This window comes from Melanotaenia boesemani, chromosome 9 (assembly GCF_017639745.1).
Source record: "Melanotaenia boesemani isolate fMelBoe1 chromosome 9, fMelBoe1.pri, whole genome shotgun sequence".
Classification (NCBI taxonomy): domain Eukaryota; kingdom Metazoa; phylum Chordata; class Actinopteri; order Atheriniformes; family Melanotaeniidae; genus Melanotaenia; species Melanotaenia boesemani.
Window position 1 is genome coordinate 5,042,424 of NC_055690.1, and position 57,874 is coordinate 5,100,297.

Genomic DNA, 57,874 nt, shown 5'->3' on the forward strand with positions numbered 1-57,874 from the left:
GTAGATAAATATGTACATAAACATGTATATAAATATGTAACCAGTTTCCATGTGTTCATTGTAAAATCTGACAGCAGCAGGGAGGAAAGGCCTGCGGTTTAAATAATAATAATAAATCTTTATTTGTATAGCTCTTTTAAAAAACAAGGTTTACAAAGTGCTGAACAGCACACAGCAAAGTAAGGTAATGAAATCCACAATGAAAAGATACATGCACGAGTACATTTTGAAAATAAAGTAAATAAAAATGTCATAAAAAAAGCCTGTCGATAAAAGTATGTTTTAAGAAGTGACTTAAAAGATGAAACTGATGGTGCCAGCCTTATTTCATCAGGCAGGTCGTTCCAGAGTCGAGGGGCTCGGACGGAAAAAGCTCGGTCACCTCTGGTCTTGAGATTTGACCCTGGCACAGCTAAAAAGGACGTGCCTAAGGATCTAAGGCTGCGGGGAGGCTTGTAGGGGCTCTCTCATTTGCACAGCAAGGATGGATCAGTCTGTCATTGATGCTGCTCTCCAGGGCAGACAGATTGTCTTGCATGGGGTGGGCCAGCATGGAGGTCAGTTTTGACAGGACCCTTTTGTCACCTACCTCCTCCAGAGAACAGAGCTGGACTTCCTGAGGACTTGATCACAACCTTATTTATAACTGACTTTTATCTGAAGAACTCAGACCTAAAACTTACCACAAGCAACTATAAAGAAGACCCAAGACACTGTAACATGACAAGGACTCCACTACATGTCCTGTTCTACATTTTCCATTATTATATATTATAAAATACTTAATCAATATAATAATTCAAATAATCAATATTAAAAAATAATATTGATCACTGATAACAATGTGAAGTTTTTCAGCCTGGTTTTAAAGCATTTCACAGTCCCTGCTTCCGGCTCAGTGGTATTTGTAATTGGCCACGTCCCCCTGCAACCCTGACCCTGCTGAAGCAGATATGGAAAATGAAGATATTTATGAACAAATATCAGTACAGCCCACCAGGCATCGAAGGATGGGCCCGATGGAAGTCACGGACAAGGGAGCAACCCACAACGAACCGGGAGGGAACCCAAGAGCGCTCCTCCGGCCCGTAACCCTCCCAGTCGACGAGATACTGCAAGCCCCGACCCTGACGCCCAGAGCGAAGGAGGCGCCGCACAGTGTAAACCAGATCCCCTTCGAAGAACTGGGCGGGCGGCGGGTCAGACTCAGTCACAGGCTTGATCCGGGAGACATGAAAGGTGGGATGGATCCGGAGGGTCCTGGGCAGGTCCAGACGAACCGCCACCGGATTAATTATCCGGACAATGGGGAAAGGTCCAATGAAGCGAGGAGCCAACTTGCGATTCTCCACTCGCAGAGGAAGGTCCCGGGTGGACAGCCACACCCGTTGACCCACGGAGTACTCAGGTGCCGGGGTGCGCCTCCTGTTAGCCGCCCTGGAATAAATGGCAGAAGAGATTAGAAGAGCCCTGCGGGCCCGTCTCCAAACCTGCTGGCACCGGAGGGCACCCTGGCGTCCCTCTCCTGGATGCTAAAGACTGGGGATTAGTGACCAAACACCACATAGAACGGAGACAGCCCGGTCGACCCAGAGGGAAGAGTGTTGATGGCATACTCAACCCATGGGAGATTCTGTGACCAAGATGACGGATCCCGCTCGCACAACATCCGGAGCTTGGTCTCCACCTCCTGGTTGACTCGTTCGGACTGCCCGTCGGTCTGGGGATGAAAACCAGAGGACAGGTTGACCTGGATGCCCAGTAAGGTGCAGAACTCCTTCCAGAACTTAGACACATACTGGGGTCCTTGGTCTGAGACGATGCTGGTGGGAAGGCCATGAAGTCGGAACAGCTCTCTGGACAGGATGACACCAAGGTCTCTGGACGAGGGTAGCTTGGGGAGAGGAACCAGGTGAGTCATTTTAGAAAAGCGATCCACGATAGTGAGCAAAACAGTGTAAGTATTGGAAACAGGTAAACCAGTGATGAAGTCCATGGACACATGAAACCACGGGCGACGGGGAATGGGGAGGGGTCACAGCAAACCTGCAGGGGGTCAACGAGATGGTTTGGCCTGGCAGCAGAGTCGGCAAGACAACACGAAGTCCTTGGCGTCTTTGACCAGAGTTTCCCACCAGAAGCGACCCCGAACCACAGACAGGGTCTTGTGAAACCCCGGGTTGACAGTACAGACGAGAGCTATGGCAGAACGGCAATACCTCAGAAACCAGATGACCTGGGACAAAAAGTCGATCCTGGGGGCAGTTGTCCGGTACGGGATGAAGCTGATGGGATTCCATGACCTTGTTCTCCAAATCTAGTCTGGCGACCGCCAAACACACAGAAGAGGGCAGGATAAACTCCTCCTGATCATCCAGTTGTTCCCTCTCTACTGGGTCATGGAGCCCTGAGAGCGCGTCGTGCTTCACGTTCTTGCTGCCCGGTCTGTAAGACAATGTAAAATTGAAGCGGCTAAAAAAGAGAGCCCACCTGGCTTGCCTAGGATTTAGCCGCTTAGCTGTCTTCAGGTATTCCAGGATTTTATGATCAGTCCACACAATGAAAGGTACAGGCGCCCCCTCCAGCCCTCCAGCCAAGTACCCTCTTGATGAAGAATATCTTTTTCTTTTTTTTTTAACCATGTTGTGCTCCAAGGTTAACATTTATGGAGAGTATCATTATGTTGGTGAAAATTCTTGTTTATTCAGTGGTTTACTCAGAAAAGAAAAGTCATCTTTGGTCCTTGTAACAGGGTCACCATATGTTTGTTTGACTAAATCAAACATCCCACGCTGTTTAAAGGACACTGTTGCAAGACTTGCTTACTGTAAAAGTCCATTTATGCTCCCTTATGTACATAAATAGCAACGTCCAGTTCAAACATTGTCATACGTTGCCTTCGTCATACTTTCATGCATGTTTTTTGCCATGGCTGTTGAGTCAAAATCTATCTATCTATCTATCTATCTATCTATCTATCTATCTATCTATCTATCTATCTATCTATCTATCTATCTATCTATCTATCATTATTATTATTATTATTATTATTGATTATTATTATTAAAATGATGGTACCCTTAACTTAATATTTTGCTGCACAACCTTTTGACAAAATCACTGCAATGAAACGATTCCTGTAACTGTCAAAGAGACTTCTGTACCTCTTCGCAGGTATTTTGATCCACTCCTCATAGGATTTAGGTCTGGGCTCATAGAAGCCACTTTAGAATAGTCCAATGTTTTCCTCTTAGCCATTCTTGGGTGTTTTTAGCTGTGTTTTGGGTCATTGTCCTGTTGCAAGACCCTGTGACTGAGACCAAGCTTTCTGACACTGGCCAGCACATTTCTTTCTAGAATCCCTTGATAGTCTTGAGATTTTATTGTACCTGCACAGATTGAAGACACCCTATGCCAGATGCATATAGAGATAGCAATATACAAGGGCTTCTTGGTCAAGGACCTCCTCTCCAATTCTCACCTTTTTTTTGAATAGCTGTGGGACAACAAGACATGTTCATTTTAGCGATAGCCAAAGAAATCTAATGTAAAAAATGACATTTTATTTAATTTGAAAAACTAAACTAGAAGGCAAGGTGTATAACTTCCAGTTATCTGAATAGATATTGCAGATAAGAGGTCAGATGGTATGTAGAGATCAGGTATTCTTCAAGAATATGTGACTGATAGATACATTATTAATTTTACAAACAGTGAAGAACAAATTATAGGGTGTTCTATTTCACACTAACATGACCGTAAACACAAATACATACATGCATAAGAAGAAAAAAAAATAAAAAATAGGCAAAAAGGCATAACCTATATGTCAAAATGGTATATCCAATTTTAAATTTTCAAAGGCCTGATTACATGCTCTTGGTGAATTGAAATAAAAACTAGGGTAACATTTTGTTTTTTGAACATGCTTAATTCCATGATAGAACATGACATCAGACAGTCATTTTAATTATCCACTGGGGTGAAATATAAACTCCAACTATTTCAACATCACCATGTTAAACCCAACTTCACAATCATGCAAAATACATACTTCGAACTTGATGAAAGCTTTTAAAGAATTCAGTTGATTGCCATCGGAGAACTAGTGGAATAATATCTCCTAACCCTGCAGTATCAGCGAGCTGTACTGAGTGTGAGCAAGCGATCTGAACACATCACACCAGTTTTGAAGACTTTACACTGGTTTCCAGTCAGTCACAGAAAAGATTTTAAAACCCTTCTGATTGTTTACAAATCTCAGAATGGTTTAGGTCTAGAATACATCTGTGATATGTTCAGAGAATATATAAAAACCTAGCAGAGCTCTTAGATCCAAAGACTCTGGTCAACTACTCCAGACCAGAGTCCAGACTAAACATGGAGAAGCAGCATTTAGCTGTTATGCTGCAAACAAGTGGAACAAACTGCCAGTGGAGATTAAACTTTCCCCAAATGTAGACATTTTTACATCCAGATTAAAAACATTTCTTTTCTCATGCGCCTATGCACGAAATCTGTACGGTAACTTTTTAATTTATCTTGCTCTTAATCATTTTAATGTAATTTATTATTTTATTGTGATTATGTGTTGATGCCTTTTGCTATTTCTAAATATCTGTAATGCCTTTGTTTTATGTAAAGCACTTTGAATTATCCTGTACATGAAATGTGTTGTACAAATTAACTGCCTTGCCTTGTCTTTGTGAATGTTTAAACAAAAAGAGGGAACAAACACAGCTTCTTTTCCTGTAAAGACGAGTTACGCAAACATGATACACGTTATTATTCAGTTTGGACAAGTTGCCTGGAGCAGTGTATATTATTTTAATGGGAACTAAATCAATGGAACGTTATCCTGTGGAGTGTCATGTTTTATATGATTCAGTGTCTGTACTCTTATTACTCAGAAGGCTAAATTATCGTCCCAAAACATGGTTACATGCAAAAGCTTAATTTCATAAAACCAAGGACGTTAACACTATGTACCCTCTTGATGAAGAATATCTTTTTTTCTTCTCTTTTTTTTAACCATGTTGTGCTCCAAGGTTAATATTTATGGAGAGTATTATCATGTTGGTGAAAATTCTCAATCATTCAGTGGTTTACTCAGAAAAGAAAAGTCATCTTTGGACCTTGTAATGGGGTCACCATTTGTTTGTATGACTAAATCAAACATCCCACGCTGTTTAAAGGACACTGTTGCAAGACTTGCTTACTGTAAAAATCCATTTGTGCTCCCTTATGTACATAAATAGCAACTTCCATTTCAAACATTGTCATACATTGCCTTCGTCATACTTTCATGCATGTTTTTTGTTGCCATGGCTGTTGAGTCAACTCCTCCACAACAGGCAGTGCTAAGGTCAGAGTTGACTGCTGCGAGCCGGTGTCAGTTTCAGAGACCATTTAGCAGCAGAAATGCCTATAAAGTTGTTTTCAACCACCCAACAGCCCCTAAACATTCACATATAGTTTTTCTTCAAAAGCTTGTGCAATTTTTACAGTTTTTATCATTATTCTTTTTCTTTTTGTTTCCTTCTCGATTCTCTTCTTTTTCTCGGTTTGTTTCTTTCCCTAATTGCATGTCAGCTATTCTGCTCAGCACTGCCGCTGCGATTTCTGGTGGTATTGGTTCGTCTTCTGCATCAAATGATGGATAGGTAAACTTCCAGAAAATTGACCAAATTACTATAACCGATGCATAAGACGGACAAAACTGTCTGCATATCCGTCTTCTGCATTGAGCATAAATGGGTCTTATAATGCTGTTAGAAAAATAAGTTATTTCCAGTTCCAATGTGTTTACAATTGATATAATGTTACTTATAAAATTAAAAAAATTTAAAATAGTGCTGGGCAACAATTAAAATTTTTAATTGCGATTAATTGCATAAAATGTTGTGATTAATCACACTTAATCGCATTGTTACGAGCAAAAGGTCCTTTTCCTTTGAAAGAAGGCCTGCCATATGCCATATGAAGTGAATGCAGTAAATTTTGGTTTACAAACACTAAATCAGGAGAGTGCAGCCTGCCGCTCCAGAGCAACAAGTCTCTGGCCCTTCCACAATGGCCAGAATGCTAAAAATGCTAGTGAATTAACTAATGCTTTTAAATATAGATATAATTAACAAATGCAGGTTTTTTAGTAATTTTTCATAGAACAATTGCAGTGAATTTCAATGGCATATTGACAATAAAAGTGACAGTAACATTTCTTTTATTATCTATTTTTCTTGTCATTAGGTTTGAAAATATAGGCTTGTTTTTTCTTTTTTCTTTTTACATAATTTTCCACAAATATCTAAATACCAAAGAAGAAAATCTGTCTATCTTCTTTTTGCAAAGGTTTTATGTTTTTATACATTTCTGTGGAAAGAATCCTCCTTCCTGAAGACCTTGGGTGGACACACAACTCCAAGAGCTGGCATCAAAGCAACCTCACATAGTTATGTCTCCACCGGAATCAGTGTGACTAAGGACCAGATAAATGTCATCTTACCCTCGTAGTGAACTTTTAACAGAGCGTGTATAAGAAGAGAATAAACCTTAAAAGTGAATTAAAGCGTGATGAATAAAAATGTACAATGTAAAAGGTGTAACATAGTAACAATCAGTCACATAAAGAGATTTAGCAGCAGTTTTCTCTTTAAACACCAACAGTTAAAACACTTCTTAATATTTATAAAATCAAATATTTATGACAAAGTAGGATGAAATTTTGAGGATTTACAAAATGGTAAAAAGTCAGCAGGATGAATTTAAAGCTGTGAAGCTGCTTCCTTCTAAACACAGAAGGAACAATATGTGATGAATATCAGCATCAGGTAAACAGACAGAAAGCAGGATTAGAATCTCAGCTTCTAGATGGTAAGGAGAGAGAAATATTCACTGTTTGTACAATAACTTCAATCCATGCACCTTCAGTGCTTCATTATCCAGATTTCTGGCCTATAAATTATCTAACTTTGCATTCTTAGCTTGACTGTTTAGCCTTACATCTTGCACCTGCACCCTCCGCTACCGGGAGTAGGGGTTAACGTCTCGTTTCCAGGTGTGGCGTCAGGTCTGTAGATGTAACTGTAAACATGTGTGGTATCTACAGAAAGTCCAGAATCTCAGCTACCAGCTTAGCAAAACCATTTCTATCACAAAGAAACACAGTTAAGACAACAAACATTTAAAAGACCTGGTACACAAAGTAAAAAAAAAATATGTAAACACAAATGATGTCTCCTTGTTGTCATATATGTTTCAGATATACTGAGATTAGAGCAGCTTACGACAGTAACGTTTTACAGTGAGCTGACGTTTTGCAAACGTATAGAAAATTTCATGGTTGCTGCATGTCCAGTCTGTGGCTGTATAAGAAAAGAGCTGAAAAAAAGCTGTGCTAAACAGAAAAAAGCCGACCCTCGATCTTTCTACATGGTGTCAGAAGTGGGATAAGAGAATATGGCAAAATTCAGCCCCCAACGAACTTCGCATTCGATAAACCCACAGAGTGGCCCAATTGGAAGCAATGATTCCAGAGGTACAGAACCACCACGAAAAAGATGATGACAAGTGCAGGTGAGCTGCCTGATCTATGCAATGGCATTGAGGCGGAAAAGTCATTCACATTTGCTCGAGATGATGATTGCAACGACTTTGCCATCGTCGTGTAGAAGCTTGATAAGTACTTTTTCCTGTGGAGGAATATTATCCACAAACGGGCGTGTTTCCACCAGCGAATTTAGCGGACAGGAGAGAAAGCAGAAAGCTTTATCCAAGCTCTGTACGAACTTACAGAACATTGCGAGTTCGGCACAACTCAAGATGAAAATATTCATGACCGAATCGTAGTGGGAATAGTAGATAAAGAGCTCTCCCCCAAGCTACAGATGACGGCAGACCTAACAGTGGCGCAGATAGTACAGACCGTCAGACAGTCAGAGGAGGTGCAGCACAAGTGAATCTGCAAGGAGACAGTGCAGGATCTGATCAGGAAGTGCAGTTTAAACGAAAAAAACCCACACTGGAAGCCCTAACAGAAACAAGACAAGCCTATAGATAGAAAATGGGGAATAAAGAAAAAGAAATGCGGCAAATATGGAAAAGCACAACATGGCAGGAATGAAAAATGCCCTGCAGGAAAAGCCACATGCCACAGCTGTCATAAAATGGAACACTGGGCCAGAGTGTGCCACAGCAGCAGATCAGTGAATGAAGTGACAGAGACAGAGAAAACTGAGCAGAGTTCTTTCTTTCCTGGGCTCAGTGTGCAATGTAAATGAGAAAAGTAATCAGTGGACTGTACAGCTATTTGTAAATTCCAACCCAGTGGAATTCAAAATCGATACAGGAGCCGATGTATCTGTGATGTGTGAGGACACATTTTATAAACTTACTCCAGAGAGACCCCTAGAACCAGCTGACATCCCTCTCATAAGCCCCGGAGGCGAGTTTTCATCTCTGGGCCGTCTTAACGCGACAATCAGTCACAAAGGAAAGGATTACCCTTCCATCCATCCATTTTCTTCCGCTTATCCGGAGTCGGGTCTCGGGGGCAGCTGCCTAAGCAGGGAAACCCAGACCCCCTCTCCCCTGCCACATTCACCAGCTCATCCGGAGGGATCCCGAGGCGTTCCCAGGCCAGCCGAGAGATGTAGTCCGTCCAGCGTGTCCTGGGTCTGCCCTGGGGCCTCTTTCCGGGGTTACGTGCTTCTCACCCTATCTCTAAGGGAGAGCCCGGCCACCCTGCGGAGGAAACTCATTTCGGCCACCTGTATTCGCGATCTTGTTCTTTCGGTCATTACCCACAGCTCATGACCATAGGTGAGGGTAGGAACGTAGATTGACCGGTAAATTGAGAGCTTTGCCTTTCGGCTCAGCTACCTCTTCACCACGAGAGACCGATGCAGAGTCTGCATCACTGCGCACGCCGCACCGATCCGCCTGTCGATCTCCTGCTCCATCCTTCCCTCACTCGTGAACAAGACCCCAAGATATGTGAACTCCTCCACTTGGGGCAGGACTCTATCGCAGACCCGGAGAGAGCACTCCACCCTTTTCCGGCTGAGGACCATGGTCTCGGACTTGGAGGTGCTGATTCTCATCCCAGCCGCTTCACACTCGACTGCGAATCGCTCCAGTGAGAGCTGAAGATCACGGCCCGATGAAGCCAACAGAACCACGTCATCTGCAAAGAGCAGAGACCCAATCCTGAGGCCACCGAACCGGATCCCCTCTACACCTCAGCTGCGCCTAGAAATTCTGTCCATAAAAGTTATGAACAGAATCGGTGACAGAGGACAGCCTTGACGGAGACCAACCCGCACTGGAAACAATTCTGATTTACTGCTGGCAATGCGGACCAAGCTCTGATACCAGTCGTACAGTGACTGGATAGCTCGTACAAGCAAGTCCGGCACTCCATACTCCCGGAGTACCCCCACAGGAGTCCCTGGGGAACATGGTCGAATGCTTTCTCCAAATCCACAAAACACATGTAGATTGGTTGGGCAAACTCCCATGCCCCCTCAAAGACCCCAAAGAGGGTGTATAGCTGGTCCACTGTTCCACGACCGGGACGAAAACCACACTGCGCCTCCTCAATCCGAGGTTCGACTATCCGACGGACCCTCCTCTCCAGCACCCCTGAACAGACCTTACCGGGGAGGCTGAGGAGTGTGATCCCCCTGTAGTTGGAGCACACCCTCCGGTCCCCCTTTTTGAAGAGGGGCCCACGACCCCAGTCTGCCAGTCCAGGGGGACTGTCCCCGATGTCCACGCGATGCTGCAGAGGCATGTCAACCAAGACAGCCCTACAGCATCCAGAGCTTTAAGGAACTCTGGGCGGACCTCATCCACCCCCGGGCTTGCCACCAAGGAGCTTTTTAACCACCTTAGCGACCTCAGCCCCAGAGATAGGCGAGCCAGCACCAGCTACCCCAGACTCTGCTTCCTCATCGGAAGACGTGTTGGTGGGATTGAGGAGGTCTTCGAAGTATTCCCTCCACCGCCTCACAACGTCTCGAGTCAAGGTCAGCAGCCCCCCATCCCCAATGTACACAGTGTTGACGGAGCACTGCTTTCGCCTCCTGAGCCATAACCGCTCAACCTTGCGCACCAGCTCAGGCTCCTTCCCTGCCAGAGAGGTGACTTTCCACGTCCCTAGAACTAGTTTTTGCAGCTGAGGATCAGACCGCCAGGGTCCCTGCCTCTGGCAGCCGCCCAGCTCACAATGCACCCGACCCCTATGGCCCCTCCTGCAGGTGGTGAGCCCACGGGAGGAGAGGCCCATGTCTCCCTTTCGGGCTGAGCCCGACCGGGCCCCATGGGCAAAGGCCCGGCCACCAGGCGCTCTTCTCCGTGCCCCACCTCCAGGCCTGGATCCAGAGGGGGGCCCCGGTGACCCACGTCCGGCCAAGGGAAACCTTGGTCCTTGTTTTTTCATCATCATAAGGGTCATCTGAGCAGCACTTCGTCTGGTCCCTCCCCTAGACACCTGTTTGCCATGGGTGACCCTGCCAGGGGCATGCGCCCCCGACAACATAGCTGCTAGGATCGTCAGGACGCACAAACTCCTCCACCACGATAAGGTGGCGGCTCATGGAGGAGGAAAGGATTACCCATTTACAGCTTATGTGATTCGTGGACACAGAGTCAACAACTTACTCAGCTGAGCCCTATCAGTCGAGATGAACCTGGTGAGACGAGTGGATGAGGTCAAATCCAACACTAGCCACCTACAAACTTAGGGTGAGCATGGTACACTAAAAACTGAGCCAGTCAGAATTGAGCTAAAGGATGATGCTGTTCAATACGTTGTACACACTGCTCGCCGTGTGCCTTTCCCTATGCTCCAGAAAGTAAAGGAGGCAGTGACACAACCCACTGAATAATGTGCACCCATGGTTCCAGTCCTTAAAAAGAACACAGCAAAGGCCAGGATCTGTGTGGATCTCACAAAACTAAATAGGTCAGTTAAAAGGGAACACTACATCCCACCTACATCAGATGAGATAACTGCCAAGCTAAGTGAGTCAGTAAGCTTTGGAGGACATCAAAGAATGCTGACAAAGGCGCCAGTCCTCGCCTTTTGACATCACAAGACCCACAGCTGTGTCAGCTGATGCCAGCAGCTATGGATTAGGATCCGCACTGCTTCAGTTCCATGGACAAGAGTGGAAGCCCATAACCTATTGCTCCAGGTGTCTTTCAGAGGTGGAATCTTGCTACGCACAAATAGAGAAAGAGTGTCTAGTGGGTGTATGGGCATGTGAAAAATTTGACAAGTATTTATGTGGACTGGCTGAGGTTAAGCTGGAGACTGACCACAAACTGCTAGTGCTGCTCATTAACAATCAAAGCCTGGATAATGTCCCTTTGAGCTGCCAGCGTCTTCTGATGCGGCTAATGAGATGTAAGTCAGTGGCCGAATATGTGCCTGGAAAACTCTCCTCATTGCTGATACACTATCCAGGAGCAAGGTTAATATAGTTAACGAAAACTAATGAAGAAACGAAAACTAAAATGAAAAAAACATTCTCGTTAACTGAAATAAAAATAAAAACGAGAGTTTTTAAAAAAACGAAAACTAACTGAAACTGTATTGTGTGTTTACAAAAAGAACTAAAACGAACTAAAATGAAAGCAAAAGTGTCCTTCGTTTTCGTTTTTTGTAAATTTATTTCATACATAAGGCCTCGGGGTTGATATGAAATCTATTTACTTCGCTCTGCCTGATTTACGCCAGGTGTCTGCGTCGTACGGCTGTGACGTCACGTGTCAACAGCGTGTCCACACGCCGGCTAGCGTGAAGTTACGGAGAAAGTTAGGAGAAAGCAAGAAGAGACCTGTTTGGGATTTCTTTCTTTATGACCATGTCAAAGTAAAGTACCTTGTAGAAGAAGCAGGTGGTAAAATATGTGGAAGGAAAAACCACGAATCTGAAAATCCATTTGAAAAGCTGCACAAGAAGTAATACCTGGACCAGGTAGCCTTTCTGCCCCCCTCCACGGATTGATAAGCTTCAGCCAGGCTGAGCAGCATGGGGAGGGAACGTGAGTCACAGACACACTCAGTTACACATACACAGAGTCTCGTACACACACGCGTACGTTCGCGAGCAATCAGACCTACACACACAGTCACACACAAAATCTTGAAAAGATGAATTTGAGAGGCTTAAACTCGTTTTTGTTTACAATGTTGGGCAGCAGGTTATGTATGTTTAGTATAGAAGGAAAGGCAGTTTATTTGTATAGCACATTTCATGTACAGGACAATTACATAAAAAAAGCATTAAAGATATTAAGAAATAATAAAAGACAGCAACACATAGCAAGAATCACAATAAAATCATAAACTACAATAAAATGATTAAAAGCAAGATAAGTTAAAAAGTTAACATGCAGATTTCATGCATAGGCACATGAGAAAAGAAATGTTTTTAACCTGGATTTAAAAATGTCTACATTTGGTGAAAGTTTAATCTCCCCTGGCAGTTTGTTCCACTTGTTTGCAGCATAACAGCTAAATACTGCTTCTCCATGTTTAGTCTGGACTCTGGTCTGGACTCTGGTCTGGTCTCTGGTCTGGACTCTGGTCTGGACTCTGATCTGGTCTCTGGGCTGGTGTCTGGTCTCTGGTCTAGACTAGGGTCTGGACTCTGATTTGGTCTCTAGTCTGGACTCTGGTCTGGACTCTGGTCTGGACCCTGGTCTGGTCTCTGGTCTGGACTCTGGTCTGGACTCTGATCTGGTCTCTGGGCTGGTCTCTGGTCTGGTCTCTGGTCTGGACCCTGGTCTGGTCTCTGGTCTGGACTAGGGTCTGGACTCTGATTTGGTCTCTGGTCTGGACTCTGGTCTGGACCCTGGTCTGGACCCTGGTCTGGTCTCTGGTCTGGACTCTGGTCTGGACTAGTTGACCAGAGTCTTTGGTTCTAAGAGCTCTGCTAGGTTTATATTCTCTGAACATATCACAGATGTATTCTGGGCCTAAACCATTCTGGAATTTGTAAACAGTCAGAAGGGTTTAAAATCTATTCTGTGACTGACTGGAAACCAGTGTAGAGATTTTAAAACTGGTGTGATGTGTTCAGATCTCTTAGTCTTGGTTAAAACTCTAGCAGCAGTGTTTTGGATGAGCTTCAGATGTTTAATGCTCTTTTTAGGAAGTCCTGTTAAAAGACCAAAACAGCAATCCAGCCTACTGGAGGTGAATGCATGGATGAGTTTCTCCTGGTCTTTCTGGGAGACTAAACTTTTAATTCTGAAATTAAAAGAAAAGCACATCAGCATCCAGCTGTAAAAGTTGAGTATCTTAACCAGCTGCTGGCTCTGTGTTCTACCAGACACGTTCACTTTCAGTGTGTAAAATATTCACTGCTTTATCATGTCCAGTACAACATGTGAGGTCCTGTACTGTTAAACAGATGCAGTGATTTGTACTAAAACTGCTGCACCTTTAGTTCAATTCTTTATGTAATTAATTATGAGTAGTTTCATCTGAATGAATTAAACGTCTGGTCTAGAGTTTGTTGGGTTTTTCAGGTTGTTCATGATGAGTCAGATTGAGCTCCTTTAGACTCCTGGCTGCCAAGGTCTGTGAACTGTCTCTTGAATGGATTCATGTTATGTTGTTGTGTGTCTTTAGTATGTTGGTTGTGTTCTCAGAAACAGCACTGCACACATTTTTTACTTAAGGTTGTTATCTTATGGGCTGTTGTATTTGATTTGTCGTTGGATGTTCATGTTTCCTCCTGATACAATTTTTAAAAATTGTATCTTAAGTTTTTATTATACAGTGTTTATTCTGATTATTTTGAATTTAGCACTTGGCAAATACTCTAATTTAGAAAAAACAAACAAAAAACTAAAACTAACACTAAAACTAATAAAAACTAAACTAAAACTAAGCATTTTTAAAAAACGAAAACGAATAAAAATTAGAAAATTTGCTCTAAAAACTAATTAAAACAAACTGAATTTGAAAAGAAAAAGTCAAAACGAAATAAAAACTTAAACTAATAAAAAATCCAAAACTATTATAACCTTGTTCAGGAGTCCACAATCCTACATAACGGAAGAGACAGACACACAGCAAGGTGTAGAGCTATGTCGCTGCAGTGATACAGGGCATTCCTGCATCCCCAAGCAGAATGGAGAGCATCAAAATGGCCACCGCAACTGATGGTGAGCTTCAGACAGTGATCCAGCTCACAAGAAAGGGATGGCCTGACTATATAATGTTTCACTGAACGTCAGACCATACATGAAAGTGAAAAATGAACTAACTGAAGCTGATGGCTTGCTCATAAGAGAGAGCAGAGTTGTCATTCCACAGCCACTGAGAGCTGACATCCTGGAGAAAATACATTATGGTCATCAAGGACTGACCAAGTGCAGAGAAAGAGCAAAATCGTCAGTCTGGTGGCCGGGACTCTCAGCACAAATAAAGAACACGGTGGTGCCGTGCCACCCATGCCAAGAACAAAAGCGGACACAGCAAAAGGAACCGCTTATCTCCAAACCTCTGCCCGACCGCCCATGGAAAAGAGTAGCCCTTGACCTCTGCAAACCCAACAAAAACAATTACCTGGTCGTCTCTGATTACTACTCAAGGTTCCTTGAGGTGCTGCACTTGCCATCCACAACAAGCGCACAGGTCATTCAGAGACTCAAAGCAACCTTTGCAAGGTTTGGAATCCCGGATGAGGTAGTGAGTGATAATGGACCTCAATTTTCCAGCTCTGAATTCCATGAACTGGCAAGCCAATTAGATTTCAGACATATCACATCCAGTCCCCACCATCCTCAAGGAAACAGTCATGCAGAGAGAGCAGTGCAGACTACAAAGAGAAGCCTTCAACAAGAAGACCCATTAATAGCCCTCATGTGCTACAGATCCACCCTCTGTACCACTACAGGAGTCAGTCCAGCAAAACTGTTAACTGTTAAAATCAGGACAACCCTTCCTGTGCTGGAAAAGAATCTCTGACCCAAATGGCCTAACAGAAAGGCTGTCGAACAAAAGGATGCTGGAGAAAAGGCCAAACAAGCTTTTTACTACAATCGTCGCCATGGAGCCCGACATTTTCCACGTCTACGGCTTGGAGACAAAGTCCTCACTAAGCTAGATCAGGAAAAAACCTGGCTGACTTCAGCAGTCGTCTCCAAGGGGTGTTCTACTCCAAGATCTTACCTGATCAACACACCAACAGGGACAGTGCTGTGGAGGGACAGTGCTGTGGAGGAACAGACGACACCTCCAGCTGGATACCTCTTCACTACCCCACACAGACGCCAACGGACAGTGCCGGACCAAACCCTCTGCCCGAAACGGTTGTCACTGAAGAAACTATCTCTCCAGATTCAGGTGCAGTCACAGGTCGTGCACACACCCCCGCCTTACCACCAGGAGAACCAGAGCTGGACGGGTGTGCAAGCCTGTCAACAGACTAGACTTATAAATGGACGTCCTCTTGAATATGGTTTTGTCTGTTTATGCTGCCTTATAATGACAGTGTGACGCTAATATGCTATGTTTTGTTATATTTGAAAGTGATAAAGGAGTGCATTGTTTGTTAACACTTGATTAAGGAAAGTATACTTTTATTGTGTTTGGTTAACGGGTCCACTGGAAATATTTTTCTGGTCTGTACTCCTTCCCATTCTTTGGTTAATTGCATACTGTTTGGTTTTGTTTTGCATTATTGGTGTAAACTAAACAAAAGGGAGGGAGATGTCATATATGTTTCAGATATACTGAGATAATGTTAGTAGTTACAGCAGCTTACAACAGTAGCGTTTTACGGCAGTGAGCCGACGTTTTGCAGGTGTATAGAAAAGTTCATGGTTGCTGCATGTCCTGTCTGTGGCTGTATAAGAAAAGAGCTGAGAATAAAGCTGTGCTAAACAGAGAAAAGCCGACCTTTGATCATTCTACACCCGTGTCCACCTGACGCATGAACACGGACAAACGACTCCTCCACTGAAAGCTCAGATCCTAGATTCCACAGCTGGAAGTTTCATCTCGCTATAAAGAAGGCCCAATTTGTGCTTCACGTTTGTAAAACATTCATAAATCCACCATGATAAAACCACACTCAGCTAAAAAAAAACAACCACAACAAAAAAAAAACTGTTTCTCATTGTCCTTGGGGAGCAGTTTCTCATCCAAAAATCACTTTTTTCCCCAGTTTGCATGGGTTTTGACAGACAAAGAAAATATTGGTTTGTTTTCTTCTTTTTTTTTAAAGAAATTTTATTATTATTATTATTATTTGAAGTGCCAGACAGAAAACATTTCTTCATTTTAAAAAACCTGCTTTCTCCTGTTGTACCGCTGAAGCAGTACATGGAGGAAGAGACAAGGACTGCAAGCATCTGCAAGTGGCCAGTGAGCAAGAAATTCAAAAAAAAAAAAAAAAAAATTAGCGCACATTAAAAAAATTAACAGCATTAATCAATTAACGAGTTAACGTGATAACATGTTTATGTGCTAGCCCTAATATAAAATTAATGTATTCACTGTACATCACACCATCACACAAAGTGTGTTCATAAAAATATGAACACACTTTAAAACTGAGAATTCATGGATGCCTTCATGGCAATTTTCAGAGCATTATGCTTTATTAGAAGGTATAAAGTTTATGACACCTCAGGGTATCTGTTTGATGCTAAGCAGGGCTAAAATTTATGAATAACTTTGGTTTTGGATTGATTGTCAGGTTTAAACAAGACAAAACAAAACCAAAGCAAAGATTCAGGAGGTGTACCTATGATGAAACTGTCACTGTGGGCAGACCTAGAAGGTTTTATGCATCCATGAATATGAGCAGTTCCAGCTATGGATCTTATGAGATATTTTGTAAAGCTGCAGGAAGTTTTTACAAGTTAGCCACTGAATTGTACGATATAAAGCAGAAAAACCTAAAATGTACTTCCGATGTACTTTCTGTACTCTGTACAGTGAATTTATATTAGACTTCTGGTTAGCGTCATGTAAGTTGTTAGGAGGATGTTTAGCTTTGATAAACTGCAAATGCACAAGATGTGGATTTGTGGGTCTAAACCTATGTTAACCCAAAACTGCATGAAAATGTCAGTCCTGGAAAGACAAGGTTAGGATAAAGCTAAACCCATCATGAACCCATTAAGGCAATTGCCCTTGGAGCCATCATGGATACTGAGGACAAACTTCACTGGGCTTCAGTTGGGTATCCCAGCAGGACCCCAAATATAAGACCTGTAGCGGCCATCTGTGCCCGGTTTGGGGCCAATCCAGGGCTCATCAATAACCCATCTGGGCACACGCGTTAAGGGCCTCCATGGAAACTGAGGACATAATTATTAGACCTGTTGCTACCCATCGGGGCCCCACATATGCGTGTTGGCTGGGATCCACTTGTTTAACTGCTTGTTAACATCTAATCAGTCAATCACATGGCAGCAGCTCAACACTTGACTAAATGAGGTTCAAACTGAGCATCAAAATGATGAAGAAAGGGGATTTAAGTGACTGAATGTGGCATGCATGGTTGTTGGTCTGAGTAATTCAGAAACTGCTGATCTACTAGGAATTTCACACACAACCATCTCTAGGGTTTCCAGAAAATGGTTTGAAGAAGAGAAAATATCCAGTGAGCAGCAGTTGTCTGGACCAAAATATCTCATTGGTGTCAGAGGTCAGAGGAGAATGGGCAGACTAGTTGGAGATGATAGAAAGGGAACAGGAAGTCAAATAAGAACTGGTTCCAACCAAGGTCAGCAGAACAGCATCTCAACACATCCAACTTTAATGTTACAATTTACAATTTGATGTTATTCAGGAATTAACCATTTAAATCATGTTCTGAAAGTTTAACAGATAAAGCAGTTCAGGGTTCATCCTCACCTTCTCAGGGCTCTAATAACACCCCCGGTCCCCGCCTGGTCCCCGCCCCCTGGAAACAGAAACCCAGCTGCATCCTCATACTCATTTTACCTTTCTGAAGTGCTGAAGTGTCATACGGTGTAGTATGACTGGACTGTGACTGGGCGTGGATTTCTCTTATCAGCAGATATTTAACAGACGCTGACTTTGATTATCATCGTAGTCAGTCATGGGTCTCCTTGGAACACAGTCATGGACACTGTGTGTCTTTTTGTGTTGGATGTGTGTGAATCTAGCATAAGCTGAACCGTAAGTTAATCAAAGAAATTTGTCAAATTTAACATTTTTTTTATTGTTTATATGAATGAGGTTATGGATTACTTCATGTCAGTTACTCCTGAATGTGTGTGCCTGTCTGTGTGTAGACATTATATGGTGGCCATTCCTGCAGTTCTTGAAGCTGGAGCTGAGACCAGGTTCTGTGCGAGTCTCCTGCAGCCCAGCGAGACTCTGGTCATGACTGTCTCTTTGAAAAATCAAGAGAACAACACAATCCTGTTGGAAAAGACATCCAGTGAAGAGTTTCACGAGTGCATTCTGTTTCAGGTCAGATCCCAAGAGTGTCTCTGAAAAATTTGCTCACTTTTAAATCTCTTTTTTCTCTTTTTTAAATGTTTATTTAAAGAAAACGTTCACTGCATGAATTCATGATCTTGACAGTTAAAAAAAAAATTTCTGTCAAAGGTTCCTTTGGTGAAAACCGAAGAGGTGCGGACCCTCGAGGTCTTTGTAAGAGGGGACACATTTCACTCAAAAGAAGTCAGGAAAATCATGATCAAAGTTTACAAGCCAGGAATGTTTGTCCAAACAGATAAACCGATCTACATCCCTGGACAAACAGGTAACTATGAGCTGATTGTCTGTGGAGCTGATGGTGACTAAAACATTTCTAGAGGTTTTTCTATTTTACAAACAGTTAAAAATGGTTTGGGAGTATTTTCTGAGGACAAAAGGTTTTACTTATTAATTTCCATTTAATTCAACTGTAAATAAAATGTAAAGCCTTCATCTGATTTCTGTGAATATCTCAGTGCATTTCAGAGTTGTCACACTGGACTTCAAGTTTAGACCCGTTAGTCAGCTGGTGAGTATCCGTAAATCATTAGTTAACTTCTTTTAATCTGCAGTCAGAATATCAGCAATGTTTCAGCAAACTTTTGTTGTGCACACAAATAGTGTGGAAAGCAAAACATGGAGAAAACACTGGGTGAAAAAAATTGAAAAAAGGTTGTAGCCCTGATATCTGTTATCAGTTATCCAATAACTTGTGGCCACCAGAAAATTCAGCCACACTATTTACTGATGTTGCATTATGTCCATAATCAATCTGCTTCCACTAAAGGATCAATAGTACAGTCAGGACCTCTCTACTCTGTCTATTGAAAAGTTTTTTTTTCTTTTTTTTTATATTAACTTTTTTATTTCATAACATCTTGAAAATGAAAAAGAAGCAGTGAACTTCAGCCAAAGCAAAAACTACTTTTTTGCCATTTTTTCAAGCAAAGACAAAATGGCAAAGTAAAGCAATGCTCTCTGTAATAAATCTTTTTCTCCCTATTTCTCTTTCACAGTATGACGTCATCACACTTGAGGTAAGAATATAAACTAGTTTAAACACATTTCTGTCCATGTTTGCCTTCTGTGCACAATATTAGAGTTTTCTCTGAAATAACACAAACACTTCAAAATGTTTGATTTGTTGACTTGTTGATTTATTGACGAGCATATATGGATTAGAGTGCTGGCACGATGAATACACAATGCACACAATAGATTTTATCATACAGCGCTCCTTGTCTTAGATATAGGTGAAAGGTAACATTAGGGGAGTAAGATGTAGCTGGAGAGGATAAAAAAGGCATCTCCACACTGGGCCTAAGGGCCCATTATTGAGATACAAAAAACACTCCTCAGTACATACAGACATAACTCAGACAATCACAACATCAGAAACACGTGGCGGGGGGGGGGGGGGAGGGGGGGTCTCCCATCGCAGCAAGTGCAGACACAGCTGCATTCTCAGAGCGCGTCCAATGAACCCACTGCCCGGGAGTGGAAGGAGGTGGAAGGACAGCAAGGCAGTGAATAACGGGGAGGTGTATCTGTAGTGGTGTACTTGAGTGTGGTGCGTGTGTGTGCGTAGAAGAGAGCATATGAACTTTGCCCCAGTTCTCCCTCACAGTCTCTGCCACCTGATGATAGTGGGGCATCCTTGAGGGCTGATCCAGGTTGAAGTCCATCGCCCGTGAAGAGGGTGAGGGGAGGGTGGGGGACTGAGCGTCCATCAACAAAACATTCCAGGGAGCTTTCAGCCAGCCATCAAGGCCAGCACAGGGAGCCAAATTTGATAACAGCATTTGTTTTGGTTCAGGCCAGAGCTGTTTCGTCTGCCTTAAGTCTCTCAGTGGTCCCACTGGCGACTCCAATCATCCGAATTTTGGGTCAATTTCCATCCAGCCGAGCTGACAACTTCTCCAAGTTGGTGACCACCTCACGTACAAGCCCAGAAAGCGCAACCAGTTTGCCATCCAGAACTGGAATAGCCTCCAGTTTACGATTCAGCTCCTGTACCGCCACAGCCTGATTGTTCGTAGCTCGGCACACACCAGCACAGAAATCCGGCAGCTTGCCAGTGACTGCCGACAGTGTCCGAATTTTGCGATATGCCAGGAAACCGCCCGCTCCAAACAGCAGCCATGAAAAGAGTCAATTTTGCCAACTTAAAAAACCAAACAAATCTAAATATTTACAAACAAAAGAACTCAGTTATTAAAGAGAACAAAACAAACCAAAGACAAACTTTTCTGACCTCCTGTGACAGTCAGTTAGAGGATGAATAAAAAATCATCAGTAAAACAACGTACACCGCGACTTTGCACATCATGTGCACGTGCATATACGTTACCGCGGTCAAAATTATGGGTACTACAAAAAAAAAAAAAACCCTCTGCTGCTACTGTATGCAGCTTGTTTCATCAGAAACAGGGACAGAAAGTTTTTCTAACAACTACAAGAGAAAGTATGTAAAATGTTTTTTTGTATGGACGCTCACAGCACGCTACAAACAAACAACGCTGCTGTCCACGGCACTGAAGGAAACAGGACGGCTCACATTTGGAGGATTTAATTAATAAATAAAATAAATAAAACACAAATCTGACAAATTATTGCTATTCTTTTCAAGACACATCAGGAACAATTTTGAAAAATTAAATGTAACCTGAAAGTGAACTAGTCTTAGGGCTCCCCCTCAAAGTATCAACTGAATAATTAAGGGAGCTCCTGTTCCTTTTAGGGGAGCCAAGCTCCCCTTAGCTCCCCCATAATTCGAACCCTGGGTCCACCAAGTCCACCTCTCTAACAGACAAGCTTCTGTTCTCTTCTGACACAAACTGTTCTCAACTACATCTTCCTCCTGTTCAGAATTAGACTCTGATGAAGCAGCCAACAGGAGTAACTCTTTCTTCAGAGGCTCTAATGTCACTTTCAGAGTGACAACCCTCTGTTCCTGAGTAAGTTATGTGTTAAGGGTTTGATGTTTGAGTAAAACATCAAACGCTTGCCAGTCAAAATGTATCGCAGTCACTTAATTATACACACACAAAACAATCCCTTTACATGTTCATGCTGTTTACATACACAGACACTATTTCTCTCTCGCACACATGCAGCCAGGACAGCGAGAAATATAAGATGTGAATGAAATATACCTAGGACTCCAACCTCCACAATTTCTCCTTTTCAGCTGTTGTTGGCATGGTTAATATTGGTGTTGTGAGTGGTGTGAACATCCCTCAGTGGCTGTTCATTCCTGCAGATGCTTTTTTTTATCACATCGAGTGTCGAATGTCTTGTTTATAACGCCTTCTTTTGTCCATGTTCAGTTTGTTTTAATCCTAATTCTGCAGCATTTGCTGAACTATGTTTAAAGTGACCCACAAGTTTTCTGCATTTGGCCAGAACATTGTCAAACACACTGTTCTGCAGAGATACTGTGACAGAATGCTGGAAACTGTGTGCGACACAGGGAACGTGTTCAAAAGGTAGATGCACTGTCAGTGTACTGACGTTATCTAAAATGTTTGCTGCGGTGCAACATTAATAAAATGTTCCGCACACATTTCAGCAAAATTTCTCCCATCTGTTTTCATTGCTGTTAGAGCATGTGAATGCAGCACCCACTGTTTATTTATATAGTGCATTGTAACTCTGAGATAATTATGGTTACCCAGTGATGTCCAGTAGTCTCCAGTGAGAGCAGGTGCACATTGTAAAATCGGTCGCTTTGGTTGACCACTCCTTTTCAAACAGCTTGTGTAGTATGTTGTGGTGGTGCATCTGGAGGGAAGCTCATATGTGCCATCATTAGTTGGGATCTTGGGATCAGATAGTGAGCAACAGATTTTCACATTAATGGAGATGATTTAAAACAAAGAAAAAAAAAATGCAATAACACACATTAATAATGAGTTCATGTGCCCAGACCTAAGTAAAAAAATTTAAAACAGACAAACAAACAAACAAACAAAAAAAAAGAATGCAATTAAATTAACACTGACTAGAATTTTGGGCTCATTTATTGGCCACATTTATTCATTTAATCACCTCACTAAGTCACCTGTTTTTTTGTTGTTTTTTTTTTTGTTTTTGTTTTTCTTTTTTTTTGTTTGTTTGTTTTAATGGCCTGAATGGCTCCACTGGCCTTTCATGTTTTTTAATAGTAGCTTTGTAGGAAAGTTAAGTCTGAGAGCGCGGGGAATGACCTGCAGCAAAGGGCCCCAGGCCGGGACTCTGGGCTGGCTACACCAAGGAATTGTAGCCTCTATCTTTGAGCTAAATCTTTATTTTATAAACATTAGATGCATTTAACACAAGAATAACCAAGATGGTCATTTTGATGGTTGTAAAATTTGCATAGGACTATTCAGTAATTTTGTCAAGTAAAATCATAAAGGCTGACTGGTCCCTGACTTTACCCGAAACTATGGGAATACACAGTAAGTCTTGTGGTTTAGAATAAACAAAGTTAATATAATCATTTTTACTTATTTTGTCTACAGGTGGTCATTTTGACTACGCTGTTGTATTTTTAGATTCCTGTTATTCTGAATCAGATCAAGTAGAAGTATTCTGTAAAGGGTGTTATGCAGAGATTGATCGATGCTGGATTTTACATCATTGGAGCTTGGAGGAGGGCTGTTATTCTCCCAGTAGATCACAAACACGCTCAATAAAACCCAGTATAATTTATTAATGAGCATACTTAACCCTTATAGGTAATAGGCCAGTGCCAGTAGGTGCCGGTCGGTTATAAAAGTAATTTACACTAATGTTTTGTACTTATGCAGTTTTTTGTATTTTAGGTAACTTAGTTGTTATTATAAATGCTAACGTCTTTTATTAAAGATTAAAAGGCAGAAATATACCTTGAACTGTACTTGAATCTAATTTTATGATTTAGTTTTTTTCTTATATTTCATTGTATTTTTCTGGTGCCCCAGCTGCCAGAATATTACCATTACAGTGTAATACAGTCAAAATTTATGGGCTACAATTATTTGATTAATGAACTGAAGTCACTCAGCAGAACATACGGTAAAAAATGCTTTGGTTTCCTTAGCTGACTGGGATGTTGGTCCCACTAAAAAGTCAAAAAGTGTAAGCTTGGCCCAGTTTTGCACCACAAGTTGGAGAGTTTTCGAAACAACTCTGAAACTGGATTTTACTATCTCCCAGTTTGCGTTATTAATGCATCTATATCTGATTTGTCTCACTGGACAGGATCCTTACAAAAACAGAATTGGACAATGGCTGAATGAATCATCCAACAGTAAAATACTGCAGCTTTCTTATGATTTGAGCTCTGAAGCACGACAAGGAATTTACAGGATCATTGTGTCAGTGGGTGAAGATGAATTATATCATGACTTCAAGGTGGAAAAGTATGGTAAGTTAGAGCTGCTTTTTGAATGAATATCCAGTCCACTTGTTACCAGATATAAATGATAACTTGTTTGTTTTTTCACCAGTTTTACCCAAATTTGATGTAACATTAAATGTAAAAGAAAAATTAAGTATCAGGGAGGAAGAATTTGATGTGAAAGTATGTGCAAAGTAAGTAAAAACTCATTTTTTTCCACGCAATTTGAAATGGATTTTCTTTAAGTGAATGATTGATTGATTTTTTCTTTTTTCTTTTTTTTTTTTTTTATTCTCACATTTGATTAGGTACACATATGGACAACCTGTGCCAAGTACAGTTATAGTTAAGGTGTGCCGGCCTCCTGGTATCTTGAATAGCCCTCCAGAAATGGAAGTAGTCGAGTTAAGTGGCCTATGTGACACAAAGACAAATAAGGTAGAGTTGCCATGGTTATGGTCTCATCTTTCTACAAAAACTCACATTTGATAAACTAATATGTTCTTTCTGATTGTGAACATGCTACACTAACTACAACTTGTTTACTAACTACAATTTACAGTGTCGTGATCTTCTGTGAGACATAGAACCAGTTCACATAGTTGCATTTTGTGCTTTGTAACAGATCAGCTTACAACTACAAACCTACAACACTTACAATTACAGATACAAATAAATTATTAAATTGTTAGTATTTTTCTTAAGAATCATTTATAATCATATTGTCATGTTTTGTTAATGATTAGTTTATATCATTATCTAATCATTTGTAAATGATTTATGAGTGAATCTACAAAACATGAACTATTACAATTTTTTATTAATCATTTATTAATGCTTTGTAAAGTTTTGTAAATGATCAGTTCATCATTAACTAATCACTTGTAAATTGCTTATTATGAACACCCGAATGAATGATATTGTGATCAGGGGACTATCAATTAAAGCACAGTCCTATGCCAGGGCGGTGACAGCAGGCAATGTTGGGGAATCCAATGGTGAGCTGGACACAAGTTCAACCGAGCAACAAGTGGCAACACTTCTGCAGTCAAAAGGGATTGCTCTGGATTACAACCGGGTTGAAATTTGCCACCTGCTACCCTGAAGAAACAACAATGACAAGCCAGCTGTTATACTGAGCTTTGTTAACAGGAAGCAGGATACACTCCTAAAACAGGGCAGGATGCTCAAAGGCACAGATGTTGACATTAATGAACATCTGACAAAGACCAAGTGGATATCGTAAAAAAAGCACCTTACCTGAGGAGAATGAAAAAAATCCAGAGCACATGAACAAGAAACTGCAAGATTTTTATCGAACTTAATGAACGAGTTGAGGCCAAGGTACTGATGGTGAGAAGCATGGAGGAGCTGGAAAAGTATCCTTATCACAATAATAGGTTGGATTGGATTTGAAACTGAGTGAAGGTAACAGAACAAACAGAAACATAAGGCTCAGTGACAGAGCACATTCTGCATGGAGTGATAATGGAACGGTAACACAAAGGAAACTGGAAAATTATCAACATATAATTAGTGAAATAGAATCCGCAAATAAAAACACACATGGTGAGATATTTCTGCGCTGGCAGGAAACAACACGTATTTGTGAGCAGAGAAGCAGCCTTGTGATGATGAAGAGAAAACAAAAGATGACAATGCTGACAACACATTCCCCATTCACTAGTTAATTTTTCTGTTGGTGTTTTATAAGATTAATACATGAATGAATTTTACATTTAAGCTGAAGTCTCAGTGCCTTTGTTTCATCCCTTTGACTGTTCTTATTTCATGGCTAATTGAGTGTGTGCTGTAGATCAGTGGTTCCCAACTTATTTTCCCTGAGGACCTCCTTCATGCAACTACCAAAAAGCAGGGGACCCTCCCATTCACCATGCTTGATATTATGCGTTTATTACTAACATACAGACTTGCGTTTTTCCTTCTTTTTCAAAATAAGAACGAATCATCTGCACTGTGACGTTTCACAGACATGTCTCATTAATTAAATGGCAAAAAGTCTTTTCAGGCTCCCAAAACACTGGTTCTATTTGAATGAAACACCCAAATGTTAAAATAAATGCAATTAAGCGAATACACCTCAACTCATCTCTGTGTGGACACGACCTTAATTTGAAATCACACTGGCTTTGAACAGTCAAAGCCTTGAGGACCCCCTGTGCCATTTATGAGGGACTCTATGTTGGAAACCACTGCTGTAGATGATGTCTGACAGGTTTAAATAAGCTAATTAAATTGTTGTGATGTGATGTGTGGTGTTTCTGTCATTCTGGTATTAGGTGGGATGGCATGTGTCATTGTGCTAAAGGGATTAAAAATGAATAATTACACTGGTGTATAACTATATTTCATATTATTATACTTATTTTAGGCTAACAAAGCAGGCTGTGCCACTTTTGAATTCAAGATGTCAACTTTCACCAGAACAGACCAAAAGATTATAACGGATAAGCTGGAAGTCAGTGCTACAACGTATGAGGATGGGACAGGCATGCTTATTTGTTTAATATTTTGCTATTTAAACGATTAGTTTGTCAAATAATAATATTAACATGCAGACTGTTATAACATTGATCCTTCTCATTTTCAGGTATTTCAAGCATACAGAAGACGAACATAAGACTCACGTATAAAATTGGAAGTCTGTCTTTTGTTGACACTCCCTTGTTTTATGCCCAAGGATCAGACCTAGAAGGAAAAGTAAGTTTTATCATCTGTCAGGAGTACCGGGAGTGTTGGTAAATGTTAATAGTCAGTCTTTTGGGTTTTTTTGTATTGTATAACCTCTTCTGGATTCAGAAAACAAGCTTGGAATTGAGTCAATCAGCAAGTATGTTAACCCTTTAAGCAGCAAAGTCGCAAAATTGTGACAAGCACAGACCATGTCTCCAGAAAGAAGAAGTTTTACTGCACCATCTAAAACCCATCAAAACTGGCAATCCACAAAGACTGTTAAACAATATATGGAAGATTTTGGACTTTGCAATATATGGCGGTCTAACACCCTAATAACAGAGAGTACACCTTCTTTTTCTCAGTGCACCATTCATATTCTAGGCTAGATTATTTTCCGGTTAGCAGCTCTTTGGTGAGTGAGATTTCAGAGACACTGATTCACCTCATCACTATCAGTGCCCATACACCAGTTTCCTTCACTTTGAGGAACACAAGAATCACACCACCGACTAAAAGCTGGAGATTTAATACAGCTTGCTTAAAGATCCCGACTTTATCAGCTACTTTACAAAAGAATGGGCTATATACTTAGAAAACAATGACAAACCAGGAGTCTCAGCATGTGTTCTGTGGGAAGCAGGGAAAGCGGTAATGCAAGACAAAATTATTTCTTTTGCATCACACTAAAAAAAGAAAGAAAACTCAAAAATATTAGAATTAAAACTAAGAATTAAATCATTAGAGGACGCCCACAGTGCTTCACCAGATGAACCAACGATGACCCAAATAAGGAAGGCTAGACTTGAATTAAATGAAATAATCAACAAGAGGACAGAATTTCTGGTGCAAAGATTACGCTTTAAAACATTTGAACATAGTAATAAATCCGGAAGATTTTTAGCTAATCAGTTGAAAATAAATAAAGAAAAATCTACCGTATCAGCTGTTAAAGATTCAGTAGGTAATAATATTACGCATGAGCCAGCTGCAATAAACAACATCTTTAGAAATTTCTATAAAACTCTGTATACATCACACTTAGATCCATCAGACAACGATATTCATAATTTTCATAACAATATAGATCTTCCAGGTTTACAGCAGGAACAAGTCACGGCCTTAGATTCCCCCCTCACAGTGGAGGAGCTACATGAAGCCCTTAAACATATGCCCTGTAAAAAAGCCCCAGGTCCGGATGGCTTCCCAGCAGAGTTCTATAAAGAATTCTGGTCAACACTGGCCCCTACATTTTTCAAAATGGTGACACAAATAAAGGAAAATGCTTATTTACCCCCAAACACAAACTCTGACACCATTACTGTACTATTAAAACCAGGTAAAGACCCCACAATACCATCTAGCTACAGACCCATATCACTGACAAATGCTGACCTTAAAATAATTTGCAAAGCATTAGCTGGAAGGTTAGAGAAATAACTCCTCTCATTATACACCCTGATCAAACAGGCTTTATAAAGGGCAGATATTCCTCTGTTAACATGCGGAGACTAATTAATATAATAGATTATTCTACCATCAATAACCTGGAAATAATAATAGTTTCTTTAGATGCAGAGAAAGCTTTTGATCGTGTTAACTGTAAATATTTACTAGCTACTTTAAACAGATTTGGCTTTGGACCATCTTTCATTAACTGGATTAAAATCTTATACAGTTCTCCTAATGTGAGTGTCAGAACAAATGACCAAACCTCTCCAAGTTTTAATTTACAAAGGGGCACCAGACAAGGTTGTCCACTATCCCCCTCACTTTTTGCTATATTTATTGAACCGCAATTAGACAAAATCAAGCTATTAAAGACATTCAGTCCAAAAAATGTAATTCATAAAATAAGCCTTTATGCTGATGACGTTTTACTATTCCTCCAGAACTCACAAACCTCGCTATCTGAAACAGTCTCACCAATTAATAAATTCTCATCACTCTCAGATTGCTCCATTAACTGGTCTAAGAGTATAGTTCTACCCATCAACTGTAGCTTTCAGAATCTACCCAACATCACCTTACAGTCAGGTAACATTAGATACCTGGGTGTAAAGGTGAAAAAGAGTAATTATACAAAAATGTCGATACTATATTGTTGAACTGTCACTGTAAAAGCTGCATTTTTGTTTATAAACAAAAAACACACAAACAAACAAAACAAACAAACAAAACAAAACAAAACCTAAACAAAACACAAGGACATGGCCATGTGGAGTAAATAAAAATATAGGAGAGACCAGTTTGGTATAAAAATTCCATCATTTTGATGTTTATTTTTTGATGACATTTGATGTTCAAGTACTGATTTATTTATCGTTTTCATATCAAGCTTCTGTTTTTCATTATTGAATAATAGTCTACTGCCCTCTTTCTGCAGACGTTCTGTTGCATGGTCCCAGCTGATACTTGATCTTGTGTAGGGTTAGTGCTATTTACTGCCTGAATAAACAACAGAAGAGCTCTTGCCATCACTCTCTCTTGGTTTGCAGTTTTAAAGCCCCATGAAGTGTACTGCACAGGGCATCTGATATCATCTGCTGTCTAATACATCATCCTACTTTTAACAGGTTAAAGCTGTTTACCACAATGATACGCCCATTCCTGACATGCCGTTGTACTTGTTTGGGAGGGGAATGCGGCTGCAGAATCTCACAACTGACAGCAATGGAGTGGCCACATTTTCATTAAGTACAAATGAATTCAGGGGGCATATGGAACTCCATGTAAGTAAAAAAATATAACTACAGAGTTTGAGTGAACATATTAAAGTCATGTCACAGCTTCCTCCTACATCGACCGCTATGAGCTCATTCTATTGTTTATATTTCCTTAAACCAGGTGGACAACACACCAATGCTGGAACACCCTGGATACAGAAATACTTTACATAAGGGTAACTGGCCTACACTGTCAGAATCCCTCCTCCTCCACCCTTCCCCCAATAAGAAAACAGTCAGTTCTCTGGAGGTGAAGACTAATTATGAACGACTTCCTTGTGGCAAAGAAGAGGACATCTCCATCAGATACACTGAAGTGAAAGAAGAACAGGGCACTGTTCATGTGATGTACCTGGTGAGGAAGTTTTTCTGTTTTTGTAGTAGAGTAATATCAGAAGAAGAACCAATCATTATTTGCAAGTCCAAGTCTAAAGTCACTTTTAGTTGTAATGAGTACTGCAATGTCAGATGGTGTGGGGTGGCCAGTCAACATAATTCTCTAAATGCAATGTCCAGCAGGATCATTGTTAACTTTGATTAGGATCAGTGTGTGAAATACAGGGATTAAAACAGATTTAAGCAATATCCAATGTCACTCTATTTACAGATTTTAAAGAATATTATTGAAGATATTAACTTTAAAAACAGGATTTAATTTGTAAAACAAGAACATAAAGGCCTTTGTCAAAACCTAAAGTCTTAGAGAGGAAATAAAGGCTTTAAGCTTGATTCATACTGCAGCTTAAACACACGGAAAGACCAAAGATGAACCAATTAATACAAGTGCAGCAGTTTCTTTGCTCTTGAAATGAACGGACTGAAGTGTAGATATGTTTTGAAAAGTAACTCAGAGTTACTCACCAAAACCCTCAAACGTCACTGCCCTCGTGCCATGTCCACCCATATTTCACACACACTGGTTTGCCAAGTAACGTTGGCTGTATGTTCAACATTTGTTGTCACCTCCTCTCACTAATTCAGAAAACAGTTATATTTTCTTTACTTATTATATTTAATTTGTTTAACACTTCCAATCCAAAGGCTTTTATAGAGTAAAACACAACAAGCAGAGCCCTGCATTGGGACTGGGATCCCACGGGAGCCAATGCAAAGCTTGCAGGAGTTGGAAAGTTTAGGGTTGTATTGGGTGGGAGTGGGCAGCTACTCCCGAATTTGCTACACAATGGAGAGTGCAACCTTAGGTTGGAAACAACATTAAAGCTGGAGAATATGAAACTAAAGAAAAGAATAAAAAGTAGATATATTCTCTCAAGCTCCGATTCAAATTTAAAGTGACAGTGGCACATTTGTTTAATAGATTTTTTAATATTAACTGCTGATATTTAGACATCTTATAGTTTCTGACCTCAGTCTACATGAACATAGTAATTAAAAAACTCAGAGATTTATTTTAAATATATTTTAAATTTTCTTCCCATATATGCATGTAGGGCAAGGAATAAGTATTTGATTGGAGGGACTGGGACGGTCAGGACACAAATTTTACAGAACCGAGCAGGAATGGTCAGAATTTTAGTGGGTGGGAGCGGCATTAAAAAAATATTTGCACACAGGGCTCTACATGAAGGGACACAACAATTAAAACAACCGAAATAAAACCATTAAAAAGAAAAAGATGAAAACTGTATACTTATAAAAGTTGCAAATAACAGTAAATAATATTGTGTAGATCAGGGACAGCTAACTCTGCTCCTTAAAGGCCGGTGTCCTGCAGGTATTAAATGTTTACCTACTGCAACACACCCGATTCAAATCAAATGGATCTCCTCTGGACAATGTCTTTGTTTTACTGAATTTGGAAAACCTGTAGATGAACAAGGAAACTTATTTAGATTAGTAGATCTGCTCCTAACATATAAAATTCTTTAAACAGTTTTAAATATGAACCAAAATACATCTGACCTGCAGAGTCATGAGAAAACTTTTCTGTTCTAATAGTGAAGTTTGTAGGGAAAGACATCACGAAAAATCCTCATAATCACAAAAAAACGTTCAAATAAGCTAATATAAAATAAATACAGAACATTTTAACATTAAACCTGTAAACTGCATAATAAACTGAAATAAAAAATAAACCTTTAACAATATTTGGATTATTTAGATTCAACACTTACAGGTTCAACACATATTTCCAACATTACTAAAAGAACAACAACTGTAACCTATTTTTCTAATAATCAGACCCAGTAAAACCACATTATTTATAATGGGTCTGCCAGTTTATCTGAAAGTAGCAAACAAATCACTCTGATCCCAGTTTAACGTTACCCAGGGCAGTTCAAGGCAAAGTCGGCAGGTTAAACAACTCACAGCGTTCAGTAATTGTCTAATTTTTTGCTGAACACATTCAGTGAAATACAATCGTCTGATGGATTTAAAATTGTTTTAAAACAAATGTTTCAAGCTAATGTTTACGCCACTGTGTGTTTAAAACATGGATGTGGTGGATCCAGATTTTTTTTTTCTAGAGGAACATTTCCATAAACTTCCAAATATAATTCACTAGAATTGTGGAAAAAACATTGAGGAATTAAGTTAAAGTGTCCTTTTGACTAATTTTTGTGTTTTACTTTCTTACATCAACCTCCACAGGTCTTATCCAGAGGAGCCATCATCATGCAAGGACAAAAACAGTTCCAAGTTCAAGATAATCAAAGTGTGTACAAAGCAACTTGTGTGGTATTCTTCTTTCTGAAATTTAAATGATCAAGGAAAGTTAAATCAGTTTTATTAAACTCTGGATTCATGTTAAGGACAATGAGTATCAAAGGATATAAAATATATAAGACTTGGTTTGCTTTTCTAGTGAATGAAGGAGAAGTGTCATTCAAGTTGAAAGTATCCCCAGACATGGCTCCGGAGTTCCAGGTTGTGGCTTATGCCATCCTCCCCAGCATGAATGTGATTGCTCACAAGGCCGACTTCTTTACTGAGAAGTGCTTCAAGAATAAGGTCAGTGGAAGAAGAAGGCAAGTGGTAACATCTGGAAAACAATGACATTCAACAAGTTACCAGAATCTCTGCATTCAAACTTTCTAGATGAACAACCTCAATTCCACAAAAGTTGGGACACTCTGTAAAATATCAATAAAAACATAATGCAATGATTTACAAATCTCATAAACCTATATTTTATCCCCAACAGAGGATAAACAGTGACTGGTCTGATTAACATGAGACTGGTAAATGTTGCCTACGTTTGCTAGTGTGTCTGAAAAAAATTGTTTGGGGTAAATCTGTGCTGGTGTAAACCATAAACCGCTAGTTTCCTCCTTCTCACTTGAACGATAAATAATCACAAGACAGATGGAAACAGCGACAGAAAAATCAGTGGATCACAAACAGCGGTCATGATTCAGACAGGAGAGGAGGAGGCTGCCATGCTGCGCTGGACAGACACAGAGAGGACCAGAACAGAGATGTTTGTGCAAAACTCTGTGAAAAGTTCTTTAAAAAAAATGCAAGAAAAGTGCAAGTGTTACAAAATCCTCATCTCCTGTGAGTACGACACTATCAAATCCATTCATAGGGCTCGCCAGCTGATCTTGTTATAGCTGATGATCTCCATGCCTCACTGTCATAAATGACGGACGCTGCACATACGTTAAATTTGTTTACAAAAAATTGAACACAGTCAGTTACATAAATCAGTTTCCTGCCAGCAGCACGTTAATTTTGACAGCCTTAATAACAATATATGAAAGAAAGTATGAAAACAAACTGCTTTCATGTTGTTTGATTGTTTCATTTTTATTTATATTTCCTCTTTTATTGATTTATTTCTGTCTTTATCTCTTTTTCCCAATCTTTTACAAATCAGTTGTTTTTTTGTTTTCCAATAGGACTTAGTAGGAGGTAAGTTTTCTTCTTATATCAGTAAATTATAAACGCTGTGTCTTGTCTGTGTCAGGTGTCGCTGGAGTTTTCCCGATCATCAGCTGTCCCAGGAGAGCAAACCAAAATGCAGCTGACAGCTCAGCCAGACTCTCTGTGTGGTTTAAGTGCCATTGACCAGAGCGTTCTCATCAAGGAGCCTGGGAAGACACTAAATGTAGAGAAGGTAACTGCTGGTACCAGCTGCAGTTACATTTGGGCTCAATACCAAATGACCCCTTCACACTAGCCCTCCGTTTGCATGGAGGGCTAGTGTGGGTCGTCCCAATCCTCAAAGCGTGGAGGGCGAGTAGACCGTTCAGCCCTCAAACAGCGAGTATGCAACGCTTCACACTTGCCGGCGAAATGGAGGAAACAGTCTTGAAATATAAGTTTTGCATGTGTTCTGTTCACACTGACAGAAAATCACAACAGATTTAGGAAGATCAAACGAAACTAGCAAATTTTACTATATGCTGACATTTAATTTGATGTAAGCAGCATTCATTTGTTTGATAGGAAATATCAGATGGCAATGGGATTGAACATCTTGTGAATTTAAGTTCCACACTGTTGATAAAGTGCAGGAAACTCCTAAGGTTGATTGTGGTTCAAAGTTGTTTTTTTTTTATTATGCAAATCAAACAACAAACTCTCAAAGATGACAATAATAATAATACAGATGAAAACTGAATACAGTGTAAAAGTGTAAAAATATACCGGGATCAAAAACCAAAGAAATACAGAAAGCAAAACAGCACCATACTGGTGCAAAAGATACATTTTATCAAGCATTTCAATCTAACATAAAGAGGAACGACAAAATAGTAAAATAAAATAAGTTATCATTTAGAATAACAGACGAAGGGAAGGTTGAAAGACTTAGTATTTGAAATATAATGTTACTCCTGTCATTGTAATGGTCGCTGAATTTACGAAGTTTCAGGGACAGTAGAACAAGCTCCGAAGCTCTGGTGCAGCTCCGAAATTTATACAGTGGTCGTTCCACTAAAAATAGAAATTTGGGGCATCTTTGTGTCTTAGTGTCCTCAGGACAGAAAAAAGAAGACCTTAGACCTTCTAAGCATTTTGTTCAATTGTCAGAACTCCACACAACAATATTTGTCTGTTTTTAACTTCGAACCTTGTTTTTCCTTTCAGATATTTAACATGCCACATGTCAGGAGGGTGTCTTATATCCCGTATGAGATTCGAGATCCCATAGAGTGTTTACACATGAGACCAAAAAGATCCGTTTTGCCATATCCATATCGTGAAGAAGACACAAATGCTGCCCAAAGAGTTTTTGAGGTATGTCTTAGACCCGTGTTTCTCAATCCAGGTACTCAGGCCCTGCATGTTGTAGAGGCAATCCTAGGGATATTTGTTTTAAAGGGAATGGTGATATTTAACACACCTGAATAAAATGAATGGCTCATAACAGGCTTGCAAAAATCTTGATGAGGAAGTTCATTAATCTTAATCAGGTGTGTCAGAGTAGGAACGCATCCATGCAGAGCAGTGGGTCCTGAGGATCTGGACTGAGAAACACTGTCTTTAACAACAGCTATACAATATAAAAATGTTGTATAGAATAAACCTGTGAATTCCCATAAAACATAACTGTCTGTTATAACTGTAATGTTGAATGTTGTTTGTTGTTGGATTGTGTAGAATGTAGGACTGAAGATGGCTACAAACTTGATCTTAAAGCTGCCCACATGCCTCAAATTCATGGGAAAAGAATACTATAGAGGTACGTCAACATTTTAATCATTTTCTGTTAAGTGTCACACCAAATATTTGTCAAAATTCTAATAATTATGTGTATCACTATCTGTGTTTCCTGCTGTTTAACTTTCTACTATTTTCTTTAAGGTCTACGTGGTGTTTATGGTGTTCATGGAGTAGGTTCAATGGAACGATCTCCAGGTAGACCTGGTTCTGGTCAAACATTCTCTCCTATGGATGCTGAACCAATAGAAACAGTCCGCTCTTTCTTCCCTGAGACTTGGATATGGGACCTGGTGCAAGTCGGGTGAGCATCTCGGCTTCTTCAATAACACTGTGGTAAAACTTGAGATTAAGCTTTATATTGAACTTCAATAACAATAAATGTCTGTTAGGTACAACTCTTTTACCTTGCAACTGCATATTCCCTCTGCTGAGGTAAAACATATTTCACATGCCACATCATATAAACCCTCTATGTGTTCTTATCATTACATTATCCTGCTGTTAACACACACTTTGTTGAAAATCCTTTGGCCTCCACCAGTCATGGCAGGGTCCAGCATAATTTATTTTGACTTTCAGGGCTGTGCAGAAAGAGACGCTGGTGCTTGAAGTTAAAAAGAGGCACATGGTGCACACCAAACAGAAATTGACCTTCCAGTTTAAGTGGTTGAATTCATAAAAAATGTAATATGTATTAACAACATACCAAATCATTGTCCACAACTCACCACCACACCTCTATGTTTTACCTGGTGAGAAGTTTGAACACTTTCTGTGGAGGTGGCTGGTGAGGACGCTGTGGTGGGCTGTACTGATCTGAGTAGACAATAAACAGAGCATGAGACACTGAAACAGGTCAAGGGTTAAAAAGTTGAGAAGGATACAACCGGGGACAATCGACCAAGCATCTTTTCATCATCCAGGACAAAATTCTGTAGTGTTTCCCCAGGTAAAAACAACACTTTCGGTCTCTTAAAATCAACATTTCGTTGAAATAAAAGACTGAGTCTAATAGTATTGATCTTATTTCTGAAGTGGTCTGCAAAGTCCTCGCATGTAGTGTCTGATGCTGGCATGGAGGACTTTTATTTAAATATCAATGGTTTTAAAAGGGAATTTTGGGATGTTTTTGTTATTTGTGATGAGGTTTGAGAAATAGAGGCTTCTTGCCTGTTTTACTGAATTATTAGATTTTGAGCTCTTCCCTTAAAATTTCATGATGAATGGTTAGTTTTTTTTTCTCCATTTCCTCTTCGCTCTCCTGCAGCTTCTTTTTAACTCCTGAATTCTCCGCAGTGTTCCTGATGGTTTTGTTTTAAGTGGAGCTGCTGAGTCAATGGCTGATTTTTAGTTTGTTGTTAAAATGGTGAACAATAAAAACACATGATGCAGGTAAAATCTTAGCACAAATTTGGTTAAAAATGTCAATAAAATTTGCAGCCATTTCCAACAAGCTAAACTACCCACTAGCTTAACATACACTGATATGTGGTGTACCTTTCAATCTGTGGTGGTAAAAAGTGGCAAATCTTATTCCAGTAACACACTGTCAAAATAGTTTGATGGCATAAAACAATGACATTCATGTTTAATACTTACCATCTGATCATCAATGATCTGCAGTGAAATAGAGGGTGCTGTCAGGAAAAGATGGGGGGGTCTGCAGGTCCACAAGTCTCTGCATCTGCAGACGCATGCTTCTCATTGGTGATGGCAGCCAGGACACTGCCCCCCCCAGACAGTCACTGAAGAGGAAAACAGAACAAGTTAATCACACACACAGAAAACACCTGTGCTGACAGTGGTGCGTGTAACAGTGATTTAACGAAGTGTTCCAAGAATAAAACAAACAGAAGAGGACCCAGTACAGTAGCTGTACAGTTCAAACTATGCAAAATAAGAATTATACATTGATGTTTGAAAAGGAGTGGAGAGAAGTAAAACTTACTGAACCCCACCCCTGACAGGCCCAGGCATTTTCCACTCTCAGATAGGGTATAAGATGATCACCAGAGGTATTATAAGATACAAATCATTCATTCATCTTTACCACTTATTCCAATTCAGGGTTGAGGTGAAGGTGGAGCCTATCCCAGCAATTAGCAGGTGAGAGGCAGGCAAGACAGGTCACCAGTCCATCGCAGGTCCAACTCAGAAAGACAAACAACCATTCACACCGACACTCATTCTGTCCATCCATCCATCCATCCATCCATCCATCCATCCATCCATCCATCCATCCATCCATCTTACCCCCTCAGCGACTCCTCAAGGGTAGAAATGTAGCCCACTGTTCATTAATCTGGCCTAAATCACACTGCTGTTTTCAAATCCAGTAACAACCAGTAAGTGGTTCCTTCCCAACATCCTAGCATTAACTGCTGAGTGGTGTGGTCCCCTGGTAGTGGGAATACATTCTTACCAAGAAAAACTACCTCTACCACCTCTGCTTGAGATTGCAGCAGTCCTATAGCTCTTTTTCCCCAAAACAGGGCTCAGCATAGGAAAAGAAACAAACCTACCAAGTCCAGTTGAGATGTAAACACCTTTCAAAGACAGGGGGAATAATTGGACTATGCTACCCCTTGGCATTCCTGTAATCTTGAAGGAGTACCCAAAGTGTCCCACTTGCAACCCAGTGGAATGCCAAAGGATAAAAACAACTAAAATACCTAAACTGTTCTCTGCACGGTAATATTTAGTCATGCAAACCACATGTAAATAATAGCAGAATATCTTTAACAATCAGTCAATGTAACATATGTAACAAAGAAATCAATATTTACACAAGACACACATCAGTGCGAGTATTTATGACTGATATGACTTTTTAAGTTTGTTTTACCACCTGACAGAATGTGTTGATGTCTATCTCCCAATCCAGAGAGTCTGGAAAGAAGAATGTGTCCTTCACCGTCCCAGACACCATCACCACCTGGGAGACAGAGACTTTCTGTTTGTCCCCTCAAGGCTTCGGATTGGCTCCTCATTCGAAGCTTACCGTCTTCCAGCCCTTCTTCCTCGAGCTCACGCTGCCCTACTCCATCGTCCGGGGGGAGAACTTTGAACTGAAGGCGACTGTTTTCAACTACCTGACCAGCTGCATCATGGTAATGATGATTTTATGATACACCTCTCAATTACAGCCCAACCTGATCACAGTGACACTGTTAGCAGTGATGTTTAGAAAGAGTTAATTTACCATTTAAGATTAATGGTATTTCACACATTTGTGCTCTGTTTTCATCCAATATGTCTTAATTTTGGACTCATAGGCCCTGATTCACTAAAGGTTTAAAACGTGTGCAAACCTAATAGCACACGCAAAAACATGTTGCAGCTGATTTACTAACTAAACGCACTGAGGATTAAATGGACAAAACAATGCACTCAATCCATTTTGTGTGTTTGCTTTGACGAATATGCAATATAAGCATCTCTGCCAGAAAGCCCAGAATATTGGTAGGAACAGATGTAAATAGATCATGGTAACACAAGCAATCTGATAAGCCAAACATGAAACTGATTGCAGTGGCTATTTTTGCATCTATATTTAGTATGTTTGCAAGGCAGGTGCAAACTGGCACAACTTTACACACAAATGGCTGCAGTTATTGTTGCAAGGAGGAGGTGTAGACACCATGAAATACAACAGAGATCTTTGCCGCTCGTGTAAATACTTTTGGAAGATTATTGAAACACATGGCTGTGTTGCTGTGTTGAATGCTGTTACGCAGGATGGGCTGTTGCTGCTGCGCTCTGGTTCTATTGGCATTGAGCCCTCACCACCGCTTGTACCCCATCTTCGATCCCTCTCGTAAGGGCATTAATGACCACTGTAAGTACATAAAGAGCACTGACCAGCTGCTCAGTGTGAACTGCAATGCGCCCCCATTAGCACACATAGCGTTCATCTCATGCATAAAAAGAAGAACCACAGGAGGCAAGTTTATCCGGTCAATATTTCTTGAGCTAAAAGTTTTAATTCATCAATAAAAACTATTGTTTTGAAGCATACCTTGCTCTGCATTCAGCTCTAGTGTGCTGCATTTTCCATATAGTTTGATGTTCAGATGAACTCCAAGGTACTTGTATTCCTCCACCACCTCCACCTCTCCTCCCCAAAGGATGTAAACAGTGTTTTGTTTACTCTTGTTCCTCCTGAAATCAATAATCAGCTCGTTTTGTTTGTGTTCAAAATGAGGTTATTGTTTTTGCAACATCTTACAAACTGACTGCCCAGTTCTCTGTACTCAACGTCTTGTCCATCACTGATACTACAGTATGTTCTGAAATGCAGAGAGATGAGGATGTGTTAAGGTCCATGACTGAGCTGCAGGGTGACAGAGTGGAGGCGTAACAGGTAAGATGTGGGCTCATGGAGCGTGGTCTGTTGGGCTGAAGGCCAGGGGTGAACTGAACCTTGAACAACATGTCCAGCTCATTAGGTCTGTCCAGACCTCCATCAGTCTGCTCCTCTTTTACCTCTAAGCCGGTTATCTTTTTCATTCCTGACCACACATCCCTCATGTTGTTCTGCTGGAGCTGACTTTAACTTTGTCCTGTAGTCGCCTATGCACTACTTAACCTTTGTTTTGAGTTGTTTTGTGTTGTCAACAACAAGTCCCTGTCTCCATCCCTAAAGGCTTTCTTTTTGATGTTTCCCGTATTTTCAGGTCACTGGTGATCCAGGGCTTGTTATTTGGAAAGCACTCACTCAAAGTTCTTCTTGAATTCTTTAGACTTCCTGGGCTGCACTAAGGTGTTATGGTTAACACGTTTGCCTCACAGCAAGAAGGTTCCTGGTTGTCTCAATCTTAGCCTTTCTGTGTGAACTATTGTTTGCTATGGACTGGTTACCTGTCCAGGATGTATCCTGCCTCTCACCTCATAGCTGTTGGATTAGGCTCCAGCAATGGAATAAGCGAGTACAAAAAATGGATGGATGGAATACCGATTTCCTAACTAAAGAATAAGTAGTTGAGAAAGCTTTAAAATGCAAGGCATGTTTTACAGTGGATGTCAGTGATGCATGTTACGACCCAATACAGGGGTATGAAAAGGTGTAACAAAAAGAAATGAACTGTGGACAGATGTTAATAAAGGAAGAAAGGAGATTTTTTGTTGTAAGAGGAAAAGGAGAACAAACAAATGGTGGTAATGACAAGTGCTGGGTTTAGCAAAGCTGCTCAAAGTAAAAACACAATAAAACCACTAAGGTCTAACTCAAAATCAGCCAACAAAACCAAGACTAACCAAACAGGCGAATGAAAAACTGGCCTACTAATCTATGTTAACAAAAGGTGGAGCAGCTCCAGTAGCTTAAAATCGATCAAATTAAACTAGCCTAACACATTCTAAGTTTAACAATTTTAAACTACCTAAGCAGCACCGCTGTAACGCTAACAACATAAAGTCAAACAGTTCTAACACTGTTGGATAACACTAGTCTATCTACACAAATTACCACCGACTAGCACACAATCCAAGTCACCAAAGTCCAACAAGCCAAGAGCAAACTGTTTGTGCCAAACAGTTGCCGATGACTGAGCAGGGATTGGACCAGCGATGAGCCAACCAGAGGGAAGGAGATGAAGGTGTGTCAGTTCTGGCCATTTCGAGCAGGCAACACAGGGCAGGAATTTACATGCAGGATGAGCCCCAGGTGGCGGCAATGAGTGGCAGCTAACAGAAATAAAAGAGCAATTGGATACTTAACAATCTCAAATCTACGACCATGGATTGTGACATGACTTTGGACCAGTGGATATACATATATAGACAAACTGGGTTATTTCCTGTTCATAGTGGAACCAGTGTGTCACACATATGTAACACCAGTCATCTGTCGTTGTGTCCTTGGGCAAGACACCTCACCCTCCTTGCCTCTAATGTCGGCATCACTGGTGTATGAATGTGGATGAACGTTTGGTGGTGGCGTGGAATGGCAGCCAGGTTTCTGTCAGTCTGCCCCAGGGCAGCTGTGGCTACACAAGTAGTTTACCATCACCAGGTATGAGTGAGGAGTGGATGGATAATGGATACACAATGTAAAGTGCTTTGGGTGCCTTGAAACGCGCTATATAAATCTAATCCATAATTATTATTAACAAAACTCTCCAGGTTATCGTCAATATTCCACATAAAATTTGTTCTGCTGGTTATTTAAAATTAGCAGAAAATTAAGCAGATAAACCGCTTTTGAGGTAAAACACCAAATACAAAATTAATGAAAAAAAATAAATAAATTCACAATGTGCTGATTCAAAATCTAGACCACAGTTCGTAGCAGTGAGAACTTCTGTGATCTTCAAGAGATGCTTTTTTTCTATAAATCTGATTGTAGAATTATTGCAAAATATATTTTGTTTATCCTGAACAGGTGAAAGTGACTGCAGCCCCTTCCTCAGATTACACCCTCACTCCCCTCTCTGGTGACCAGTACACATCCTGCCTGTGTGGCAGCGAGCGTAAGACCCTTAGCTGGACCATGATTCCCACAGCCTTGGGTAAGGATGACAGGATGGAGGAACTGCTGTCCTTCACTTCCTGTACATCTCTTTTTCATCTTTACAAACTCAGTGAGATCCATCAGAGTGACCGAATGGTTTGATAATGAAGAAAAGGAAATGAAAAGCTAATGTTCACTGATCTTTTTAGGGGTTGTGAATGTGACTGTGACTGCTGAGGCTGTACCGTCCCATGCTTCTTGTGACAATGAGATTGTCAGTGTCCCAGAACGAGGACGCATTGATGTGGTCACACGATCTCTCAGAGTAAAGGTTGGTGACACAAAACAAAAAGCAGTTTTGGACATTTAAAACATTTATACTGCATGTCATTATAAACATCTCTCATCTCTTCTGCAGGCTGAAGGAACTGAGATCACGAAGACACACAACTGGCATCTCTGTCCTAAAGGTCAGATTTGTTCACACTATGACACCATAATTATGTTTTATAAATGAAGGAAGTTTGATGACATCCAGCAAACTGTATGATAAGAAAAATGTATTTCAATCCATTAAATTTCTTTACATTTAGTGACTTTTTTAGAGTATAGTAAGAGCTGAACATGGGTACAGAAATCAATTTATAGCTTCAAACATCCAGTCTGGTCTGGATCAGTCATGATGCAATGACCCAGTGTGTGCAACATCTTTGTTTTAGACTTGACCTTCAGCTTGAGATTAAATCCTGAATGTGATTGTTTCTGTCTTTTCACAGGAAGCACTTTGAAAGAGGAAACGGAGATGCAACTGCCCGAAAATGTGATTGATGGATCTGCCCGTGCTACAGTGTCAGTGCTGGGTAGGCTGACAAACTCCTTAGAACTGTTAACTTAGCCAAACAAATTCTGGAAAGTTAGACAGGTTTCTGTTCCCTCTGGTCTCATGCTTTGATCATACATTTAAACCATGGCCCTTGAACTGGTTGACTTGTTTATATTGACTATATCCTGGAGAATTTATTGGATATGTCTATCAGATTCTATTTGAAATAAAAAGTTGGGTCCATGTTCAGCTTTAGGGAATCTGTGTTCTTGTGCAGGCGACATTCTCGGCCGGGCTCTGAAGAACCTGAACGGACTGCTACAGATGCCGTATGGATGTGGGGAGCAGAACATGGCTCTTCTGGCCCCTAACATCTACATCCTCCATTACCTACAAAGCACACAGCAGCTGACCCCAGCCATCAAGGAGAAAGCATCCAACTTCCTGACCAGTGGTAAATTAGCTTAGTTTTATAATTAGAATGAATCCCATGTCAGCGTTCATGAAATAGTTTTGTCATGATCAAATTTTCTTTGGATCGGGAGATAGACACCATTTTCATTAATTTTCATATCTCATTATTCCAATTAGAAATTTACATATTCAAAAAATTACATTAGTTAAAGATCATTTGATAAGCATAATACTAACATTTCCCAGTAAAAAAATCACAAAATCTAGTTACACTCAACCTCCTGTATGACTTTGTACTGAATAAACGTTTGGCTAGAGTTAAATAACAAACTGAAAGGTCACGGTTTGTCACAAAAGAAGACTTCTTCATCAGAAAAGCCCAGCATGATTCTTTAACCCTTTAATGCTTTATGCATCATATTTGATACAAACAGACACTTTTTATATCAATTCGTTTAAGAGCTTGGCACAAAACCCTGTTGTACACAACCTGATACTCTTCTGTCCCCTGATGGATAGAATAATACAACAATACACTACAATAATTTTGACATATCACATGGTAGTATACAATTGATACACAGAAACAATTTTTATTAAATATATTTTTACTAAGGCTGTCAAAGGTAACGCATTAATGGCGGTAACTCATTTATGTAATTAAATGTGATATTATTTTTAATGCAGTTCTTGGTTCATAACAGCACATATTTACCCCGAAGTGTTGTTGTTGGCAGAACCTTCTCTAACACAGTAGCTGCTGGTGGTAGACAGGGTTTATATTCCAGCTATGCAGGGGCGGGTCTAGAAAAGTTCTGATGGGGGGCCAGACAGGAGCACTCATCAGGAAAAGGGGGGCACAAGTGAGACCTGTTTTTTTAGGTCTAGATTTTAATAAATATCGGACTGATTATTACAACAAAAGTGATCATCTAATGTGAAAAAACGTGTAAAACAAACAGCCAATGATCTATTTTCTCAACAGGTGTTTACTTTGGATGATGCTGCTGTAGGACTTTTATCACTGCTGCACAATACACTGCAATGATAAAAAAAATGTGTTTATCAAGGTCATCAGTTTTATCAGAGTTTCTTCATCAATATTCACTGTTTAACTTCAGTCGTCACATCTGCTGGTTTTATGACAGAAATTATCCCCATGGAGACGGTTGGTGAGATGATGCTGGATGAATTTTGGATTATCATTTTTCCTCTGTTGTTCCCCAGTGTTGGAACGATCTACCAAACTCTGTCCGATCCACAGAGTCCTAATTCACTTTTAAGAACAAGCTAAAGACTCACCTGTTTAAGGAGCATTTCCGTACTTAGCTTAACGCTCTACTCACTGGAATGAGTTGGAAATATTTATCCAGCTTTTTGGTTCAACTCAGCACTGAATAAGCTGCGTAAGATGATATTGTGTGATGAAATTGGGATTTTGTAATTAAACAAAGGACTATTACAAAGAGGGAAAAAATAAAATAAAAATAGCACTGCCTCAAGCACTACAACACCTGGGTCCAACAGGATTACAGCAGTCTGACCGCCATTTAATGACGATGCCCTGTTTGAATACTTGTTTGTGTTGTTCTTATTCTCACATGTGTGTCACTTTGGAGAAAAGTATCTGCTAAATGACTGTAGAATAGAATAGAATAGAACAGAATAGAATAGAATAGAACAGAATTATGGTCTAGAACATGGTAGAGAATATGCAGAACATCATATAGAAATGTATTACATGCTGCATTTACTGACCCTTGGACACTAGCATTAATCCAGGTGAAGGTCAGTTAACATTAAATATTTGTAGCACTGGCTCTTTCTGTTGATACAATACAAAAAAAAGAAAAAAAAGGACAAATTTCAGGCATATTTGTAAACTGTGAATAATCATGATTAATTAATTTGCTAGTTGTGATTAATCTGATTAAAATTTTTAATGATTTGAGAGCCCCAATATTTACATTTTATTAATGAGTAAATTAAGATTTCAAAATAAAAATAAATAAAAAATGATTTTTTCCCCATTTTTTCTTGGATTGCATTTTAGAGGTTAAAACTCAATATCTGCACAAAACATTTCCACATTTACTTCCTACCGTTGACATCATGTTTTTAGCACATCATCCTCTAAAGGCTCTGTTGTTCTGCAGGTTACCAGAGACAGCTGAACTACAAAGATCATCAAGGGGGATACAGCACGTTTGGATATGGACCAGGAAACACCTGGTGAGAATATCAGCGATCAGTCTGTACATGTTGTGGAACATTTAGACCTCTGAAACAAAGCCTTTATATATATTTGAGCTGGTTTTAAAAATTCTGATTAATCTATGGATCTATTAATCTAATTAACTGATTCAAATCTAATTAATCTAATATTGAATTAAATCCTCAGAAACTGTAAAACAGTACATGAAGGATTTTGGTCTCTGTGATGCTTGGCGCTCTCACCATCCCACACTAAGAGAATACACCTTCTTCTCTTCAGTTCACCATTCCTATTCTAGATTAGATTATTTCTTAACTAGCAGCTCGCTGATGAATGACATGTCAGAAATCAAAATCCATCCTATTAGCATTAGTGATCACGCACCAGTATCATTCACTCTGAGAAGTAAGAGCAATGAACCAGCAACTAGAAACTGGAGATTTAATATGTCATTACTTAAAGATCCTGAGTTTATCAGCCACTTTAAAAGAGAATGGTCCTTATATCTAGAAAATAACGACTTGCCAGAAACTTCAGCGTGTGTTCTTTGGGAAGCAGGAAAAGCAGTAATGAGAGGGAAAATAATTTCCTTTTCTTCTCATAAGAAAAAGAAGGAAACTTTGAGAATTTCAGAGTTAGAACTCAGAATTAAATCCTTAGAGGAGCTTACCATGTATCCCTAGAAGAACACACACTAAATGCTATAAGGAAAGCTAAACTTGAACTTAATGAAATAATAGATAAAAAGATCCAATTCTTGGTGCAAAGACTTCGCTTGGAGAATTTTGAGCATGGCAACAAATCTGGAAGGTTCCTAGCTAATCAGTTAAAAACAAACAAGGAGAAAACAACCATCTCCTCTGTCAGAGATCCAGAAGGAAACATCAGCCACGACCCTGACAAGATAAATAACACTTTCAAAGAATTCTATAAAACATTACATACATCACAACTAACTACAACAGATGACAATATTGATAAATTTCTTAGTAACATCAATCTTCCAAAATTAAAACATGAAGATAAAATGGTCTTGGATTCCCCCCTTTCAGTCGGCGAACTCCAAGAAGCTCTCCAGCATATGCCTAACAATAAAGCTCCAGGTCCAGATGGTCCAGGTCCAGATTGTCCAGGTCCAGATGGTTACCCAGCAGAATTCTACAAAGAATTCTGGACAATGCTGGCACCCACTTTCTACAATATGATATTAGAAATAAAGGAAAAACAAAAAATACCTTCAAATATGAACCTAGCCAATATTACTCTACTATTAAAACCAGGTAAAGACCCGACACTTCCATCCAGTTACCATCCAATTTCATTAATAAATGTAGATCTCAAAAGAATTAGCAAAGCTTTGGCCAGAAGAATAGAAAAAATAACCCCTCTAATAATACATCCTGACCAAACAGGCTTTATTAAAGGTAGACATTCCTCTACTAACATGCGTAGATTAATTAACATCATAGATTATTCTACTCTACATAATCTGGAATCCAAAGTAATTTCTTTAGACGCAGAAAAAGCATTTGACAAGAGTAAACTGGAAATTTTTAATTGCAACGTTAAACAAATTTGGGTTTGGGTCATCTTTCATAGATTGGATAAAAATATTATATAACAACCCAAATGCATGTGTGAATGCCAATGATCAAACCTCTCCAAGCTTCTGTTTGCAGAGAGGCAGCAGACAGGGCTGCCCGCTTTCTCCATCACTCTTTGCTATTTTTATTGAACCCCTAGCTGCTGCCATAAGACAAAATAAAGAGATTAAAGGAATCCATGCCAAAAATATAGAACACAAGATAAGTCTTTATGCTGATGACGTATTACTTTTCCTCCAGAACTCACCAACATCTCTCCCCCAGACAATCACACTTATTAACACATTCTCATCAATATCTGACTACTCTATTAACTGGTCTAAGACTATTATTATGCCCATCAACTGTGACCTACAAAACACACCCAATACTACAATACAGTCTGGAAACATTAGATATCTAGGCATAAACATTTCCCCCAGGTTATCAGAACTAAAAAAAGCTAAATTATGTCCAGCTACTTAAAGCAATAGAGGATGATCTCTCACGGTGGAGGAGCTTACCCATATCACTCATGAGGAGGGTTGCCACAGGTAAAATGATGGTTCTATCTAAAGTAAACTACCTGTTTTCAGTGATACCCACTAAACCATCCTCCAGCTGGTTTAAGTCACTGGACTCACATATATCTAAATTTTTATGGAAAAATAAGCCACGTATCAGTCTAAAAACTTTACAACAGACTAAAGATAGAGGCTGATTGGAGCTACCCAACTTTAATCATGTTTTCTCAGCTAACAAGCTGCAGTATATCTCCAAAAAGCTTAAACCTAGCAGTCTGGATGAATCATGGTTAGATGAAGAGCAAGCATTGTGTGAGGATCTGTTTGTCTCTGACCTGCCATTCATCAGCTCAACCATCAAAACACATAAGTGTTTTAAAAGCATCAATATCAGTTCCTCTTTAGTGGCTTGGTGGGACTTTCTAAAAATAACCAAATCCTCACTTTTTCCATGTAAGTTTACACCCCTCTGGAACAAGCCTGACATCCTGCAAAATAAAAAAGCTTATCAATTTCACTCAATGGAAAAATAAAGGAATAAAACAGTTAGAACATATAATAGAAAATGGAAACTTCTTGTCATTCAATATTCTCACTTCACAATATGGAATCAGTAGCAAAACATTTTTAGAATATCACCAGCTTAAATCTATTATATGTAAAAAATATACCATTAATCAATTAAACTTACAGCTACCTATTAGGGTGGCAAAATTCATGAATCTCAATCTATATGTCTATATGTCCAAACTAGAGGACGCAATCTGCCTTCCAACTTCAAAATGGGAGGGTGACTTATCCAGTACCTTTAATAAAGATCAATGGTCACAAATATGTTTAAACCCCTTTAAAATAACTAAGAATTCAAATATGCAACTAATACAATTAAAAATTCTGCATAGAACTCATTATACAGGACAAAGGTTGTTCAGGATGGGTCTGTCACAATCAAACATCTGCCCACACTGCAGTGAAAACAAACCTGACAACTATCTCCATGCCTTGTGGTCCTGCACACCTGTCCGCAGGTTCTGGCTTCAGGTATGTGTGGACATGTCAGCATGGTTTAAATGTACAAACCCCGCACTATGTCTACTAGGTGACTTGGGTGACATTAATATGGCAATTAACTCTGCACACATGATACGCACAGCATTATGCATTGCAAAGAAAACTATCCTTGGAACTGGAAAAACAAAAATAATCTGTGTATTCAGCAGTTTAGGAATCTCTTAGTTGACCACATCAGTAGTGAGACAATGTCTGCCTCCTCAAAGAACTATTTAGCTGAATCTCATTCCCTCTGGTCCCCTGTGCTCAGTTCCATCACTTAGTGTAGGTGGAGGACTGTGACCTCGTTGCTATGGGGGTTTGGGAAATGGCCGGGAGTGACTGGTGGTTGCGGGTTCTCTGTGGTTGCCCGTGGTGCGGGACCGGGCTGCTCTGCGATGGGGGTGGCTCTGGGTCTGGCCTCGTCGGGGGCTGTGGGAGCCAGCGGTTGGAGTTGCCTCGTGGCGGGGGGTGAGGCCACTGGTGGTGCCTGGGTTGGTGGGCGTCAGGCCTGGGCCAGGCAGCCGAGCTATTCCGGGCCGGGCTGGGCGGGGGTTCTGGGCTCTGGTGCCCGGGGGTGGTCCTCCTCCCGCCGGGGTGGTGGGGTCCATATGTGCCGGGGATCTGGGCCTGCCCGGATCTGCTGCCGTGGTGTGGGTTGGTGCATGCCCTGGTGTCTGGTTGACGCCCTTGGACCCTGGGTATGGCCCAGGGCAGGGGGGGTGTAGGGGTTTGAAGGAGGGCTGAGTGGGATTCGGGGGATTATAGGGGAAGGTGCTGGGGTGTGAGACAGGGATGCTTGTATGTTGTATGTGTGTATCTGTACTTTGGATGATGTTTGTGTGGATGTGGGGGTATGTTTGTGTGCGTGTGTATGGGTTAGGTTAGGGTGTTAGGATGAGTGGGGGTGTGTCTGGGGAGTGAGAGTGGGAGGGTTGGATGCTGTGTGAGTGTTTATATTGTGTGGGTGGGGCTGAGAGGGCATATATGAGTTAGGATGAGCGGGAGTGTGCAAGGAAATAGGTGTGTGCATGTGTTTGTGTCTGTGTTTGGGGCGGGGTTAAGTGCACTTGAAGGGGGGGGGGGCCTGGGCGGACCTGGGGGTGGTGGGCCATGGGTCTGCCGCTGTCCCCATCCTCTCATTCCCCGTTAGGGGTGTGGGAGGGTGGGTACTTTCTAGGGTTGGTGACGGCTCACTGGCTGTGGTCCCTGAATGGCCCGGTCGTGGGGGGCGGCCTCTCCTGGCCTGTCTTGCCCTTGGGGGCCTCCTGGGGAGCGGGGGTGCCTAATGCCACTAGAGGCTCATCATCCAGAGGGAAGCAACCTTCCCTCTGGACGTACATCCCCGGATCCCTCTTACTTCCCGCTCTCTCTGTCTTACACACACACACATACGTAGGGAGTTGGGAGGCATGGAGCCATGCAGGGTGGAATGGAGGAGACCATTCAGTGGTCTCCTTGGATGCACCCCGTGGCGACTCGCCTCTCAGTTTTAATTGCACCAAGACACCAAAACACAAGAAACACAACACACAAACAACACCTGGGGGGCATGGCATGCGGTGTGTGTCGGACGGGGCCACTTAGGTGGCCCGGCTCCCGCCTCATTGCGGTCACTGCCCCTCAATTTTAATTGCACACAACACACACTACATAAACAGTCAGGAGCAGGGAGGGAGAAGGTATTGGGGACCTCTCACACCCCTGTTCCCCTTGTGTGTGGCTGGGGGTGGGCGGAGGGGGAGGGGGTGGTTGCCCCGGGGCAACACTTAGTGTTTCATTAAAGTATTTATCTGAGAATATCTTCAAAATTAAAAACAAATTGGTGTATACATAAATATCTGAAAATTAATAAATATATCTTATCAAATCAAATCAGATTAAATCCAAATGTACCAAATCAGGCTGTTGTGAATAGAATAAAATTAAATCGATTCAGGAAGTTACTGGTGATACCCAGCCCTAGTTTATATTGATGACTGACACACTGTGCTGAGGTTGTCGTCTCTTCTCTACATGAACATGCACAAGAAATGTGATTTCACCATAAGGTATGAATAAGCTAAATTTATATCAATAATTAGTGTTTCAAACTAATAATTTGACAGAAACTAGGGTGAATAAATGTTAACTTTGATTTTTTTTTTTATAGGTTGACTGCCTTTGTACTGAGATCTTTTTACAAAGCTCAGTTGTTTGTCTACATTGACCCAACAAAGATTGAAGAGTCAAAGAGCTGGTTGGTACAAAAACAAAATCGAAGTGGATGCTTTGAACAGTCTGGGAAACTCTTCAACAACAGAATGAAGGTATACTAATTACTACTTTTCAATTCCAACAATAAAAAAAACGTTCATTTAAACAGAAAGAGATCCTGGCATTACTGACTACACTGTCTGGCCAAAGCAAAAAGTGGCCATCTGGATTAAACTAAGCAAATAGGTGTGAGCTTCCTTATTACTGTATGGGTTATTGTCTTTCAGCTGGCAAGTTATTTAATCCCAACTGATAAAATGAGAAGCTTTTAATTTCTTAAAAAAACGTGGGGGTCACTTAATGCACCTTCGTTGCAGTGTTGTTTTTGGCAGTCATCTCAGTTTTAGTCTTAGTTTTATTCTTCAGGATGAAAATGATTATTAGTTTTAGTCACATTTTAGTCATTTCTAAGTTTGATAGTTTTAGTCAAGTTTTAGTCTGGTTTTAGTCAAATAAAAAATTTTTTTAGTGTTTTAACAAATTAATTTAGGTCAATGATACGTATTAAAAAGCTTTATTTCTGAGAATTTTCTGAAGTGTAATATTACACCCTGAACATACACATGCCCAAAATATGAGCAAAGGATGAGAAACACACATGCTCAATGCTTTAATGGATTTTAGTTAAAATATGTCCATGTATCGTTTCGTTGCTTCTAACCACCAAACCCCTTCGTCCACACTGCCGCCATGATTCATCTATGAATGCATGAACAGCTTGTCTGTGTGCGGGCTGCACATCTGGTGGTGGGCGTGGCCAAAGTGCAGCAGCATTGCTGACTGACAGATTGCTCTCACAATAGGGAGAAATGTGCACTTTTAATGATGGGACAATCAGCCCTTGAACATTTTCGTCTCATCAACGAAATCTTGCAAATGTCTCATAATGTTTTCGTCATCAGAGAGCCATTTTTTAGCTCGTCACGTCTCGTTATCATCATGATAAAATGGTTCAGCAACGAAATAAATTCGTGATCGTCATCGTTGACGAAAACAACTCTGCTTCGTCGGTCTCCTGACTGGATTTAAATAAAACAATATTCCTAGGTTTTCCTGTTGCTATAACAGTCATTAAATAGATTAAAGGGGCAAGATTTCATTGCCACTGGGAATGTAAAAAGAGCCAACATTTTTGGCAAACTGTATGTGCTGAGGTTAGCGTGATAATTAAGCAGCAACTACAGCATAATCCAAAACTGTGTTTACTGGGATATATCCCCGAGTCAGTAAAATCACACAAGAGCACTACATGATTTGCTTATGTTGGGCCGAAAGGCTGTCATGGGTAGGAGATGAACCTCCTTCAATATACTGGTGGAAGTCTCTGATATCAGACTATATTTCTCTGGAAAGATGAAGACTCTGCATGAACGATCAGAAGGACTTCTTTAAAATAAAGTTCGGCAAAGTGCTGGAATATCTGGGAACTCAGACTGCAACTACCTGAAATGGCAGATTTAATAAGGACTTTAGAGACCACTGCTATGGATGTGTGGCAGGAGATGCAGAAACTACTAAAACTGGAGTGAGAACTGTCCAATGTGTCATTAAAAACTGGAAGGTTAGTGGGGAACCATCGTTCAGAAACCATTGTGGTAGGCAAAACATACTGAATCGACAATGAACTAAACGTTTGGTGAAATTTTAAACAAAGAAAATGACAGAACTCAAGCTAAAAATAAGAACATTTCTACACACACAATGTGATGGGAATTCGAGGGATTGGGACTGAACAGCTGTGTAGCCATAAAAATATTTTTTAAAAAAAGTCAGGCTAACTGGAAAAAAAGGCTTCAGTTTGCTAGCGGGCATAAAGATTGGACTCTGGAATGATGGAAGAAGGTAACATGTTCTGATGAGTTTAGATTAACCCTGTTCCAGAGGGATGGGAGCATCAGGGTAAGAAAAGAGGCAAATAAAGTGATGCAGCATCATGCCTAGTGTCAACTGTACAAGCCTGTCGGGGCAGTCTGTCATCTGGGGTTGCTACAGTTGGTCAGGTCTAGGTTCCAGTCTAGGCTCAGCTGACTACCTGAATATACTGAATAAGCAGTTTATTCTATCTTCCCTGATGGCATGGCCAAATTCCACGATAACAAAGCCAGGATTCTTGGGGCTCAGATTGTAAAAGAGTAGTACAGGGAGTGTGAAACATAATTTTCACACATGTACTGGCCACCACAGAGTCCAGAGCTGAACCCCACTTAGACTCTTTGGGATGTGCTGGAAAAGGCTTTGACCAGCAGTGGTTGGACTCTCCCATCAATAATACAAGATCTTGGAAAAAAATGAATGCAACACTGGCTAAAAATAAGTCTTGTAACATTGAAGAAGCTATTGAGACGATGCCACAGGGAATGCTGCTGGAAGTCCACCAAAATATTAGAGTGTGTGACTTCTTTTTGAGTGGTGAGTTTGTGAGTTTTGTTTCTTTGGCCAGACAGTGTATAAAGCGGCAGAAAACATGAGATGCATGAAATTTATATGTCACGATTTTTTCTCATAAATTCAACTTGATTCAGCAGCATAAATGCACCTGTAAGATTCTTCTTTTGCTGTTTTCTTCCATTTGTGAAAAAGAGAATACCACTATATTTGTGGTCTCTGTCCCTGTATAAAACAATGAATGTGTCTCTGCAGGGTGGTGTGTCTGATGAAATAACACTGAGTGCCTACATCACTTCTGCCTTCTTGGAAATGAATATATCTACAGACGTAAGTATAATATAATAGCTTGGTATTTTTCCTTTTGTGTTGATCAAAACAAACAGGTCAATTAAAATACAAGAATAACTTGAAATGACAATTTCCTGATTAATTTTCCTTTTCATTTATCGCCTGCCCCCATCCCCCTCCAAGCTGCATGCATTGTGAATTTGCAGCTGAGTGTAATAGCTTTTATTTCCCCTGCCCCTGTGGCTGTGAACTTGGTGGACGCAGTGATTGAATAATTATTTTATCTGCTAAGGATGCTGTGGTGAATAAGAGCCTGATGTGCCTCAAAGAATCCATCAGTGGCCTCAGTAACACCTACACTTCAGCTCTGCTGGCGTACGTCTTCTCACTGGCAGGAGACATGGAGACCCGTGCTCACCTTCTGCAGCACCTTGACACAGTGGCTATAAAAGAAGGTTGGTGAATATCCCGGAAGAAATCATTCAGGCTCCATTACTATGACTAAATTACATTTGGTTCTTTATGAATGGTTTTCAGGAGATTTCATCTACTGGTCTCAGACAGCAACAGAAACATCTGACTCTTTGTCAGTGGAAATCAGTTCTTATGTACTGATGGCCAAACTCAGTGCCCCCTTCTCTGCTGAGGACCTGGGCTACATATCAAGCATTGTTAGGTGGCTGACTGGGCAGCAGAATCATTACGGAGGCTTCGCCTCCACTCAGGTACTGCAAGGCTTCAAATCTGTTGAATCTGTTCTCTGTGCGACTGAGAACACAGCAGTGTGACTCCATGTCAGTGATTTCATAACTGTGTGTTTTAGGACACGGTGGTGGCTCTTCAGGCTCTGGCTCTTTACTCCACTGTGGTGTTCAGTCCAGAGGGTTCGAGCATGGTGACTGTTTGGTCTCCTAGTGGTCAGCTGACATTTGATTTGAATCCAGTCAACAAACTTCTCTACCAGGAGGTGATGCTGCAGGACGTAAGAGGAAAGTTCAGCCTGGAGGTGAAGGGCTCTGCATGTGCTTCAGTACAGGTCAGTGAACACTGAGGCGCATATTGGGTTTTTTTTTGTGCACATGCATTTATCCAATCTACCTCATACTGAAGACAGTTTCAGACATCTGACAATTTTTTTGTTTATTTTTATCACTTATGAATACACGTATTTATGTGTAATACATAACAGAGCTTCTTCCCATAATCCAAAGACATGCATGTTAGATTTATTGGTTACTCTCTGTGTTGGCCCTGCGATGGGCTGGTGACCTGTCCAGGATGTACCCTGCCTTTCACCTGCTAAATGCTGGGTTAGGCTCCAGCTTCCCCGCAACCCTTAATGGATGAAGCGGTATACATGATGGATGGATAGGAAAACAAATCCTTAATAATCCAAATAAAACCTGTAATACTCATTATTAAAGACAACTTAGCAAGAAATTGGTTAAATTACCTGAAGTTGTGTGTGTCTGTGTGTGTGAATTAAAAGCTTTAAACATGTTTTCCAGATTTCTCAACATTACAACATCCCAACTCCCCCTGATATCACCACTCTGAGTGTGAAGGGGGAACCAGAGGTCGACTGTACCAGCAAGTCTCACAGACCCAGACTCACTCTGAAGCTTCAGTCTCTGTATGTAATCAGAAAGATTCCTGTTCCTGTGATAAAACTGTAATTCTGGACAGTGATCCTATGTTTGCACTAACAGATACAGTGGAAAGGAGAGCAGTACAAACATGGTGATCTTGGACATCAAAAGTTTGTCTGGATTTGTTCCAGACCCAGAGTCTCTGAAGCAAGTAGGTCATGTCAATTGTAACGCTTGTTGTCATAGTAATATTGACTGAAAGCCAACTGAATGTTGTTCTTGCAGCTTAAAAGTGCTCAGTTGGTGGATCGTGTGGAACAAAAGGAGGATCATGTTCTGGTGTACTTACAGGAGGTGAGAGGAATTCACAGCAGCAAAACTGTAGATGATGATCTCCATATTTGTAGCTGACGGTGTCGCCTGTTCTTCTACCAACAGTTAACGACTGGAACAGCCTTCAACCACAGTTTAGAACTGGTACAGGAACTCCCAGTGCAGAACCTGAAGCCAGCCGTGGTCAAGATCTATGACTATTACCAGCCAAGTAAAAGCTTGAATTCCTTTACAGAGAGAACAGGACACACAGACACACTTTAGGCCTTTGTGGAGCTTTTTAATCACACAAAATAATAATAGAGCTGAGGTGGTGAGGTGGTGAGCACCACAGCCTAACAGCAAGAAAGTCCCTGGTTCTCCCTGTGTATGCATGGGTTCTCTCTGGGTAATCCAGCTTCTTCCCACCATCTAAAGATATATATGTAAGGTTAATTACTCACCCTAAACTCTCCCTAGGAGTGAATGTTTGTTGGTTGTTTGTGTTGGTCCTGCAATAGACTGCTGTAACCTGCCTCTCACCTGCTAGTTGCTGGGATAGGCTTCAGCCCCCTGTGACCCTGAATTTTAAAAAGTGGTACAGAAAAATAATAAAAAATATCATGAGAATTTGTATCTTTTAGTATTTTGGACATTTTCAAATGATACTGAAATAGCTGAAGGAATGTGGTCAAGTTTTTGAGGCTTTCCTCCAAGATAAAAGAATAAAAAATAAAAAACTTTTCACACAGTGCACTTAAGTAATGCACTGCTGCAATTTTACTATCAAATTTAAACTTCACTTTTCTGAGAAGGGTTGTGTATAGTATTTACCAGTATTCAATCATTGTTCAGTATCTGGGCTTCTTGGAGGTTCTGGGTAGTGACTTGGTGGGGTGTTGTATGCTATCTAGGATTGTAAATTATGGACACCATGTTACAACTTGAGGTGGTCAACAGTGCACCTGGTGCTGCTAGGTATCTTTGATCCAAGGTTTGTGACCAATTTCTGGCTGTATCAGCAGTTCTGGACCTGTAAACGCCCATTTATGCTCGATGCAGAAGACGGATACACAGATGGATGGACACTTTTGTCCGTCTCCTGCGTTGTTTAAGTGCATAAATTTGGTCCATTTTTGGAGGCCTTGCAGATCCTTCACTGGACGCAGCAAATGGAGCAATGCCATCAGAAACTGTGAGGGCAGTGTTGAGCAGTATATGTAGAAATGTAGAGACGGTGGGAGCTTTTGAAGAAAGGCTTTGTGAGTATGATGGGCGTGTTGGGTGATTGCAACATATAGTGGTGGATTACCACCACTAGCCACTGTGTGAAACTGGTGTCAGAACACGGAAGTGAACTCTGAACTCAGCACTGCCCACTAGTGGATGAACTGACTTAACAAATATGGCAACGTAAAAGACGCATGGAAATATGGCGCGATGTATAAAAACGTTTTAAATGGACATACGTATTCACATACATGAGGGAGCACAAATGGGCCTTAAGTCTTGGACTTTTGGGTTAGGGCTATGAACAGATCACCACATGGTGAGTCAGGTCTGGTAGTGGAAGATATTGCCATGCAAAATAAATAAAAAGGTGTTTCTATTTGATTATTCCTTTATTGCCCATATTTTAAACCCCCTATCCATCTAAAGATGTATAAAAAGATGATTACCCCATATTGAAGTGTACTGTGATAATGGCTTATCTATATATCATTTTTTAAATTTGGATGCTTATGACGAATAACAAATTGCATTGAAGGATTCAACATTTTTAAAGAGAAATTTAAGAAAACTATCACACATTTATAATCAAAACCTGAATATGAGATCATTTAATGTGTTCATTGGGCGGCAATGCGAACAACTTTTACTCTGGACATTCTACATTGTGATGACTTTAATTATTGTTACTATCTATAAAAACTACAAAATACATTCAACTGTTTTTCAGTTTTGTCACATGTTGTTTTTCCTTATATTTGTTTTCTCTTCCTTTTAGGTGATCAGGCTGAGATTGAATACATCTACCCTTGTGCAGCAGGCAGTAGTCTGTGATGGGACTGAGCAACACACTGAAATAGTTCTAGTTCTTTTTCACTATCAGAAATTTGAGATATATTAGATGATTCATTGGTGGAACTGATTCTGTACAGTACAAGTGCAAACTTGCTAATAAAATAACACATTTTAAACTGAAAAAAGTTTCAAACGGTTTGTAAAAAGTATTATTTGGTGTAACATCATATGTATGAATATGACTAGCATCGGGTGGAAAGTAAGCCGGTTCGGGCTGGTACTGTGTACCACTAAAACATTCACTGGCGGTATGCAGTACCAGGAAGATGGGAGAGTGGCTGCCTGCTATAAAGGCCTTGCACTTCCTCTCTGACCTGCAGGTCCATCCCACATCTTATGGATTGGGAACTTTTTAAAGGACAGAAATCTACAGGTTCTTTTTAATGGTTTTGAATCTCTAACACTAGTTTTTAACACAGGACTGCCTCAGGGCTGCGTTTTGCCTCCTGTCCTCTTTTCTGCTGACACCAACATCACCTGCAGCAGAGAAGGAACACAACTTTTTAAGTGCGTGGATGACATGGCCCTGGTGGCCCACCTGACCAACACCCAGGCTCTGTTCAAGTATCAGCAGACAGTCAGCAGTTTGGTCCAAACCTTCTCTGACATGTACCTGGAGCTCAGTATTGTCAAGACCAAGGAGCTGTGCTGTGGGGGCAGAGACAGCTCTCCACCTCTGTTTACACCCATCAGCATCCATGGCCAACAGGTGGAGCAGGTTACAGTTTTTAAATATCTAGGAACTGAAATTGACGCATGTCCTTCAGACAGCACGCTGATACAGTCTACGAAAAAGCCCAGCAGCGTCTCCATTTACTCAGGAAACTTTGGGCTTTCTGTGTCAGTAAAGACATTTTAACTGTGGTGTACAAATCACTGATGGAGTCTGTACTCACCTTAAATATTACCTCCTGGTTCAGCCATCTCACTATTAAACACAAAACAAAACTCAACCGTGCAATCAGTCAGTAAAATAGCCAGTAAAATAATCAAGTCA

General features: G+C 40.6%; 1 protein-coding gene and 1 long non-coding RNA gene across 2 annotated transcripts; both read left to right on the forward strand.

The window, feature by feature from the left end:
• The first annotated feature begins 17,913 nt into the window (after positions 1-17,913).
• On the forward strand, positions 17,914-56,878 carry LOC121645473 (alpha-2-macroglobulin-like protein 1). The gene is given in 35 exon segments (XM_041993959.1): positions 17,914-18,177; positions 18,294-18,474; positions 18,613-18,769; positions 18,960-19,012; positions 19,500-19,520; positions 23,710-23,875; positions 23,958-24,042; positions 24,157-24,286; positions 26,241-26,358; positions 26,460-26,569; positions 29,119-29,274; positions 29,390-29,623; positions 31,882-31,945; positions 32,096-32,241; positions 33,200-33,349; positions 34,324-34,473; positions 34,837-34,918; positions 35,041-35,200; positions 37,784-38,009; positions 41,282-41,408; positions 41,560-41,681; positions 41,769-41,820; positions 42,127-42,210; positions 42,451-42,627; positions 44,744-44,819; positions 50,112-50,268; positions 52,856-52,930; positions 53,184-53,346; positions 53,429-53,616; positions 53,715-53,927; positions 54,400-54,524; positions 54,601-54,691; positions 54,766-54,834; positions 54,919-55,024; positions 56,801-56,878. Coding segments are annotated over 35 exon segments (4,350 nt in total). The 5' UTR covers positions 17,914-18,097; the 3' UTR covers positions 56,857-56,878.
• Positions 39,929-40,225, forward strand: LOC121645484. Its single transcript, XR_006011442.1, has 2 exons — positions 39,929-39,962; positions 40,031-40,225. It is a non-coding gene; the product is annotated as an uncharacterized LOC121645484 (long non-coding RNA).
• Positions 56,879-57,874: the final 996 nt, after the last annotated feature.